The 72,089-nt window shown below is 36.8% G+C and overlaps 1 protein-coding gene across 1 annotated transcript; it reads right to left on the bottom strand.

The window, feature by feature from the left end:
* Window positions 1-13,572: 13,572 nt before the first annotated feature.
* On the bottom strand, window positions 13,573-70,074 carry LOC131045329 (inactive glucose-6-phosphate 1-dehydrogenase 4, chloroplastic). The gene is made up of 9 exons (XM_057978904.2): window positions 69,974-70,074; window positions 58,830-58,944; window positions 58,340-58,545; window positions 57,988-58,096; window positions 57,864-57,904; window positions 14,747-14,867; window positions 14,418-14,644; window positions 14,016-14,216; window positions 13,573-13,905 (listed from the first exon to the last, which is right to left on the bottom strand). Exons 1-9 carry the CDS (start codon window positions 70,003-70,005, stop codon window positions 13,668-13,670), a joined length of 1,290 nt encoding a protein of 429 aa, XP_057834887.2. The 5' UTR covers window positions 70,006-70,074; the 3' UTR covers window positions 13,573-13,667.
* Window positions 70,075-72,089: the final 2,015 nt, after the last annotated feature.

Raw genomic sequence — 72,089 nt, 5'->3', positions numbered from 1 at the left:
AGTTGGCTACATCAGACGGAGAACCGCTCGCAGATCCAATCAATAGCATGCACCTCAAACGGTTTTATACCTAAGGTGTACAGAGCATCAGGCTCCCCTACATATCAGAAAAATACCAAAAACATTCAGAAAAATGTCCTAAAGAAAATACAAAAACATTCAAAAAAGTAAAGAAAAATCATGCATCCAAACGGTGAACAACCACTCCAGTGGCACCTTGGGTAAGTATGATGGCGAAAACCTGGCAAACAGGCGCCACTCGTAAAGGCAATGGCTCCAGTATCTTTCAGGCTCATTGCGATCACATTCATACATACACACATCCATCCATCTAACCATGGCTTGTTATTTGATCTGTCATCCAAGAAAGTACTTCATGCGTCTAGCATCCCGCTTTTTCATAAATCATGTCCAACTTGGGGGCAATGCCCTTACAATCTAGATGATGGAAGTGGATTCTACATTACTGGTGATTCATTGGCAAAAACATTCAAAAATGTCTCGCAAAATACAAAAACATTCAAAAATGTCTCGCAAAATACAAAAACATTCAAAAATGTCTCGCAAAATACCAAAAACATTCAAAAATGACTCACAAAATCCACAAACATTCAAAAACTATTACACAAAATCCAAAAACATCGAAAAACCATCGAAAATCACCCAAAAAACATGACAACACCTTGTACATATTCATCCGATCAGATACCAAATACTCACACAAATGACCACTTATCACTCCACCAACACAATCAACATCTACAATCCAAACTGTCTTAAACAAGGATGCATCCTTCCTTACCAAAACAAAGACAAAAGTGACGTTTTCTTTGACAAGAAAATTATGTTAAGCTATCAAATGCTTGGTTGATTCGTGAGTAATTCATTTGTTTATCTGTATCGGGATCTTTCAGCATTGTTTTGTATCGTTTGCGCATTATTTCCGATGAAGTTCTGGGGCATGTACTAATGGTGTCTACGTGGGAAGTTCACCAAGCTACGTGATCTTATGCCAAATGTAGTCATAGATCATTACGGCTTGCTGACTACAGCGTATACCTTGACCATATGAGCATGAACCATTACCAAGGATCCATATTCTTTATTCTTTATGTATATATTGTTTGTTTGCAGGTACAATTCTCTTTCTTTGGTTCCTCCTACCTCGTCCAAACTGGATACAGGTTTTATTTCTTAGTACGGTATGCACTTGTCTCAGGATATGATCAGCCTAAGATCAAGGAGGACGTTCCAAGTCATGCATGAAAGGAGATAATCCTTGTCTGTTCCGCAAGCAATACTCAGGTCAACTTGATCCATTATATCAAGTTGCTTGTATTAACTTGCTATATAAAAATCCATGTAAGAAATACTCTGGTCATCTTGAATCTTTATGTCAAGTTGCTTGTATTTTCTTACAACATTTTAAAGCTCAATGATGAAAAATAAAGGACCATGGATCGTCATTCCATCTCATTTGTATATATTGCATTTCGTTGCATTCCATCCATCCATACATTCATAATAGCTGCATATCATGCATACGTAGTCATAATAATGCATACTCTATTTTACTCATCTTCTTCCATTGGACTCGGTCCTAGTCCTCCATATCTTCTATCTAACATCGAATCCCCCCTCACCCTCCCTATCTTGATCATCAACAACATCCTAATCCCTTCATCGCTTCCCATCCTCACTCATCCACAAAATTAAGCCAGTTACTCTGTCTACACAGATACATCGACTCCCACACACCTAGACTATCAATAGATACTCTGATCAAGTATCTTCGGGTCTCAACAGGTAATCGATTATGGTAATCCTAGACTACATCAGGCATTTATCATAATGACCTAGTCTCAACGGGGCTGCCATGATTCCCCACAACCATCCATCACCCGCACATACTATCAATTGATCAAACCAATCAAACACAATCCATCGGACAATTACATAAATTGTCTACGTCTTAACGAGTATTTTGCTTCATATACCTTGACTTCATCGGGCAATTACATCAATTGTCTAAGTCACATCAGGTCACTTTGATTCACTTACTCAGACTTTATCATGTTCAAGCGACCAACTGACATCAACTGTCACGCTTTGACTTGACCGGGGCAATTCAACCGATTGCACCAGATTGTCCAACCAATTTTGCTCAATTGTATAGCATCAATCAAAACCCCACACTACATCTGCTATGTATCTTTTGCATGACCTCAGGGTACTCGCTGGCTTGTTGTTTCTTCATATTCACTCCATTTTCTCCCATTCTTTCATCATTAGTTCTAATTTCTTCTATTCTACCTCCCCTCCGCTTTTCATTCTTTTTCGAGAGATCGCCCGATTTTTCAAAAAATTTCGGCCCATCTCTCGAGGGGGCATACCACCCATTAAATTTACATTTTATGGGGCATTTCTTCACACCTATTTTTCTTTCTTTGAAACGACGCGATAAACTGCACCGTCTCAAAGAGGGGCAAATGTAGTCACATAAATCTGTCCACTTAATTAAATGAATACTTAGTATTTATTTGATTATTTAACCATCAATTAATAATTAATTAAATTAATATTTAATTAATTCATCTTAACGCTCTTCTTCTATTAATTAAATAAATTATTCAATTTATTTGATTTAATTCACTTAACCAAATTCATACCATTAATTAAATAAATAAATCATATTTGTTTAATTAAATCTTCTCTCACATTTAAATAAATTAATATTTATTTAAATCCCCCAAAATCCCACCTCTCACATTTAAATAAATAAATCATTTATTTAAATCACCTTTATCTTCCACCCACTTGTATTTTCCTACAAAAGCAAGTTGCACAATTATTTTAAATAAATAATTTATTTAAATCACCTTTATCCTCCACCCACTTGTATTTTCCTACAAAAGCAAGTTGCACAACTATTTTAAATAAATTATTTATTTAAAATCCTATTTATCCTCACCCACTTGAAACCTTTAATGGTTTCCCTTAAAGTATTCAAACTTGATGGCTTTAAAGTCTTCAAACTTGATGGCTTCCTTCTATAGTCTTCTTAAAGACTTTAATGGTTTTCCTTAAAGTCTTCAAGCCTTTAATGATTTCCCTCAAAGTCTTCAAGCATTTTAAATGCTTTATCTTCATTTTCTCATTTAAATAAATTAATATTTATTTAAATATTTATCCAAATTCAACTTACACCATTTAATTGAAATAAATGATTTTATTTTAATTGAAAATACCAAAATTTCTCCCACTTGCATTTTCCTACAAAATCCACTTGTATGCCTAAACCCCTTCTAGATTCTTCTAAACCCTTCCTAATTAGCCTAATCCATCCCCTAAATATTGTCACATTCCTAAGCAAATTGGAGTCACTTCTCAAAGACTCCAAAGTCTTTGAAAAGCAATTAATGCTTTGTGTGTTCAACAAATTAACCCTCAAAGTCTTGAATAACCTTTGAAAGCTTCCAACCTTCAACCACTTAATCCCCAAAGTCTCCAATAACCATTAATGGTTAATTCAACTCTCCCACATGGTTAAAACATTTGTTTTGACTCAACCTCTACCCAACCCAAGGGTCTCATCAGGTCATTAATGCTTTGACCATGATTATCTCTTAATCATTTGCACAAAGGTTTATCCTTGGATTAACTCTTAATCCAATGGGTAATCTTAATTTAGACTTGACCCTTACCTTCTAGATAACCATGAGGTCTTCTCAGGCCTTTAATGCCTCCAACCTCTTCTCTCAACCCAATCCTATGTTGAAACTTGTCACGATTTTATTGGTGCCAATTGTGCACATGGATCCCCAACTTTCAATCCTAACCCTTGTTTAGATTGCTCAATCTTAACCCTTCATTTCCCTATTTCTTCTATAAATAGAACCCTTCTCCTCAAGCAAAAGGGAAGCATTTTAGAGTATTGTTGTTATACTGGCATTAGCATAGAGCTTTTTCATAGCATCACTATCTACTCTAGCATAGTATTTAGCTTTTCATTTCATATTTGAAGCTTAGTATTAAATCTCAATCCTCCATAAGCATCCATAGTGCAAAAAGCTGCTGAGAGCTACACTCATTTGGGACTTGGAGAGGAGAGGAACAAGGGAGGAGCAACTATGAGCATCTTGATTAGCTATTTCATTTTATGTTTATATGCTTTCTATTTCATGCTTAATATCTCTCTTGATATGCCTGTTTAGGATAATCTTTTGTTGCTAACACTAACGTTTGTTTCTTGTGCTCTTGTGTGTGTTGCCATCAAACAGATTTTCTAATCCTTTTTGCAGAGCATCACTAGGGGTAGCTGATTTTTTGGTACATTTTTTTGTGCCAAAAGGACCTCACAGTTGGATTCAGAAGGCTGATTCCATGAATTTTGATATATAATTTGCCTATTTTTGGTGATAGGGGCATCTTGGACATGGGTTTTTATTGGCACATTTTTTGAGGCATGAAAATCCGTACTACCTGCAAATGCGTAGAAAATTTTCGTCAATTTTTTTTTTTTACCCTTTTTATGCCCTAAATAAGGTTTTTTTTTTTTCTTTTAGCCATAACTTGGTCATACAGAGGCATTTTTTCAAAAATATTATATTGTCGGAAAGCTCTTTCTGAGCTCTATCCAGATCTAGAGGTTTCAATTTTTTATATTGTTTTTTTGATGGTGTTTTTTGCTGTCAAAGCCAGAGTTTCAGTTTTGCACTCCAGGAGACATAACTTGAGCATCCAAACTCCATTTTTTGAAAACTTTATATCGTTGGAAAGCTTGTTCTGTGTTATTTCCATTCATATGAATTTTCTTTCCAGATTCTTCTCCAGGTATATTTTATTCAATTTTTTGCTTTCTCAGCACTTTGGTGAATATCTTGGATGTTTCAGGTCCCGAGATCTCTTTCTTTGAGTAGGATGTCTCGTCTTTGGTTGTTCTTTCTGTTTCCATTCTTCTGTTTCTTCTGATCATTGTAGCATTTTATTTATGCAAACACACTGAGATAAAGTGCCACCATGCATTGTATACTTGAGATCTTGCACATCTTGTGTCTTATTATACATGCACTACTTATAAAGTGTCATGGGGGGTTTGATGTTTGCCTTTGTTTGCCATCTACCTTTGTCACGTGAGTGTTCCTTCCACGACATTAGCCTCATGATGTGTGTCAAGTGAGTGATCCTTCCATGACACTATGTACTTTATCTGCACCTTTGTTGTTCCTGGTTCTTCGTCATGCAATTCTTGTTGGTCATTCTTTTCAGTGTTCTTGTTCCTCTCCCTTTTTAGCATTATGGGGGGGTGCGGGGGGGGGGCTGTCCTGTTGTTCTAATGCTTCCTTGGTTCAATTGATCAGCTCTTCAGGCTTTGGTGTTTCATGCCATCTATATCTTCGAGTTCAATTGTTTGCCTTTGTTTTCCATTTGATACGAGTAGTGTCATTTGAGGGCACTCATGCAGATTATAGTCTTCTATACCTGGTCATGTTCTATTTCAGTGGAGGTTCTTCAGATCAGCAGTTACTCTTCGACAGTGTTTGCAGCTATTTCATGCTTTAGTGGTGTTCTACATTCTCTTCTTTTTTTTCCTATCTTCTGGAACACTCTTATTTGGAGGCTTCTTAGTCCTTCACTTGAGCTTTCATCTCTTCTTGGAGAGGAGTTTTGTTCCCACAGGGTTTTCTATTTTTTCTTCACTTTACAAAGATTTTATTGTACTTGGGTACCTCATCAGACCTAGTTTTCGAGACCCATTGTTGCTTTCATGTTTTTTTAGTCCTTAGTTTTTTTTTAGCTACTCCCTAAGTTCATTTTAAGGGGGGGTGTTAGAGTAATCTTTTATTAGCTAATAATTATTTATTTAATTATTAGTCTATTATACTCTATGCTTAAGCTAAACTTAGGAATCTTATGGGTTTTCTCCTTTAGGGTTTGGAGTATCCTCTTATAAGGATTCTCTCTTTGCATTTTCATAACAACTGTAATTATTGAATTGCATTCTTGTTGCACAATCAATATGACTCCTCTTTTTTGGATCTTTGAATTCTGGCCTCCATAACTTTTTTGCTTCTCTCCTTCTGTGATAGGTTTGCATGCAGGTGATCTTTAGGAGCTATAGAGTTGATTTTTTCTCAACTCATATATTATTCTTATTAGTATAGCACAATCGTCACTATTAAATGTTTTTATCTTACATATTCTTGTTGTACTATTTTATTGCTAATTGCTATCATCTCAAGTTCATTACTTTCTTGCAAATTACTTTATTGTAATGTTTTTATGTCAAATTAGGAAAAAAACCCATATGAAGTCATAGTGCACATACAGGGTAGACCCATTTCAAGTATATGTCCTTGATATGACAATCTAAATGTAACCTGTAGTCCACTAAGGGTTGCTTAGTCTTAGATAGTTAATCCCACTAAGTTCTAAAAGCTGTTAGGATGGCCTGCTAATTCTTAGATAGTTAATCCCACTAAGTTCTAGAAGCTATTAGGATGGCCTGAATTACAAGTGGATATAGGAAACTCTATATTGTCCTTAGTATCCTTAAGCTCCATGATGAGCTTATTGACTTCATCCTCCTTTCCTTTCAATGCATCAAAAGGAAAGGAGGATGAAGTCAATAAGCTCATCATGGAGCTTAAGGATACTAAGGAGATTGTAGAGCTTCCTATATCCACTTGTGATTTATGTCATCCTAACATCTTCTAGAACTTGGGGGGATTAACTATCCAAGACTGAGCAACCCTTAGTGGACAACAAGTTACATTTAGATTGTCATATGATCAGGCACATATAATTGAAATGGGTCGACACTGTATGTGCACTATGAATTATCCATATGGTTTTTGTTCTAATTTGAAGGAGGATGTAGTCAATAAGCTTGTCATGGAGCTTAAGGATACTAAGGATATTATAGAGCTTCCTATATCCACTTGTGATTTAGGCCATCCTAATAGCTTCTAGAACTTAGAGGGATTAAGTATCCAAGACTGAGCAACAATTAGTGGACACTCCAACAATCTTTAAGACACGGTCCTATTTGAAATTAAATGCAAATAATAAAAAAACATTGACCCTAGAGCTTCTTTGACCTTCTGCAAATCTGCAAGATAAAATTCACCTTCCATGCCTCTTGGTCTCCTCTGAATCTAGGCCTTCTAGTAGAGCTCTTCAATGATCTTGTGAGTGTCATCAAAATGTTCTAAGGTTGCAACAATCATATCATTGGCGACCTTCTACTGATTCTTCAAACCATGTCTCTCAAAATTAGCATCTTGAAAAACATTTTTGGATTGGTCCTCTGAATCAGCCCCTTTATTGTCATATTCTTTGCATAATTTTACATGTTAGGACAATCCCTTGGTCCAAAGGAAATTCACCAAATGCTGCAATAATTTCAGATTCATATGATGAACCTCCTTGCAACAACCTATTGATTTTTTTGTTTCTGAATTCACCAACTAGGCATCCTCAACTACATTCACTTCCTCATCATATTTGCTAGAAATCACACATGATTCTTCAAATCTTTCAATGATGTTGTCAATTTCATCATAGGCCTCATAATGGTTGATGGATTGAACTGAATGCATGGCCAAGGTTGCTGCTATGTCATCTTTTTAAAAAAATTCCTCATCATATGAAGATACGTGCCCTTCATTGAAGTCATGTTGGGACTTTATCATACTCCCTTCTTGAGTTGGGCCATTTTCTTGGAACTCCTATCGCCTCAATTGTTTCTTAGTACTCATCACCACTTGGCTGTAATAATTATTTTTCTAAGTTATTAATCTCACATACGTGATTGGGTGTCCAAGCCTCCTGACATGTGAAACAAAGTTGCTCTCTTCTGATTTGGTTCTTTAACTTTTTGGGAGATACCATAACCTGTAAACCCAATGAAATTAGTTCCTCTTCAATCAATTTATTTTGAACTTCTCAATTCTTTTGAGAACTCAAGAGGTATTGGTGAGATACCCTTTTCCTTCCTTCAAATGACCAAGAATTCGGATTGCAACTACTTGCAAATAGATCATCATAAAAAATTTTAGCATGTCTTCTTTAACATTGTCTGAATGATGTTTTCTGATTTTTGCTAAGGGCAAGCAAAATGAAGTATGACCTGACCTTAGCCATAACTTCTAAAATCTTAGCCCTCTTTTCAAAAGAAAGGCTTTTGGTATCACTCAACCCATGAAAGCTTCTAATGATCAGCTTTAAAATATTTCTCAACACATCATCGTTGTAGGGTGCTACAAGAGCTATAATGCTTATGATCTGAGGCAAGAGGTAACTACAAGTCTTACATCTTCATGAGAATGTTTCATAAGCTTGTGCTGGACCAAAGCAAGCATTGATGGCTTCAAAGCCCAATAGTCGAAAAAATAAGATTCCAATTCCTCCAACTTAGAAAGAATATCATTAGGAGATTGCATGGACTTCAATTCTATTCCAATTATTAAGAGCAAATTTCCCACTTCCTTCTCTTTCTGTAAGTCCCTCTGCTGAACATACTTAAAAGTATCATTGAAATCTCTTGAGAAAGGACCCATGTTCATAATTTTTTTCCGAGTTAATTTTTCTCTCCAAACTGAAATTCACCGAATCCGATGCATGCTTCAACACTCAACTCCATAGGCTGGCAGTTTCAGTAGCTCTGATACCACACTATAAGTTGCTACCCCAGTTCTTGCGCTATTTTTTTTTTACTCTTCAACTGAGCTATCTTGTAAAATAGTTTGCTTATATTGTTTGTGTTTAAACAGTTGTCTAATTTGTGTAGGGAATGATACTGTAATTTAATTGATAGATTTGGATGATGGACATTCACATGCAAGTATTCAATGTGCTAAGGAACCAATAACTAAACTGGTACTAGATTTTGACGATTAAGATATCAGGATGTAATTTTCAACTTGCATTAAATTCATAATCAGAAACACATAGAGAACGTGTTTCTTTCCTGACCTCTGAAATGAGCTAAATATGTTGAAATCACAGTGATATTTAGCCCAGCTTTTCGCACACCCAAAAACTGTTCCACACAGGCCCTCAAAGAAACAAAGGCTTCAAGTCCTTCACGTAGGACTAAGCAATCCCCTTTCAACAATAATTCATTAAGCAAGTACATATTTGGATGCAAAAAATGAGAAGCATAGGAAAGTAGACGCTATGCTCAGAATGTGATTCTTGCTCCAGTTCGCACTATAAGAAAGTACCCACGTTGCCAAGGAAGTCATCGTTACCCACAAGAGAGAGACACCCTCCTATTCATCACACACCTTACTAAGCCTCACAATCTTCAACAATAGATATAATAATCACAACCAACGACAATACTGTCAGCTGCGGCTAGGTAAAGATATAGAATAGCCAATAACAATGGACTAGCTACAGTAGATTGCTCTTCCCAAGAGCCACGTCTCCTCCCAAGTGGTTGCGGCAGCTAACAAGAGTTTCTTTGCAATGTAGATACACCTAACAAAGAGTGGAATATATCCACGTTTTGCTGAGAAGATTTTCTCCAGACAACAAACCCACCACACAATGTTCATCCCACTAATAATCATGAAATTTGGTTATTAAACCAGACACCTTGACATGGAAATCCCAATATGAGGGTTGCAGCAGTCGACCCAAGAAAATCATCAGATTTTGTGTCTCCACGCTCCTTCAAATCTTTTGATGCAGCTAATTCTATTACGAGGAAACTCTATGATAGTCTTTAATTCCCACAAGTAAATCAACAATTTTTTTTTCGAGTAATATCAAAGTTTTTCAAAAAAAAAATGAAATCATAAATAATCTTAAAAAAATATCTAGAATTTGTTTCTTTAAAGAAACTTAACAAATTTTATGAAATATTTCAATCCATTAACCAAATTTGGTAAATCTTTTTAATGTTCAAATGTGAATCCTAGATGAGTTCACCTCTGAATCTGCACCAAGAAAGAAGGTTTTCATCCTTGCGCAAACCATTAAATACCCATTGGATCTACCCAATGGATCCTATGTGAAATCGCTCTAATAAAGCACAAGGTTTTCCTCTTTAGCTCCAATAAACCTTTAAGGTTTTCGTCCCATAGGCAAAATTCTGTCTCAAGCTCAAACCTAAAAAATCTTCCTAAGAAATAAACAAGTTCTCAATCTTCTTTATTTAAAGGAGACTCCTAGTCCTTTTTTATAATCTCCCCCGGAAGAAATAATAAATTAAAATTACTTTATAATTTGATTTATCCTTATGGCTATAAAAAGTGACTTATTTAAATATTAAACATTTTGGCACTTAACTCATTTAAACCTTCATTTTATAAATAATTAATTAAAATTGATTTTTAATAATTATTTTCTTCCACAACCATTCAGAGTATAGAACATGTAGAAAGGGTTTGGAACTAATTTTTCTTGAAGGCACCAACATAATACAAAAGTGGAAATTAAAAAATTTAACATTACAAAAATATAACTATGCTAAAGCAAGTGAAATCACATGTCAATTCATTCCCCTAATAAGATGCATATTCTAGATTCTAGCTTCTAATTTAGTATAATTTAAACCAAAACAAAACACAACCTAAAAGAGCTTTCTTAAACCCTATTTTATATTAATTTTTCTACAAGTATATGTTCTCTTTCCTTAGTTTAAGATGTTGAAAATGTGTTGAATATTTTATTATGATTTTCATTCATATTGAATTTCAAACCAAGAATAAAAAATTAAAAAATAAGACTAAAATAAATACAAAGAATTATGTTCTTCTTCTTTTAATTAATATTACATAGAATTTATACTAATATAATTATTATAAAACTATTTGATATATGAAATTGATACTCTTATCTAATATAAATAAATAGGTACAAGTATTTTCTAGATTCTAGCTTCTAATTTAGTATAGTTTGAACCAAAAGAAAAAAACCACCTCAAAAAAAATTATACTTTCTCAAATCTTATTTTCTATTAATTTTTTAGGAGTATATTTTCTCTTTCCTTAGTTTAAGATGATGAGAATGTGTTAAATATTTTATTAATATTTTCATTCATATTGAATTTCACATCAAGAATAGCAAATAAAAAAATAAGACTAAAGTAAATTAAAAAAATCTTGTTTTCCTTTTTTCAATTAATATTGCATATAATTTATAATAATAAAATTATTATAAAACTATTTAATATATGAAATTGATACTCTTATTTAATATAGATAGATCCGTACAAGTATTTAAATATATTTATTTAAAAGAGAAACAAATCTTTAGATAAATATAAAAGAGTTAATATAGGAGTTGAAATTCCAAGTGACATGTAGAGACAATAGAGAGATGCAATGCCTCTTCTTTCAATGGCGTTGTTAGTTTGAAGTAGAAATCAAAAAATAATTTGAAATATATTGTAACATTGTAGATATTTGTATAAGAAAGATCAAGATGAACAAATAAATATTTAAAAATACTTAACAAGGTTTGGTACTCTTCTTTAGATGTTAAAGTTTGGAACAAGCTGTTCTCTCTCTTATGGAGGACGCCTATTGAGCCAAAAATTAATTGTTTTAAATGGCTGGTTTTACTTGATAAGCTCCCCGTTAAATTTTGCAACTCTGACTCTGATTTGTGCTCATTGTGTAGACTCCCCGAAACTGGGAGGCATATTCTATTTGACTGTCTCTTTGCCAAAGAAATATGGGGCATGTTTGGAATTTTCTATCCGATTTCTGCTAGTATTCTTGATATTATCACTGGTCATATTTCTGGTATTCCTAAAGATGCTAATATGTTCTCGAACATGCTTTCTTCTAATATTTTGTGGCAGCTTTGGAAGTGCAGGAATGAGGAGAAATACCAAGGTAAGCCAAGGGCTCTTACGGAGTTTTCCAGGAAACTCACACACTTTAAAATTTTCATGCAGGTTCAGGTTTCTATGATTATGGAGAGGAAGAAGTTGAAAAGGTTTCTCAAGGTGGGACAGGCTACGTTCTATTACTATGAGCTAAAGAATGGTTATATGTGGCGAAGAACCCTTGAAGACTTACGGGCTTTTGAAAGTGCGTGCAATAAACTCAAGGAAGAAATCAGAAAGAGTGCTAATACGAGGATGGACGAGATTGCTTTACTCTCCCAGGTGCAAGCTCACAAAAGTATAATCTGGATGGAAGGCCCTCTCGGTTGGACTGCCTGGGTGGACAATTTCTGGGATGCTCCTCTTTAAGTTATATTTACTTTTTCTCCATATATGTACTAAAGTGTAATTTCCGGTGGTGACTCATTTTTTGATGTACTCGTTCTGAGCTGTTTTGGGCTCCTCTGTTGAACTCCTTATTATCAATAAAAAATAAAATAAAAAATTTAAAAATAATAGAATTAAATTCTAGTTAATTGAAAGAAAAACGTTATCTCTTAAGTTTATAATTTCTCATAAATAATTACTCAAGAATAATTACTCAAAAATTGAATTTTATAATTGATAACTATTTTAATGAGTTATTAAAAGTAGTTATAATGTTTTTTTTTTAAATAAATTAATAGAGCTTAAGTAGTATTATAAATATTTAATGTTGAAAATTGTATATTTAAAAAGTAGTTACTCATAAATTGAATTGTAGGTGAATATCAACTTTCAATAAACCAATTTAAAAAAGTAGTTATAATGTCTAATTTATTTTTAAGTTTTAAAAATAAATTAAAAGAGCTCAAGTTACTATTATAAATTTGTAATGTGGAATATTGTATATTTTAAAAGTAGTTATTTATAAAATGAATTTTAAGATTAATATAACAATTTTTAATAAATAATTAAAAGTAATTATAATGTTTAATTTTATTTTTAAGTTTTAAAAATTAAATTATTCATAATTGATTTATTTTAAAAAAATACAAAAAATAAAAAATAAAATAATTAAGAATTAAAAATTAGTCTATTAAATTTATAATATATATTAATAAAGTTTATATTAATATTATATACCAAAAAAAAATCGTTTCTAATAAGTAATGATTAAATTTTCCCTACAAAATATTTAAATATAAATAAAATATAAAATAGTATTAAATCACCAATTCAAAACCTAAACAGCACCCATGTCTAGAGACAATTTATTTAAAAAAATCTTTAATAAAACTCTTTAGCCGTCCGCCAAGGATAAACCATTTTTTTTCAACATTGTAGAAAATAATGTATAGCTTTTTAAAAAAAATAAAAAAATAAAGTGAAGCACACATCACATTATAAATAAATTATACGACATATATTTTATATGATTTGATTGATGTTATAAAATATATAATATAAAAAAATTAAATTTTACACTAACTGTTTAAAAATATTCTATGGTATGATTGATTGAAAAATTGAACATTATCCTAATAATAATAACAACTGCAACTCGTGTAAAAGTAGAAACGAGCTGAGTCCATGATCTTCCATAATATTGGAGACATAAACTTTAAAGGGAACCCAAAGGGTGGAGAACATGGAGCAAACATTAACCTGTACTTAGAAAATTCTAAACACATTAAACATAATACATTTTGTACGTAGCCATTTGAGCTGAATGCTCCAAGACAGTAGGCGGAAATGCATCAGATCCGAGTTCCATAACTTATATGCAATGCTGCTGGTATCAAACCTAATGATGTAATGTTCTGACTTGGATATTATAGAACTAATCATCAGCCCATCTAACACCATGTTTGGCTCCAAGATAATATGCACCAACTGGACCCCTGCCGCCAAATTGGTACAATTCTGGTGCAACTTTGTTGCTTTCAATTTCATAAAGAAGTGGGGTTAGCAGGTTCCATGCTGCCTCTAGTTCATCACTGCGCATGAAAAGGTGGTTGTCTCCATCTATCACGTCCAATATTAGTTGTTCATATGAATCTGGCATTTCTACATTGTACCTGGGGGTTTCCAAACCATAAACAACAGTCACAACTTTTATAGCAAAACGAAAGGCTGTTAGATGAAAAAGTGTAAATGGTATTGCAAAAAAGAAGTGTAAGGACATTACTTATCTTTGTAGAGCAAATTTAGCTCTGAAGCATCCAACTGCATCCCTAGCCCTGGGACTTTATTATTGATCTTCACAAGAATTGCTTCATTTGGTTGCTCCCGAAGAATGAGCTCGTTCGTAGCAAGGTTACTACTGTGTCCAATTTGGTCCCGATATAGATTACCTGGAACATGGCGGAATTGAATGCGTATCTCAACCCTATCCATACATACCAACAATGGGCACCATGAGAACGAGCCATATATAAAAAAAGGCAAATAAGTAACTGTGGATGGATTATTTGTTACTTAAATTGAGGCACACATAACCAATGTTGAAAGGCAATAGTTTCCAAAGAGAGCTATATTGTCTCTTAGTGTGTTGGGCAGTGTTTATGAGAAATTGAATACATATGCACACCTGTTTTTAATAAGGCCTATTCCAGATTTAATGAGGAAAGGGACTCCATCCCAACGTGCATTATCGATATATAATGCTGCAGCTACAAATGTTGGAATAAGGCTTTTCCAGAGAACATCAGAGTTTTGCAAGGAACCCGCCTTTCCACCACTCTGCACTCCTTCTTTATACTGACCGAGAACAACATCTTCAAGGTCTAGCTTCTTCATGGACCTCAGAACCTTAACCTGTAAAACTGATAGTGAATATGCAATGAATCAACGAAACTATGCCCTGGTTGCTCAACTATAAAACTAAAGTCGGATTGTAAAGTATTAACCAGCATTGACCTTTTCATTTCGAATATCTTCACCATTGAGACCGACTGGCGGTTCCATGGCTAATAAGGCAATTGTCTGCAATATGTGACTATGAACTATATCCCTGATAATTCCGTATTTGTTAAAATACCTGTTTAACAGAAAAAAACAAGTTTATATTTCAAATGTTTGCACATTTAAACGAATAGAAACAGTTACCCGATTATATTTCTGTTCAGGATTTGGATTAACAGATGTTAGGACGAAGAAATCGAATTGAAAACAGCAGATAAACACAATTAAATATACACAACACAAACAACAAGAACACACAGATTTATCGTGGTTCGGCAATTGCCTACATCCACACTTGAAGCAGGGGAATCACTATATTATTCACCAATCTGGTTTACATCTACACAGCTGCAATCAGCTCTGGCAATCAACTTTAGAAAATGAATTACAATCAGCTCTTAAAGAGCTTCCAGGAAGAATATGAATAGCCAAGAGTTTTGGCGGCAAATAGGGAAGGAGTCGGTTGGACTTCAACTTCCAACAATCTCCCACTGAAGGCCAACGAACTACTGCAACAAGTAAATTCCCCCACTTAGTTCTGCTATCAGTTATTGGAAAGGTCGAGAGAAGCTCGGCAGAAATCGAACTTCTCCCACTTAACTACTTTAGTGAGTACATCAGCTGGATTCAGATCGGTATGAATCTTGTCTACATGAAACTTGCCTTCTTCAACCATATGGCGAACATAATGGCTGCGAACATCAACATGTTTTGACTTCGGCTGAGATGTTTGATGTTTAGTCATAAAAATTGCACTGCTGTTATCACAAAACAAAGCAAAATCTGATTGCTTCAAACCCAACTCGCTGAACAAGAGTTGCAACCATACCATCTCTTTTGCTCCCTCAGAAAGAGCTATGTATTCTGCTTCCGCGGTTGATTGAGCAACTGTATGTTGCAATTTTGAAGCCCAACTAATCGCTGCCCCGGCAAATGTGAAAGCATAACCAGAAGTAGACTTTCTTTTGTCTAAGTCACCGGCAAAATCAGAATTGGTAAACCCTTGCAAAACTGCCTTGTCCTTTTCAAACCATAAACAAAAATCAGAAGTACTTTTGAGATACCACAAGATATACTTAACCGCCTCCCAATGTGATTTACCCGGATTAGACATAAATCTGCTCACCAATCCTACGGCATGAGCAATGTCCGGTCGAGTAGACACCATAGCATACATGAGGCTTCCAACTGCAGATTTGTATGAAATTTTATCCATAAATTCCTTATCTTCTTTTGTTTTAGGACACAATTGAGAAGACAACTGAAAATGAGAGGCTAAAGGTACACAAACAGTTTTAGCATCCGCCATACCAAATCTGTCCAAGACTTTTTTAATGTAGTCTTGCTGAAATAGTTTGAGTTCTCTCTTTTTTCTATCCCGAAAAATAGTCATTCCTAGGATCTTCTTTGCTGCCCCTAAATCTTTCATGGCAAATTCCTTTGCTAAGTGAGTTTTAAGCTCACTCACAATCCTCATGCTTGTGCCGACTACGAGCATATCATCCACATACAGGAGAAGAATGACAAATTCGCTATTAGGAAGCTTCTTGTAATAAATACAAGGATCAGACTCGCTGCGAGTAAACTTGTGATCAATCATGAATTTGTCAAATTTAAGATACCACTGTCGGGGGGCTTGCTTAAGCCCATACAAACTGCGTTTCAATCTGCAATAAAGGTGTTCCTGCCCCTTTGTAATGAACCCTTCCGGCTGATGCATAAATAACTCCTCATCAAGGTTGCCATGGAGAAATGCTGTCTTCACATCCAGCTGTTCAAGTTCAAGATCCCATGCTGCAACTAATCCCAATACTGCTCGGATGGTAGTCATTTTAACTACTGGCGAGAAAATTTCTTTGAAGTCAAGTTCTTGCTGCTGAGCATATCCCTTTACAACCAGTCTTGCTTGAAATCTTTTGTGACCATCGGCTTCATCTTTTAGTTTATACACCCATTTATTTCTCAATGCCTTTCTGTCAGGCGGAAGTGGCACCAAATCCCATGTCTGATTCCTCACTAGTGCGTCCATTTCTTCGCATATTGTAGTGTGCCAGTTATCATGGTCTGCATTTTTACAAGCCTCTTTGTATGTTGCAGGCTTTGTTTGATCAGAGATGAGCAAAGAAGGTTCAACCTCTTCACAGAACAATAAGTCATAATCAGAAAATTTTGCAGGAGGTCGCCTCTGTCTGGTTGATTTTCTCAATTGACTCTCTGTTTCAGTAGTAGAATCATTATGTATTCCCTGTTTACATAAATCAACATCACTCCCATTGTCTCTGTTTACATTCCCTGTAATGTCCTTGTTTTTGAGTCTGGTAATGACTCTGTCTGCTTTCCTATCTGGAAGGCGATCAATGGCCTGTGGATTTTTATCTATGTGAGATGCAGGCACACCGCAGGAGGGGGACCTCGCAGAAGTTTCATCCACGGCGTGGAATGGGGAAGAGTGCGGAGGTCTAGGTCTGCAGGAGGGGGCTGCACGGGAGTGGGCCTATGAAGGAGAGGCTGTGGCATAAGGATAGGCGGGGAGCTCACGGGAGGAAGCGGGCAGAGGAGACACAGGGGCCCGTGGAGGGATGAGCACGTGGGGAGCAGAGTAGGGAGGGCCCGCGAGGTGGAAGGCCTGTGGGAAGCTCGCAGGGAGTCTGCAGGGTTGGCAGGTGCCGCGTGGAGTGAGGGGAGGCTGCAGGGGATCCGCAGGGAGGAGGGGAGACTGTGGGGTGCGGAAGTTGTAGGGAGCCCACGGGGTGTGGGGATGTGGAAAGAGGGCCACGTGCAGGCTGAGGTGGAGATGAAGACCATCGAGTGGGTTGCCCAGCCAGTTGGGAATAAACAAAGCCAAAATTTCCTGCAACATGAGTGGTATTTTGGGGAGAATTCGCTCTGTTCTGGAGACCCCCAATTTCAAAGTTACTCGAAGACCAAACATTTTCATCACTCATTTCATCATTCTCAGACTGAGAATTGTATTCAATAGATGTAGATGTCATAGGAGCTCCCACTGAATGAGAAGCCGGAGGCAGAGCGCTGGTAGTCGAATTCTGAAATAGAGACATAGGGACATATTTTGTCTCTGATTTATTTGCATCTTCTAGTGCGGGAAAGGCAGTTTCATGAAAAACTACATCCCTGCCGCGAACAATCTATTTGTGAATCGGATCCCACAATCTGAAACCAAATTGCTCTTCTCCATACCCCACAAAGATACATTTCAGCGACTTTGGATCCAATTTCGTTCGCTTTTCCTTGGGTATGTGCGAGAAGGCTTCGCATCCAAACACATGAAGATGCGAATATGAAATCCTCTTCCCTTGCCATTCTTCTTCTGGAATACCAAAATCCAATTTAGATGATGGACTTCGGTTAATTAAATACACTGCCGTGTTACACGCTTCTGCCCAAAATTATTTGGCTAAACCTGCATTAGACAACATACATCGTGCCTTCTCAAGGATTGTTCTATTCATCCTCTCGGCTGCACCATTTTCTTGAGGAGTGAAAGGTGTTGTCCTCATTTTTGTTTCCAAAAATGAAGGACCACTACGATGGAATTTTTATGAAAAAATAAAAATTATTACTCTATGGCACGCTTCCCGAGGCAGAATTTTGACTAATCCTTGGACTGGCTTAATCCTCAGTCCATTCTCGAACTACGTTTCAAATTTCGTCCAATTCTGGGATCGTTTGCTATGCCTTTCCTTCAATTTCGGGTTTTAAAACCCAGACTGCAGGTGGAGAATTTTCTTCAAACTGCAAGTTTTAATGATATTCATTGTTGTGGTCTTTGTAGGGGAATTTTTGATCACTTACATGTGCATTTTTTATTTCAAATATGTCACTTGTAATTTATTTTAAGTTTCCCATTTAATGTTTTTTTCTTTTTGTTGTTTTTTGGTCATTTTTAGGGGTTTTTTAGCTCAACTGCAAGTAAACTTGCAGTTTGTTCAAAAAACCCCTACTTTAATGGTTTTCACATGTAATAGGGATTTTAAATCCCCATTACATGTGTGCAAGTGTTTAATACTTGTTGTAGGGATTTTATTTCCCCCTTACAAGTATTTTTAAACTTGCAGTTTGTCTTTTAAAACCCGATTTTAACATAAAAGTTCATTTTTGACAATTTTAAACTTGTCATTTGTCCAAAAAAACCCGATTTTGGCTTAATGAGTGAAAAAGTGAGATTTTAAACTTGTCATTTGTCTTTTAAAACCCGATTTTAAGCATGAAAGAGGGAAAAAGTGAAAATCGAACTTGTTGTTTTATATCCAAAACCCGATTTGCTTCCTTTTGAAGAAAACGAACTTGCCTTTGGCTCTTCAAAACCCGAAATGCAAGAGAAAAACGATTTTAGACCTTTTCAAGGCGAAATTTGTGGAGGAATCGTTGGATGAAGGAGGCGTTTTGGGTTTGCATCCTATCTTCATGCATTGTTGGACATCTCTCATGCCATTTGAAGGATACATTCGCTGGTTTTTACCCTAAATCAGCAACCACGCTATTTATTAATGCCACGTTTTTAGGAGTTAAATCTATAACAATTTGCATACTCCTAAATCGTTTTGCTCTTTTCTACTAAGGCGTGGAGTATGGGATTGGTTTCAAGACATTTAATAATCCATTGAATGTGTATTGAATACCACGTTTTTTGCAAAAACGTGATTCTCTTTGGCTGCGTTTTAAACCTTTGGCATTGTTACCTCTTCAAATACCTTTGGTGTTATTGCTTCAGCAAATACCTTGATCGTTTTGCTTCAACAAACTTGAAATGAACACTTTCATTGGCATTTTGCTCCTCCAAGTTTAAGATTGCTGCCATTTTTGGGGGCATTTTCACAAAAACGTGATAAGGGTTTAATAGTCCAGTTTTGCTTCTTCATCTCAAGAAGTATTGCATTGTTGGAGAAGCATTTTGATTTTCTAATCAAGGTATGTTCTTCCTTTCTTCTCTTCTTTTTATTATTTTCATGTTTTCTTCATTTTTCGTTATTTGTTACATTCTTCGCATGTGTTGTTCTTCCTTTAAAATTGGTTTTCATGAAAGAAATCTTCCCTTTGAAATGCAATTGTTAAATTGCATTATTCTTCTCAAATTTCCATCTTAGCTTGTATTCGGGATTTTTAATCTCGATTACAAGTTCGCTGGAAATTCTTGTTCTTCCCCTACGGTTAAGGAATTTAATCATTTTTGGTTAAATTTCCAAGCTTGAAAAGTGTGAAATACCCCTCTCTTGCAAATTCGGGTTTTGAAAACCGGATTACATGTTGAAAAGATCTTCCCATTTTCATGAAAATGACTATCCCGGATATTCCCATTTCTATCCATTCACGTTCCCCATATCCGTACTTTCCATTTCCATCATTTCCCGCAAGTCAAAATCCCGTTTTTCATCCGTTTCTCCATTTTCGAATTTACAAGTATACTTGTATTCGGGTTTTAAAATCCCGATTGCATGTATGTACTTTCCAACTTGTATACTTGCGAAAATTCCCCCAAGATCCGAAATTGGTCAAAGTCAAGATTTTCCCATTTCTACATGTCTTCCCTCTTCTTCTCACAAAACCGTGAAATTCAGAGATCAAAGTTTTACCCATTTGAAAAAGAAAGAATGATATTTGCAGCTGATTATGATGTGGCCTTAACCCTTTTAAGTCTTCATCACAGCATTCCAGGTTCGCAATCAATGTCAGATTTGCCGGCATCGCCAACTCCAAAGAAAATGAAATACAAATATGACAAATACCAGAATGAGGTTGCACCTTCCCAGGTATCTTCTCCATTGGATCGCATCAGGGACACAGAAATAGGGCACGTTGATATGGCAGAATTCATTCACAGGGTAGAAGATCCACAGGATAACAACTTGCAGCGGCTGTTGGACAGCCATATCCATCATGCGTCTTCTTTCCCAGTGGCTGCCCTAGAACCTGAATTTGTTCTTGCATGCGCCCATCATTTTGACAAAGAGTCAAGAGTCATAAAAAATGATGATGGTGAAGCCATAATTCGTCTTGATGCGGATACAATCGAGAAGGTCTTCAAAATACCTCCTGCACCTGTTTATATGGAAATCACCAAAGAAAGTGCAGCAGAGTATTATGTGAAAAGAGAAAAAGATTGCAAGCGCCACATCAATAGGTGGATTCATGAGCCACGTCCTTCCTTCTCAAGATGGGCAAAGTTGTACCGTTGTGATTTCAAGTGGGAGATAGGAGACACCATCACTCTTCTCAGCAGAATGTTAGGCCTTGAGCACTCTAATGTCTTTGAGCCATGGATGTATCAATTCATCATGTTCATACGGCAGTCGCATCACATTTCATGGGGTGAAATCATCAGCGATGCTTTGTGCGAACAACTTGCAGCGGTTCCTACCACTATGACCTTCTTTATGAATTCTTATTTGGTATATTTAGCAGCATCACTTAGACACTTTCCAGGTCTTTCTACCAAGGGTGATCGCTCGCTCATACCAGTTTGGGAATATTATGACCAGCTGCCTTTGAAACCTAGCAGACTACATTTCAGAAGAGTCCAAGACGCATTCTTTGGATATTTTACGTGTCAGTTTGACATGGATCTCAGAAATAAACGAGTATCAGATAAGGCATGGGTCAAGGTATCTGAGTATGGGTGTTTATTCCTGCAATTTCCCACCTTCACCTACATGAGGATTGGGTGCTATGATGGACAACCATACATGCTTCCAAGATACCCGACCGATAGGATAATTCTTATGGAGTTGGGAAGACAGATTATGGCTGTTCATACTCTTCAGTCTGCTAGACAGAAGGTTGGAATGGGGATCTCCAGCACAAATCCATTGAAAATTGGTCGATACTCCCTTGTCACATCTGTGAAGGCTAAGGCCATGGAGGTTGAATTGCAGGAAATCAAGCTTAAGAGGTTCAAACCTAGAGCTGATTTTGATTATAGAGGTATGAAGGAAAAGATCAAGAAATCCTTTGTGCATGTTCATCGCATTGAAGACATCTGGGCAGATCTCCGCACAGAAGCTGAAGTTCTGAAGATGGATTACTGCAGGCTCACTGTTGAGCAAATTGTTGACTTGAACTTGGCAGATATCCCACAAGGGATGATTGATGACGGGCGTATACTTGATCCTGAATACACTTCACGGAGGGTTGAGGAAGCTCCACTTCCTTTGATCCAATGGTCACATAAAGAGTGCGTCTCCATTCTTGACAGATTTCAGCCTATCTTGGCCAACACTAACGCATGGTTGAAAAGCAATGCTGTTAGACTTATCAAAATCAAGGTTGGTAAAGAAGATGATTCTACAGGGCCTCTTGGACGGAAGTCTGAGATTCAAATTGATAATAAGGAGGGTGCTTCATCTTCAAGCACAAGGATCAAATTACGAGTTAGTCGTGCAGTAGTGCTTCCACCTGAAGAGACAACTACTCGTGGGAAGGAGAAATCACGGTTCCATGTTCAGGTGGTCGATCTGGATAATCCAGCAGCAATCTGATGATGCGCCTAAGTCTCCAGTTCTAGACACGCCTCACGAGGTCATTCCTCCAGTTTCCATTGAGACGCCTCTTTCTCCTCCTGATTTGCTCATTGATGAGTCTCCTCAGAATGCAGTTCCCATTTCGGCATACGAGCCTTCTCCTGATCAACAGCGAGAAAGTGTGTTGAAAGTTCCTGAAGATATTCCCATTTGCATTCAGTTATCAGAAATTGACACTTCCACTTCTGGTTTTGAAGAATTCATGAGGCAATCTTCATGTCCGTTGGTAACTGAGCAAAACATAGTCGCTATTCAAACAGATATTCCTCCCAGGGTGACCACGATGATTCAAACAGAAACTGCTTCTCCTTTGCCTACAGCTGCTACAGGAAGTGAGTTGATGACTTTGCCTCCATGGCTTAGTTCTTTCACCCTGAAAAGAAAGAAGCAAGAGATCTCACCTGATGCCTTTGACTACCAGCAACTCAAACAGTCCAGATCCAAAGTTGCTAAGAAGGCGAAGACTATTTCCAGGGTAACTGTTGATAGCAACAAGATGAAAGTAGCTGAAATTGTGGAACCTATTGCAGATAAACCACTTGATGAAATGTCAGCTGCTGATTATAAGGTTACAAAGGTAGAATTGGGCAAGCAAACACATGAGGTTATTAAACATGATGCTCAGTTTTCTGTTGCTTCACTAGTGCAAAGATGTAACGATCTTCTTGCAAAGAAAAACAAGCTAGAAGAAGAAAATCGACAGCTCATGGCAGCCATCCATAAAATCACAAAACCTGCTGCCGAAGGGAGTAACTCTATAGGTTCTTCTAGTTCCCAAGAATCGATTCGTGGAGTGGAAAGAGCTGCTCAGAAAGTACAAGCATTGGATTCCTGGGTTGATCAGCTTCATGATCAATGCGTGCAAGTGATAAAAGACATTTTTCAAATAATGTCTAAGCTGGAAACCATTGAGGAGAAATTGGATCAGACTTCTAACACTTTCAAAAAGAATCGGGAAAGTGTTGAGAAAAGTCTGGCAATCTGGCGTACCATGCCCCAACAACAGCTCAATATCCTGCAGGATCACGCCATCATTTCTTCCAGGGTCATGTACTTGAAATTCGAGGAACTCATGGAAAACAAAACTCTTGTTCTTAAATCCCTCATCGAAGAGATCAGTGATGCAAGGAGATTCCGGGATGAAGTTTATCAAGGTATTGTCTCACATTGTGAAAGGGCCTCTTGCAATATAGTAAGTCAGGATGGAGAGCTAATTCCAGAAGAAGAGGTTCTTGCGGATTTACAGATGAGGATTCACGGTGAATGGAGGAGTGAACAATTCTCAGCAGTTTCAATTCAAACATTGATGAAACACCAAGCCTTTTTGCATGAGATTCAGTCCATCTTGGATAAAGACAATTCCGCGCTTCTCCGTTGCCACGACACTATTGTGAAGACTATGGTAGTTGCTAAGAACACTCATGAACCGAATCCCGAGGAACTACAAGCGAGCATCCGGAAGTTTCAAGGATTCATGTCTTCACAAAATTCAACTTAAGTGTTTCTCAGCACTTAGTTGAATTTTCTCTCTTTTTGTAATTTCTTAGTTGTAATTTTGTTTTAACAAGATACATGTAAAAGTAGTTTATGTAAAATGCAAGTTACACATTACTTGTACTTTTGTAATTACATGTAAGGTAACTACAAGTTGTGTCCGATTAGGACTGTAGTCTGAATAAGTCTTAGTTAGTTAGAATAACTCTTAGTTAATTAATGAAGTCTCAGTTATTTATTAAAAGAGTCTTGGTGGTTGAGAGAATCTCTCAAATTAGTTGGGATCCTTCCACCTTTTTCTCAAGCCTCCTATTCTATAAATACTTGAGAGGTCCATTGTAATTGATATCTTTTTGAAAGCAAGCAAAAACTCTGCCAAATTTACAGCAAGAAGTCTTTGAGCTTATGTATGTGAATTGAAGGTTTTGAAGAATAAGAAAGAAGGATTACTCAAGTTTTGAGTCTTTGAACTACATGTTTGAGTTTGAATCTTTTTATTTCTTCTATGCAAAGTGTTTCTAAAGGAGCTTAGTCCAATCTGATTTGAAGTCTTTGAGCTGCAAGTAGAGAAGATTAATTAAAATAGGAAACCCTCTTGAAGGAGCAGCAAGTCTTTGAGCTTGCGTCTATTCTTGAGGAAAAATTACTGTTTGACAAGAAATAGCAGCAAGTCTTTGAGCTTGCATTAGTTCTTGTCTTTGTGTTAAAAGAATAGATTATTTCAGTCTTTGAGCTGTTATCTTTTATTCGTTGTAAAATTTAGTATAGCAAAGGGTAGATAGGACTTCCAATAGTCAAGTCTTTGAACTTGATATTGCTATCCCGTCCCGAAGGAAGTCTTTGCGCTTTCAGGAAACTTCATTTCCTTTCTCTCAGTTCACTTGAAAGTAGTTACTGTTGTTCGTTTTCAATCGCTATCCTTTTCTGTGAAGAGAAAAGGATATTGTCTTTCTTGAAGAAAGAAGGAAGACTGCTGTCCCATCCTGTTTTTATTTCAGTTTTAGTTAGATAGGGGGAGCCTTCCCTTAATTAGGAGAGTTTTTACTCATGTGCTGTGGTTGAAACCACAATTTTGTATATTTCCCCCAAGTGTACAAAATTTTCAACCAACAAAAAGAACAACCTTGATTCTTCTAATCCCATTATCAACACAAAAATTATCAAATTCATGTGAACAAAATTCCCCAGCGTTATCTATTTGTAAACATTTAATCCTATGCCCAATTTGATTTTCAACTAATGCTTTGAAAATTTTAAATTTTGAAAACACTTCTGATTTCCTAGAAAGCATATAAATCCATACTTTTCTTGTGCAATCATCAAGAAATGTTACAAAATAGTTAGCTCCTCCAATGGAGGTTACCTCGGTTGGTCCAAAAACATCCAAGTATACAAGCTCCAATGGTGTTGTCTTTGTGTCACGCCCACCTTTCAAAAAACTGACTCTCTTTTGTTTTCCATAGAGGCAATGTTCACAAAAGGCTAAGTCCACAAGCTTGAGGCCCGGTAGCTAATTTCTTTTATGCATAACATGGAGACCTTTCTTGCTAATGTGCCCAAGTCTTTGATGCCAAAGATCTGCTTTGCTGTCCTCAATCACCATTGCAGCTCCCACTTCACCATGAGTCTTAAATATGTATAGACTTCTCACTTTATTACCATTTGCAATCAGCATGGTACCATGTGTTACTTTCCATGTATCCGGGAGAAAATTAACATTAAGACCTTGACCAAAGAGCTGTCCAACGAATATCAAATTTTGCTTCAATTTTGGGACATGGCGAACATCTTTGAGCAGCCATGTTTTACCACCTTCTAATGGTAGCAATACATCCCCTTTGCCTGTAATTTCACAAGCTTTGTTATCTCCTAAAAAAACATTGCCAAAGTGCCCTTCATGGTAGTTGATGAATGCTTCAAGACATGAGGTAGCATGATAAGAGGCACCGGAATCAAGCACCCATGAATCCGGAGTAGTGTCAGTTGTTGAAAGGATTAAGACGCTATCATCTTTATCATAAATGGTATTTGCTTCGCTGTCCCGCACTCTCTCTTGTGCTCTTTTGAAATTTCTGCAATCTTTTTTCACATGACTCGCTTTGCCACAAAACCAACATTCACCATTTTTGTTTCTAGACTTCGATCTCTTTGCTGATTTCGAACGTCTATGGTAATTATTTCTGCCTCTGTTATGACTTCTACCTCTATTATCGGTGCTGACCACCGTTAAAGCTTCACTGGATGAAGGTTCATCATTCTTTCTTCTCAAATCCTCGCTGAGAAGAGTAGCTGCTACATCATTAAAAACCAACTTATTTTTACCAGATATAGATGTGCTAACTGCTGTTACAACACCATCCCAGCTGCTTGGTAAAGAACATAATAACAAAACAGCCTTGCTTTCATCATCTTGTGTCATCCCCATCGAAGTCGCTTGACTAATCAATGTATTAAATTCATTGATGTGGTTTGCCATAGCACAACCTTCATTTTTCAGTTTGTACAAGCACTTCATAATAAAAACTTTATTTGCAGTCGAAGCCATTTCATACATGGCTGAGAGTCTATCCCATACATCTTTTGTTGTTGCATCACCCGTGACATTGAAGAGAACATTATTGGACAGCGAGAGAAAAATTGTCGCTCTCGCCTTCTTGTCCAATTTTACAAAATCTTCATCAGCCATCCCAACTGGTTTCTTTGCTATCCCTTCAAGCGCGATTGAAAGGTCTTGCTTTATCAGCAAAGACTCCATCTGCACTTTCCATAATCCGAAGCTCTGACCGGAGAACTTCTCTATCTTCGATTCTTCCATGATTTTGGAAATTCAAACACCAAAATCTAAATAGCAATCTAACCTCGCTCTGATACCAATTGTTAGGATGAAGAAATCGAATTGAAAACAGCAGATAAACACAATTAAATATACACAACACAAACAACAAGAACACACAGATTTATCGTGGTTCGGCAATTGCCTACATCCACACTTGAAGCAGGGGAATCACTATATTATTCACCAATCTGGTTTACATCTACACAGCTGCAATCAGCTCTGGCAATCAACTTTAGAAAATGAATTACAATCAGCTCTTAAAGAGCTTCCAGGAAGAATATGAATAGCCAAGAGTTTTGGCAGCAAACAGGGAAGGAGTCCGTTGGACTTCAACTTCCAACAACAGATGCAACATATCAGAAAGGAAATGCATCATCCGGTAACAAAGGCACCTTCTGAATGGAATAGAAAAATTGCATAATTTTCATATGCAATTATGAACTTTTTTACTATACCCTTCAACATGAATGCAATCAATGAAAATGAGATTGGAAGATGAAATAACGTGATAGCAAGGGATATAGGCAAGGCTAATTAAAAAACAAACAACAAACTAGCTGCCCAAGCTTTCAAGGTAGAAGATCCATCACAAGAAAGGTTGCAGAGTGCAGAAAGTACAATTTTGAGTTCCCTAGGATTTTATCAGTAGGAAGGGAGTCACCCAAATTGTTTTATTTTTTAGATAAAGCAAGCATCGTAATAATAATGGAAAAAAGTTAAACTAGGAAGAGTAATGCAAATAAAAACTCAAATTTGTGCCTGCAACTTCAGCACACTTAACACAAAACTCAAACAAATATGCAAAGATTGACTGCTTCGATTCAACAACAGATTTAAGCTCAAATAAACAATTTTATTCAAACAAATTTAAACACAATTACATTACAATTACTTCACCAAAAATAATGCCATTCATATTGACCTTTGCTCTCTCCCACAAACCATAACCTGCAACTTTTCACCTTATTCAAATTAGACAAATTATCTTTGTGCCCTTCCTCTGTTCACCTGTAGGCATCCTTCCAAATTTCCTCTTTTAACATCTACGCATCCTCTCCCAAATTCCATCTCCTCATTCCCATTCATTCTTTGCAGGTCTAGCACCTCTAAACTCTGCTAACATTTCTCTCATAGCTACGCAATCCCTTCATAACGTTCCATCCACATTTTGGCTATGGTGAATTTAACTTTTGCAACTCCGACTATCTTCCTCCAGCCCTCACACAGCCACACCCTCTACTCACATTCTCTTCACTGCTCCCTTTATTTCCTGCTCCCACTCCCCGCCTAATCGCAGCCTCCCTTAAAATAGAATGAATCTGATATTAACGTAAAATGTAATCTCAAATTCAATTTAGTGAAAACTTAAGTATCTTGTTGTAAGCCACAACACTAGGTTGAGATCTTCAAACGCACAACTGTGTGCCACTTGAAACTCGCTATTGATTGAGTTTTGTCGTGCAGTTTTAAAATTGGATCTAAATAGCTATAGAATCCTGTAATCTAATGCCCTTGGAGATGGCATGCCCACTATAAACTAACTCATAAACCCCACCATAAACTTTCAATCTATTAATTGCAAAAATCAATTAAAATTTGACAGTCTGAGCCATTTTGGGACTCCTCTTCTCACAAACCCGTTCCACCCCATTACTACCATATTGGGAGTCTTTAATGAGTTGGTCAGAAGGTACACACTCACTCTAACGCCTACAAGAAGCAAAATTGGAAAATTCAAAATTGAAGTTCTCCTCCATGTGGATGCCCTTGCATCAAACAGACTTTAGAAAAGCAAAGAATTGGCCAGTATCTAGGTTGTAAAAGATTCAGTAGTGACATATGATAAGCTAAAGAAGCTGGTTGGGAAGAACTGAAAACAAAAATTTCTACAACATAGAAACCATCCCATTTGAATATTACAAGAAAGGGGTGTTGGATTTCGTGAGAAGCGAGAACTCAGCCAGGATTTGATGTTGGTTGTAGATCACATGCAACTCCAACAAATGATTGAAGATCAAAATAACTGAATGAAGAGAAATTTGAAATGAGAGAAAAATAGAGATAAAGAAGAGAATTTTGAGAAGACTCTCACTGAGCTATCATTAAACTAGTGGAGGTGAGAGTATAGTTCTTATTATATAGAAAAATAATAGCATATACATCCAAGAGGTGCATTAACTCCCACTCCCCATAAAAAGTGGAAAATTTTACCTATTTGGTAAATGCCAAAACATGTGGCATAACTTCCTTACATTAAAACAAAAAAAGAGTTATAAAGGTGGCACATAAAGCTGAAAGAGGGTGAGAAACCCAACAACCTCATAACCCACTTAGGAAATGACAAAATAGTGATTAAGTGAGGTGACACAACAAGCCAAAAGAGGGTGTGTAACTCAACTACCTATAAGTATGTGGGAGTTACACATGTAGCTGAAGTATTTTGTCACTTGTCCTCATATTAACCACTCCTAAAAACCTAAGCAAGCTTAAATAATGTGTAAGAAAATAAATACTGTTAGGAACCGGGAAGGACAACTGAGAGGGGGGGGGGGAGGTGAATCAGTTGTCAATAAATTAGAACCCAAAGCCAATTAATCCAACTTAAAACTTAGTGCCGGTAAAACAAACTTAATGGTTATAGCAGTACCGGTATAACTTAATGCATGAAACAGAAAGAGAAGCAACATCCACAACACATGACACAAAGATTTTGACGTGGAAACCCTGTAAGGGGAAAAACTACGGTGGGAAACCTTACCCACAATCAGATGATACTACTGCAGATAGTAAGTGTATACAATAATGGGGTCTGCACATGCAGAAAGGCCAACCGCCTAGAGCTCACTGCTCAATCACAAAATAGGAGTCACACTGACTACAATTAGATGGTTAAATCCAATAACAATGTACTGCTACGGAATAACATCTGCAATGCTGGATTCAGTATCGGTTTAAGCTCTGACCATGAGTGCCAAACACCTTCATAACCTTTCCTTCAACCTTCAGATAATATCTGCGTGATTCGCACAAGGATCTGCTTATTTTCGCTCTTCAATGATCTTCAATATTTGCACACACTCATAATATGATCTTCAATAAGATCTTACAATTATTTATACAAAACCTAAGACCAAATGATAAGGTCGGCTCACTAAAGATATTACAATTAAATCAATTACAAATAAGTCTTGATGCGATACAATATGTCGGCTCAATACATTTACACATTATCCAATCAATAAACCATTTCCAAAACATGTCGTGCTGATCTGGAATATGATATCATGTACCGGTCTATAACCTAGACCTATCTGCTGGTGAAGGCAAATATGTGAACTCGATTAGACCAATAAGAAAAACGCCAAATCCAAACATCCAATCCATGTTTTCGACATAACCAAACGATCTCCAGATGATAACAAGTCATCATCACTGTCAGTGAACCATATAACCTACCGGTGAAGCATATACCGGTGACTGTGTATAAGCCAATAACCATGCCGAGACCACAATGTGTCAGTTCAACAATAAACCAATATAACCAGAGTGCCAAATCAACAATGTAGACCTCCAAAAAGATAAGTGTTGACATCAATGACAAAACCAATGCAACACATGACGAAGTCATCCATAATATCAACAATCTCCCCCTTTGGCATTGATGGCAACACTAGATGGAAAAACATCTAAGTGTCAAAAACAGAATGCCAAAAACCAACAATCTCCCAAAATAGATCAATACAAAGTTCTGTGCCAAAAACAGAAATCATATAACCAAAACCAAAAATACATCTCTCCCCAAAGTACAATGTTTTTCCATAGATATCTCTCCCCCTTTGACATGAAATACCAAAGCAGTTAAGAATCAAAACATAACATACAGCTAACTACTCCCCATGAGCAGTAGCTTTCCTTCATCAAAGCCGGAAAAAGATTTTTCTGTTAGTCTCTGCCGGTTTGATGCCAATCATCATTCAAGTCTCTGCCGGTGGGGAAATTATCCCAAAATACTCTCTGAGATATTCAAATGTTTCTTTAGGCAAAGGCTTTGTAAAGATATCTACAATTTGCTCTTTAGTATTCACATAAACCAATCTCACTTCATTTGCTTCAACATTCTCTTTCAGAAAATTGTACTTAATAGAAACATGCTTTGTTTTAGTGCTTTGTTTTAGAGTGAAATACCAGATTCTTTGATATATCTATTGCTACTGAATTATCACAATGAATAATTATCGGTTCTTTGCATTTTACCTTGATATCCTTCAACATTTGCTTGATCCATAATACCTGAGTACAATTAGTTGCTGCTGCAACATATTCTGCTTCTGCTGTAGATAATGATGTACAAGTCTGCTTCTTGCTGATCCATGAAATTAATCTTCTACCAAGAAAGAATGCACCGCCAGTGGTACTCTTTCTGTCATCTACATCTCCTGCCCAATTTGCATCGGTATAAGCACATAAATCAAAATTGTCATTCTTAGGATACCATAAACCAAGATTTGCTGTGCCTTGTAGGTACCGGAAAATCCTTTTTACTGTTGATTCATGATTTTTTTAGGATTGCTTTGAAATCTTGAAACAATACATACTACATTCATTATATCAGGTCTGGTTTGTGTTAAATACAGTAATCCTCCAATCATAGATTTGTACCTTGTCGGATTTATGGGAGCTGAATCATCCTTTAATGTCAATTTATCAGTTGTAGTCATAGGAGTACTTACCGGTTTGGAGTTTTCCATACCAAATTTCTTCAAAAGTTCCTTCAAGTATTTTGTTTGACATATGAACATACCTTTATCTGTTTGAGAAATCTGCAAACCTAGAATTTTTTTTATCTCTCCAATCATAGACATTTCAAACTCTTCCTGCATCTTGTTAACAAAGTATTTACGTAACTCATCTTCACCTCCAAAAATGATATCATCCACAAATACTTCAATAACCAAAATATCATCATTGGTAACTTTGTAATACAAATTACTGTCAGCATTACCTTTTGTGTATGCAAGCTTTAGAAGATATTTATCCAGTCTAGCATACCAAGCTCTGGGAGCTTGCTTCAATCCATATAAAGCTTTCCTTAACCTGCAAATCATATCTTTAACATCTGTTAATGAAAATCCATCAGGTTGTTCAATGTAAAATTCCTCTTCAAGATCTTCATTAAAAAATGCACATTTTACATCCATCTGATAAACTTTATAGTTCTTGTGAGTTGCAAATGCAAGAAATAGTCTAACTGCTTCAATTTTGGCTACCGGTGCAAAGGTTTCATTATAATCAATTCCTTCTTTCTGTGAATAACCTTTACAAACTAATCTTGCTTTGTTTCTGATTTCTTCACCATCCTCATTAAGTTTATTTCTAAATACTCATTTAGTTCCAATTACATTTTTGTCTTTAGGCCGAGGAACTAATGTCCAAGTATTATTCTTTTCTATTTGTTCTAATTCTTCTTCCATTGCTTTTATCCAATGTTTATCCTGACATTCTTCAACAACTGATGCTGGTTCAACTTGAGAAATTAAACATACCTCTTCATTTGCCAATCTTCCTCTAGTCATAACACCTTGATTTTTATTTCCAATTATCTGATTTTCTGAATGATTCAATCTTACATACCTGGGTTTATTCTAATTTACATTCGCATGCTGTTGTTCTTTAGTCATAGTTGAGTTTTCTGATGATGCCGGTGTGATTGGTTCTACATTTTGTACCGGTGCAATCTGTGCCGGTTCATTTATAATCATTTCTACTGCCGGTTCTACAGATCTTGATTCTCCTCTAAAATGTTCATCTATCTTCACATTAGTAGTCTCAATGATTTTCTGCAATCTTTTATTATAAAATCTATATGCCTTGCTTCTAGTTGAATAACCAAGAAATATTCTTTCATCACTTCTAGGATCAAATTTGCCAATAGACTCATCTCTCCTAATATAGCATTTGCTTCCAAATATTCTAAAATACTTAAGAGTAGGAGTATGACCAAACTATAGTTCATAAGGGGTCTTACAGGTTTCACCTTTGATATGAACTCTGTTGAAAGTATAAACCGTTGTATTCACTGCTTCTCTCCAGTACACATGAGGTAGATTTGCTTCCATCATCATGGTTCTTGCTGCATCCAATATAGTTATGTTCTTCCTTTCCACAACTCCACTTTGTTGGGGTGTCCGGGGTGCTGATAGTTGTCTTTTGATTCCATTCACTTCACAAAATGCATTGAATTCCCTAGATGTAAATTCTCCTCCTTGATCAGATCTCAAACATTTGATTTTCTTGCCGGTTTCATTCTCTACCATTGCCTTGTATATCTTGAATCTTCCAAAAGCTTCTGATTTCTCCTTGAAAAAAGTAACCCAACACATTCTAGAATAATCATCAATTATTATCATAAAGTATCTATCACCTTGAAGACTTCTTGTTCTTGTTGGACCACATAAATCAGTATGAATTAAATAAAAAATATTATTGGATTTCTCATAAATGCTCTTAAATGTTGTTCTAACTTGCTTTCCCATTTGACATTCCTTACATACCGGATTATGAGGTTTCACAATCTTAGGTAAATCCCTTATTGCCTTAGTTGAACTGATATTTACAATGCAATCAAAATTCACATGACAGAGCCTTTTATGCCATAACCAACTTTCATCAATGTGTGCAATCAAACATGTCTTATCGCTGGTATTCAAATGAAAGATATTACCTTTAGTCTGATTACCGGTTGCAATCTACAATCCAGTTTTGTTCATGATTTTTCATTTTTCATTCTTGAATTGTAATTGAAATCCTTTTTCCATTTATTGACCAACACTCAAAAGATTATGCTTTAAACCTTCAACATAATAAACATTGTCAGTATTATGCTTACCATCCAAAGATATAGTGCCTCTTCCTTTGATTAAACAAGCTTTGTCATCTCAAAATCTTACTAGACCTCCATGAATTTCCTGTAAAGATAAGAATTTTCTTTTATCACTAGTCATATGATGCAAGCATCCACTATCAATGATCCATTCATCATTTTCTTTAATTTTTGCTGCTAATGCCTACTCTACCAGTTTGACAATAGGTGCCGGTGGATCTTCTTTTAATGCAACAAATGCCCATCCACTATCTGCTGGATCTTCATCTGAATTATTTGTAACACCTTCATCTGCATAGTAGCATGACTTATCTCTATTTTTCTTAAATCTGTATCTCTGATATTCAGGGTTAGGTTTATATGTTCTTTTTGCTTCCTCCCTTAGTCTTGCATGTCTATTAGGACACCTAGAAGCCATATGACCAACTTTATTGCAATTAAAACATTTGAAGGGTGCTTTACCTTCATACTTACTTCCTGCTGGACCTTTAGGCATCTTCCTTGCGAATAGTGCTTCAAGTTCTTCAAGTTCTTCATTTTCTCTTCTCATGTCTTCAAGTTCTTTTGCATAAAGTGCTTTCCAATCAGATTTGTCAGATGATGATGATGATGCTGATGATGATGCTTTGAAAGCTATATCAGTTTTGACTGTAGCAATAGGACCAAACTCTTTAAGCTCAAATGCTGAAAGTTTTCCAACCAAGGTATCTCTAAAAACTAATGTATTAGGCATTGTTCTCAACTCATTGATAGTAGTTACTTTCATTTTTGTAAGCTAGTGGCAAAGCTCTTAAAACTTTAGAAACAATTTCATCTTCACTTAAAGATCCTCCACAACATTGTATTCCTAAAACAATTTCATTAACTCTTTCCATAAATGCAGAAATTCTTTCATTTCTTTCATTTTTAAATTTTCATACCTGACCCGGTAACATTCCAGTTTTGCAATCTTGACAGTGGTATCTCCTTCATTCAATGTTTCCAGTTTATCCCAAATAGCTTTTGCAGTAGATCGGTTTGATAATCCCATGATTTGCTAATCTGATAATGCACTCAGAAGTGTTTCTCTTGCTTTGCAATCATTCTCCAAGTCTTTAGCCAATGTCGGTGGATGAGGGTTATTCGGAGTAGGACCAACATAGTGTTAGGGTTTCAAGCAGATCCGAAGCAAATATGAACTAACAATTATATGCATATTTAAATACAAAAGATAAAGAAATAAAACAGGACACGAATAACACAAAGATTTAACGTGGTTCACCCAGAATGGGTTACGTCCACCATACACAGTCGTCCAATCTTTCTTATTATCCAGCAAAAACAGTACATCAACCTTACAATGCCTTAAGCATCCCAGCCGTTTATAACATGCATTTTTAGGGCAACAAATAAAGTCGGCCTTTTTAGGGTTTTATTACAATGTCGATTTTCATCAACGAAAAACGGCAAAATTTTTTTTTCTTGGAGGCTGCTGCCCCCGAACCCCTGCTCGGGGCCCGGCCCGGCCCGGCCCCGGACCCCGACGAGGATACATGCTTAGTGTATAGTACTTTGCTGATCAGTCACCACATTTCAACAATCTCCCACTTGGAGACTGATCAGGCTCCACACCGAACAATCTCCCACTTGGAGACTGATACTACACGACACCACTGTACATGCAGCATCTGCTGGATAAAACACTAGGACTCGACTGGTATAAATTCCACAATTATCAATCAAGAAGACCAATAGAAACTGATGAAGAAATCAGCTTCTCCTGTGAAACTGCCTTCGTGAACATATCGGCGGGATTCTCACTTGTGTGAATCTTCTCAAGCCGTAATTGACCCTCCTCCAAAACAATCCGGATGAAGTGGTACCTGAGCTGAATGTGCTTTGTCCTTGAATGAAAAGCAAAGTTCTTCGCAAGATGAATGGCACTCTGGCTATCAGTATACAATGGGCTATCCTCTTGTGTCTGACTCAATTCCTCCAGAATACATTGCAACCAATCATCTTCTTGCTGGCTTCTGTAGCAGCAACATACTCAGCTTCAGTGGTTGAAAGTGCAACAACCTTTTGTAGCCTATAAATCCAACTGATTGTAGTTCCCCCTATAGTAAAAACATACCCTGTAGTACTCCTCCGTGAATCAACATCACCCGCTAGATCAGAGTCAACAAATCCACTCAGAGCAGCATTAGATCCTTTGAAACATAATGCCTTCGTAGTAGTTCCTTTCAAATACTGAAGAATCCATTTCACAGCATTCCAATGTTCCATAACCGGATTACTCATAAACCTGCTCACAACTCCCATTGCATGTGCAATATCTGGCCTTGTACATACCATTGCATATATCAGACTGCCAACAGCTGATGAATACGGGATGTTAGACATTTTATTAACCTCTTCCTATATCTTTGGGCACATCTCCTTAGTCAATTTGAAATGACTAGCCAAAGGTGTACTAACTGCTTTTGCATCCTGCATGTTAAATCTTTTCAACACCTTCTTTATATACTCACTTTGGGACAAATTCAAGGTTCTATTTTTCCTGTCCCGTGTAATCCTCATACCGAGAATTTGCTTAGCTGCACCCAAATCCTTCATAGCAAATGACCTGGCTAATTTTTGTTTAAGATCATTTATATGTTGCATGTTAGACCCAACAACAAGCATGTCATCAACATAAAGCAACAGGATAATATAACTGCCATTATCAAATCTCTTAAAATATACACAATGATCAGAATGACATCTATGATAACAGTGTTCAGCCATGAAACTATCAAATTTTAAATACCATTGTCGGGATGCTTGCTTTAGGCCATACAGACTTTTCTTCAACTTGCACACCAAGTTCTCCTTACCTTTGACCTCATATCCCTGTGGTTGCAACATGTAAATTTCCTTCTCCAAATCTCCATGGAGAAAAGCTGTTTTGACATCTAATTGTTCAAGATGTAAATCATCTGCAGCCACAAGACTAAGTACAGTTCTAATTGAAGTCATTTTTACAACTGGAGAAAATATTTCATCATAATCTATACCCTTTTTCTGTGCAAAACCTTTTACCACAAGTCTGGCCTTATATCTTTTCTGACCTCCTTCCTCCTCCTTCAACCGATAAACCCATTTGTTAGGCAAGACTCTTTTTCCTACAGGAAAAGGGACTAAGTCCCAAGTCTTATTTTTCATCAAGGAGTCCATCTCCTCTTTCATGCCTAGCTCCCATTGTTGTTTGGCATTTACCTGCATTGCTTCTTCATATTCTTCTGGTTCACCAGAATCCGTTAATAAAATAGAATACAAAGAAGGAGAAAATCTTTCAGGGGGTCTACTTGTCCTCGTAGAACGTCTAACACTTGCAGGAGTTTGTGGGACAATCTGTTGTTGCTGAGCATCAGGTACCTGTGGCATTTCATTTTCAGGAATCTCATCCAACACCACATATTCTTGTTTGTCCTGTTCATGCTTCTTTTCTTGTATCTGTTCTTTATACATAACCTTCTCATTGAATATAACATCTCTACTTCTAATTATTTTCTTATTTTCAAAATCCCATAACCGATAGCCATATTCATCTATCCCATATCCAATGAAGGTACATTTTTGAGATTTAGCATCAAGCTTGGTTCTGTTTTCTTTATCAACATGGACAAAAGCTTTGCAACCAAAAGTTTTTAGAAAAGAATAATTTACCTTTTTACCAGTCCATGCCTCCTCTGGAATACCACCATCCAAAGGGGTTGAAGGTCCTCTATTTATCAAATAGACAGCAGTATGTACAACATCTGCCCAAAAATGTAAGGGCAATCTAGCATGCAATCTCATGCTCCTCGCGCGTTCCATGATAGTCCTATTCATTCTCTTTGACACACCATTTTCCTGTGGAGTTCCCGGAACTGTCTTCTGCTTTCGAATCCCATTTAAGGAGCAGTAATCTTCAAATGTTTTGATGCAATACTCACCTCCATTATCCGATCTGAGACACTTCAACTTTTTTCCTGTCTCATTCTCAACCAAAGCTTTTCATTTCTTAAAAGTTTCAAAAACATCTGATTTTTGCTTTAGGAAATATACCCATGTTTTTCTGGTTGAGTCATCAATAAAAATAACATAATAACAAGAGCCACCAAGAGATGATACCTGAGCCGGTCCCCATACATCTGAATGTACAAGCTCTAACTTCTCACTCTTCTTCTCTTTCCCAACCTTGAGAAATCTGACTCTTTTCTGTTTACCATAAACACAGTTTTCACAGAATTCTAAATCAATCTTCTTTAGTCCTGGCAATAGATTTTTGGAGTGAAGGGTTTTCATCCCTTTCTCACTCATGTGCCCAAGCCTATGGTGCCACATTATCGAATCTGTTCTTGCAACATTTATTGTTGTTGTCCCTACAGTAACTTTATTTGTAGCAACTAGGGTAGAGTAAGTGTTACCTATACACAGATATAATGTGCCTACCTTCGCACCTTTAGCTATTACTAATGATCCTTTAGAGACCTTCCACATACTGTCTGAGAGGGTAACTATGCAACCTTCACTACCTAGTTGCCCTGCAGAAATTAAATTTCTTCTTTAATTAGGAACATGTCTTACCTCCTGCAAAAACCAGTCATTTCCATTCTACAACTTGATCTTTATCTTTCCTTTTCCAACAATTTGACAGGGCTCATCATCACCCAAATATACCTGTCCAAAATCACCTTGAACATAATCTAGAAAATATTTTCTATGGGGTGTAGCATGAAATGAAGCCCCAGAATCTATTACCCAGGAATCATTAACATTATCCAAACATAAGATTAAAGCATCTTGCAAAGTATTACTTGCAATATTAGCTTCCTTACTGTCATTTTCATTTTTGTCTCATTCTTTGTTTTTCCGAGACCAACAGTCTTTCTTTAGATGACCAGGCTTTCCGCAATACCAGCAATCTTTTTTTCCTCTAGATTGAGAGCGTCCTTTCTTTGACTTTCCTCGTGACTTCTCATTCCCAGGGCCTTTTCCTCTTTCCTTTGATCTTTCTCTGTTCTCCACATTCAAAACACTACCCGATGATGTTGGAGTCTCACCTGTGCTTTTCCTTCGCATTTCCTCGCTTAGGATAACACCAACAATATCATCAAATACCAAAGTATTTTTACTAGAGACAGAGTTACTTACAGCCATAACCAAGCTATTCCAGCTTTCTGGCAAAGAACATAAAATCAAGAGAGCCCTAACCTCTTCTGCAAAAGTAATTTTTACCGAAGACAATTGACTGGTAATTGTATTAAATTCATTTAAGTGCTCCGCTACAGATCCTCCCTCACTCATTTTCAAATTAAACAAATGCTTCATAAGAAATACCTTATTCGAAGCCGAGGGTTTCTCATACAACTTAGCCAATGTCGCCATCAAATCTACAGTCGTTTTTGCTTCTGTTATATTGAATGCTACAGACAGTGCAAGGCACAATCGAATGGATCCTAGTGCCTTTCTATCTAAAATGTCCCACTCTTCGTCTGACATTGTGGTCGCTTTCTTTGCCTTTCCTTCCAATGGCCGCCACAAATCCTTTTGATACAGGTAATCCTCCATCTGCATTTTCCATAACTGATAATTCTGGTTGTTAAACTTTTTGACCTTGAATTTGGAATCCTCCATTGCTCCCACTCAAATCTGAAAGTCCTGCCAATTTACAGAAAAACTCGCTCTGATACCAATTGTTAGGGTTTCAAGCAGATCCGAAGCAAATATGAACTAACAATTATATGCAAATTTAAATACAAAAGATAAAGAAATAAAACAGGACACGAATAACACAAAGATTTAACGTGGTTCACCCAGAATGGGTTACGTCCACCATACACTGTCGTCCAATCTTTCTTATTATCCAGCAAAAACAGTACATCAACCTTAGAATGCCTTAAGCATCCCAGCCGCTTATAACATGCATTTTTAGGGCAACAAACAAAGTCGGCCTTTTTAGGGTTTTATTACAATGTCGGTTTTCATCAACGAAAAACGGCAAAAAAATTTTCTCGGGGGCTCCCGCCCCCGAACCCCTACCCGGCCCCAGACCCCAGTGAGGATACGTGCTGAGTGTACAGTACTTTGCTAATCAGTCGCCACATTTCAACACATAGCCATTATTTGTAACATCCCATATATCTCTTCCAATGCAGTTCAGATGTGTTTCCATTCTGATCTTCTACATACCATAGTTAGTTCCATCAAGTTTAGGACTGTCCTTCCTGAAAAATATTTGCTGCCATAGGATCTCCTCAAGCTGTTAGGCTTCTGCAAAAAGAGGACTATGCTCTGTTACCAATTGTTAAGAACCGGGAAGGACAACTGATAGGGGGGGTGAATCAGTTGTCAATAAATTACAACCCAAAACCAATTAATCCAACTTAAAACTTAGTGTCGGTAAAACAAACTTAATGGTTATAGCAGTACCGGTATCACTTAATGCATGAAACTGAAAGAGAAACAACATCCACAACACATGACAGAGAGATTTTGACGTGGAAACCCTGTAAGGGGAAAAACTTCGGTGGGAAACCTTACCCACAATCAGATGATACTACTGCAGATAGTAAGTGTATACAATAATGGGGTCTGCACATGCATAAAAGCCAACTGCCTAGAGCTCACTGCTCAATCACAAAATAGGAGTCACATTGACTGCAGTTGGATGGTTAAATCCAATAACAATGTACTGCTTCGGAATAGCATCTGCAATGCTAGATTCAATACCGGTTTAAGCTCTGACCATGAGTGCCAAACACTTTCATAACCTTTCCTTCAACCTTCAGATAATATCTGCGTGATTTGCACAAGGATCTGCTTATTTTCGCTCTTCAATGATCGTCAATATTCGCACACACTCATAATATGATCTTCAATAAGATCTTACAATTATTTATACAAAACCTAAGACCAAATGATAAGGTCGGCTCACTAAAGATATTACAACTAAATCAATTACAAATAAGTCTTGATGCGATACAATATGTCGGCTCAATACATTTACACATTATCCAATCAATAAACCATTTCCAAAACACGTCGTGCTAATCTGGAATATGATATCATGTACCGGTCCATAACCTAAACCTATCTGCCGGTGAAGGCAAATATGTGAACTTGATTAGACCAATAAGCAAAACACCAAATCCAAACATCCAATCCATGTCTTCGACATAACCAAATGATCTCCAAGTGATAACAAGTCATCATCACTACCGGTGAACCATATAACCTACCGGTGAAGCATATACCGGTGGCTGTGCATAAGCCAATAACCATGCGGGGACCACAATGTGCTGGTTCAACAATAAACCAATATAACCAGAGTGCCAAATCAACAATGTAGACCTCCAGAAAGATAAATGTTGACAGCAATAACAAAACCAATGCAACACATGATGAAGTCATCCATAATACCAATAAATACCCCCTAACATAAGGAAAAATAAAAAACCTACACTAACACACCCCTTTAAGCATAGCTTAGGTGGGTGAAAAGATGGGTCCTGACAAATGAGGCCATGTTAGGTACTCATGTACATAGAGATCCCTCCCAAAAGAAGAATCCCCTCCCATAAGAGGAATAGCCCCCTAAATAGAGAGAGAAAATGAAGGACTAAGAAGCCCCTTTTGAAGTAGACACTTGTCGCATCCCAAGAAAAGCTCACAAATGAAGGAACTTACTTTCGGTGAAGGGCTTGGTGAAGATGTTTGCAGTTTGCTCTGATGTCGAACAATACTTAAGATAAATGATGCCTTCCTGAAACAACTCCCTAATGTAGTGCATATGTATCTCAATGTGTTTCGTCCTCTGGTGTGATGAACTGGATTTCCTGAGATCTATATAGCATTTGAGTATCACAAAAGATGATGGTAGGCTTTTTGATTGGAATAACAAACTCAATGATAATATTTTGAAGCCAAATAGCCTCAATGGTGGCATTGGTTGCCACTCAATACTCACGCTCTGTTGATGAAAGAGCAATTGCAGACTGCTTCTTGCTTGACCAACAAGCTGGACTAGAACCAAGTGAGAAGCAATACCCTGAAGTAGACTTGTGATCTTGAGAATCACTTGCCCAATTTGAATCTGTATATCCCACCAGGTCAATATCCATGCCTACTGCATATTGAATTTCATAATTGTTAGTACACTGAATGTAGTGGAGGATCCATTTAGCTACTTTCCAATGCAACTCATGTGGCTTCCTGCATGAATCGTGAGACCATGCCCACAACGTACAAAATTTTGAGTCTCGTATGAGTCAAGTAGATGAGACTCCCTACAAATTGTCGGTATAAAGTGCCATCAACCAAGGGTGAAGAGCACTTAGCCTCAAGTTTGACCACTAACAAAAATGGAGTTAGTGCAAGCATACAGTTAGCCATGCAAAATCTAGAGAGCATATCAAGTGCATATTTGGTTTGGCCAAGAAAGATACCTGAAGATGACCGAGTGATCTCAATCCCAAGAAGTAATGCAAAAGACCCAGGTCTGACATCAAAATTCTATCATGTAGAGTAGTTTTCACTACCTTGATGGTGGATGAGTGACTCCGTGTGATCAACAAGTCATCAACATAGAGAACCAAAAATTTGAGAGTTTCATCTTGTTGTAGAATATATACGTTCGGATCAGAATGGCATCGAGTGAAACCAATTGTAAGAAGGAATGAGTCCATCTTGGCATACCAAGCTCGAGGAGCCTGTTTGAGGCCATAGAGAGACTTTTGAAGTCAGATACACAAGTAGGGGATCTTGAACAAATACTTGTGGTTGCTCCATGTAGATTTCCTCCTGAAGGTCACCATGAAGAAAGGCACTCTTTACATCCATCTGATGAACTTCCCAATGATGGGTTGTAGCTATAGCAAGGACAAGTCGAATGGAATTCATCTTAGCAATTAGTGCAAAAGTCTCAGAATACTCAATCCTGGGAAATGGGAGAATCCTTTTGCAACCAAGCGAGCCTTGTACTTATTAACCGACCCATTTGCTACAAACTTTGTTCAAAAGATCCACTTGCATCGAACAAGTTTTCTTCCCTTAGGAAGAGGGACTAAATCCCATGTGTGATTCCTTTCTAACAAATTGAGCTCTTCATAGTATCCCACTCAAGAACACCTGAAGCTTCTTGAAAAGACTATGGATAGAAACTGAAGAAATGAAGAGATGTGGAACTTGCTGAATGTGACCTTGTTCTTCTTGTATCTGATGGATCACCTAGCCAATCACCTATTGACTCAAATGTTTGTCGAGCCCATAGAGGCGCTGAGGTTGGAGAGTTTGGGGGAGAATTATCAGCCTCTAAATGATGACTATGAGAGGAATGTGAATCCTCATCATCATTGTCACCATTTGAAGTGGAGGAAAAGAGACTCCTCATCAAGATTAGGAGGATTAAGATTCTTTGAAAAACTTTCATCATGATGCAATGTCTCCAATGTGATAGTGGATGGAGAAGTGGTATGAGAAGAATTGGAAGAATTCTCCTCAAAACGAACACTTCTCTCAATGAACAACTCATGAGTGGTGGGATGGAGAAGCCTATACCCTTTGACATCATTTGGATACCCAACAAATATGCAAAGCTTGCTCTGTGGATCCATAGTCTTGCATTTCTCTATTGGAATGTGGGCCCATGCAAGAGAACCAAACACTTTGAAGTGCTAAATTGTGGGTTTTCGACCAATCCAAGCTTGAAAAGGAGTTACCCTCTTCACAGCTGTGAGGAACTCAGTTCTGGATGTAACATGCACAGTTGATGGCCTCTATAAGACTTGGATAGAATCATACAATTAGCCATCTCGTTCAAGGACCTGTTCTTGCATTCTGCGACACCATTTTGCTGAGGATTGTATGGAACGGTGTGTTGCAGGTTGATACCTTCTGAAGCACAAAACTGCTCAAACTGATTATTAACATATTCACCCCCATTAGCTATATGCAGAATCTTGATAAAATTCCCATATTGTTTCTCTGCAAAATCTTTGAAATCTAGAAAATTCTTAAAGATCTCAGAATTTTGTTTCAGAAAGTAAACCCATCTATATTTGGAAAAGTCATCAATAAATGTCAAGACATATCTAGCCCTGTTGAAGGATGGTTGTGGAAATGGTCTTGCCAAGTCACTGTGAACCAACTCCAATAGCTGTGTAGCTCCCCATGCTTTGCCTTTGTCATACTTCTCCTTGGGATGCTTACCAAGAATGCATCCTTGGCAAACTCTATCAAAAAATCAAATAGAAGGCAATCCTGAAACCATGTCCTGTTGACTAAGTTGTTGCAAGTAACGGTAGTGTTGTGCGATGCAAATCACACCCCATTTGTGATAGGGGACCCCCACTGTTGCCCTTCTGCTTGTCAGAGCCAGAAAATGAAGAGAGGATGATGTTTTGCCTTCAAAATCAAATAAGCCTGCATATACCGATCAAAAGAAAACAAATTGATATCAAGCCAAGGTCAAAGTCGTAAGTCAAACTACAAGGCGAATGATAACACGGTGATATCGAGTCCTTGCCAAATGCCTTAAATTCGCCAACAAAATCCCAAATTCTCATAAGTGAAAGGCGAGCAAACAAAAATCAACATTTTTAATAACTTTACAAGGTTAAGTGATTGGAGTATTCTCACATTCTTTTCCAAAAGGCCGAATTTGGACGTATGAGGTAAAGTCGCACTTTTCTCCAAATGGACGAGTTAGAAGCCAGGTCTCCCCTTTTTCTTCAAAAGGCTGAGTTCCTCCAGGTCTTGCAATTTTACTCTCTAGGTCGAGTTAGGAGCGTATGTCATGAGTTGGTGTTAAAGCAAAACTCGATCCTTTGAGCATAAAAAAAGAAAAAAAGAGAGCTTGCATTTTGCCTTGAATTCCCGAGTTTCTCCCTTTATCCTGTAAGTCATTGGAGGGTGAAAGAAGGCGAAGTCTAGGTTTTCTCCAAAAGTCCCAAAATAATAACAAAAGTAGAGTTCGGTGAATTGAGAAGGTATTATTCTCTAAATCTTTGCCAAAACCCTTGAAAGTGCCAAAGAAAGTCCGATAAAACCTAAGTTCGATCTTCAAAATGTTTTCAAATGATCTTAAAATGTCGAGCCAGGGAAAGAGCGATGAAGGATAAAGTATTGGGCTTTTGTGGGCAAAATACCAAGTTAGGATTTTATACATTTGCCTTTCAAGATTGAAAATACCGGCCGAAGCTTTTAGGTTTCAAAGTTGAAAATCAAAAAATCACACATTTGGGATATGCTAGATCGCTTCATATGGACAAAACAAAAGGGTCATATGTTGGGCCTCAAAGGGCCGAATATATCCCTTTAAATGACTAAGTGGCAATGTTAAAAAGCATAGAAGATTGGGCATCTTAAACAATGTCTCGCATTTTACCTAAAAATGCCGAATTTCTCCCTTAGTCACCCAAATTAGTGAAAAAGTAAAAAGAGAAAAGAGTGAGCCAACTTTTTACAAGTAGCCTAAAAGGGTCGAGTTTTCCCTTTTAGGGTGGCGCGATCTTAAGTCGATAGTGAAATGAAGTAAAGGGGATCCAAATTGTTTTAAAAGAAAACATCTTTCGTTTTCGAAGCCTAGCGTCGCTCTGAAAACATTTAATATTTGTTAAAATTACTTAAATTTTCAAGGTGATTAATTCAAGTTAAACTGGCTTTTGCAGATCGACATCGTTGGGAAGAGCTAAGATGGCAATCTAAAGCGTAGATTGAAGACATGATCGCGATCGAAGCGAGGAAGTAAAGATGGAGCACAAGATCAAAACGGCAATCCCAAATCGTTGCCAATGAAGAGTGCACTGCAGAGTGTGGAGACAAAGCACGGAGGTGCGTGCCATCAACAGACAGCAAGTTGAAGTCCACCAACAAGATTGAAGATAGAAAAACTGACAGAATGCTACAAGTGTATGCATTCTAAGAGATACACAGCTGGATTTGATTCCAGAAAATCAGTTTGTAAAACTGAATTGTTTTAATGTAAATGGCTACCTGTGGGCCCTGTTTAATGTATTTAAAGCAAGGGGGGACACAAGACAGTTATTTCCAACTACCTGATTGACCAAATTGATGTAGAATAGTGATCGATAGCCAAGGAAGTGGTTGGGAGGAGAACTGAAAATAACTAGGCATGTGTTTAAGTTGCTAGTCTTCTAGAGGGAAGATTGTAGCCTTTGGATGCAATCAATCCTGGCCTTTCACTCAAATTGTTAAATCTATTAAAGGCAGAGACCTCTCTCATTGTAGGAGGGTTAGATTGGAGTAGTTAGAATTTGTTAGATTTTAGGAGTTAGAAGTAAGAAGATGAACAAATTTACCCGCTTCCTCAAATAAATCACACATATTGCTACTTCAAAGTGGATCAATGAATTTGGACTGCTCTTGCTCAACCATAGATGCATCCTTTATCCTTTCCTCCATTGTATTTTCATGCTTAGGTTCAAGTGTGACCTTTGACATCTTGTCAGCTTCCAACCAAGCTAGATGTCTTATAGGACATCCCCTTGAAAGGACAGAAACATGACTCTTCTTGTTGATTGCACCTTTATTAGCTGCTTCTTCAACCATAATCTCATGGTGGCATAGCTTGCTTCATCATGTTGTTCACAAACTTCAAATTTGGGAGAATTGTCATCAAGACTTGAACATAACTCCTCTAATATGTTTGTGAAAAGGTCTTCATCAAGTTCCTTGCTAGCTTCTTTATGCACAATATGTTCAAGTTCATGACCTTGAAATATAGATGCAGTCTTTTTATCTTGTTCAACTTGACCAGTATGTTGATGCATGTTCATCTTTTCACATATCAAGACATGATTGTCCTCCTTCACCAACACCTTGGAAAAGTGACTTTCAACCACTTGTGTATTGTCCATGGTATCTTGCTCAACAACTTCTTGATAATGCACTGGCCAGATATGAGAGTCGCCATCTATGTCTACTTCCTCCTCTTGGAAGAGATCAATAAGATTACTTTGTTTAGGTTCAGAATTCCCCACTGCTGGATTTGTTGGCAGTGCCTTAGTACAAGCTTTTCTTGTGATGAAGGAAGCTTGTCTTGATGTTCAGCTACATAACTAGGAGCAGTATTTGGATACAGGCTCCTTGGAATGTCTTCACAAGGAGAAGAGAATACACCTTAATCTATTTGCTTTTTCAGGGCAAGTAGCTCATTAGCCAATCTTTGCACCAGGGGATCTGTTCTCTCGGTAGACCATGATCCTAAAGAAGAATTTTCTCTAGACCCATTTGGTTCTATCTTTATCTTAGCCGCAAGGATAAGATCATCTTCAACCTCAACTGCTAAGGTTTGTGCAGCTACAAGGTCTCTCAGAAATGCCCTTCTCAACAAGAAACTCACCTTAGGCAATTGAGCATTGATGAAGCACTTCAAATTTGCAGCAGTGGGTTGAACCACTGCTGGAATTCTGTTAGACAACTTGTTAAATTTAGCCACAAACTCCCGCATGGATTCATGCAGCTCCTTTTTCATTTGAGTCGACTGAGCTAACAATGCATGCACGTCCTCTAAAAGCTTGAAACTCTCTTCAAACTTTGTTCTAAGTGTAGCCCAATTTGTGATGGTTTGTGGCGTGAGGTGTATTTTGTACATGACCTAACACAGAATAAAATACCCAAAGGTATCTTATCCTCTCTTGAATAAAGCCTCCGAATGCTGAAGATGTCGCAAAAAGGATCAATCGGGATGACTTCAAGGTTCTTCGCTGTAGGATCTCTACATGTGGATAAGCACCAGTGGTCGTTGTGTATGCTGTTTCTTCAAGGGGCCTTACGTACTTTCAGAGAAAGCTTGTTCGTATTACTCTCTTTTCAACTACAGGAACAGGATTTTCCTAACATTAACAGATTTTCAAAAAATGTCAAAAGGTAAGGGTTTCAAGGAAGAGATACTTAAACTATTCCTAAGAATGACTCAATGAAGACTAGACTTGATAAGATTCTACCAATTTCAGTTTTGCCAAGAAATTACAACTCTACTGGAATTGATGCGATCTTCTAAGGGGATTCAATAGTTTTTCAAATCATCAAGGATATAGATACTATCATAGAGATACATATCAATACTTCCAGGAATGATTGAATTCTTAATCAATCTCAAGGTTTCCAGTTGACCACACAAGGCGTCCTTACAATCAGTAAGAAGCTAGTGGTTTGGAATATGAATCTTATCAAAGATCAAGCACAACACTTCGTCTTTCAAACTTAAAACTTAAATGCTACTTCAACTGAGAGTGATTCAAGAAGATAAACAATCATGAAGATAGCCACAAGTATTGCAATAAAACACCATAACTTCAATATTTTATTGATCTCAAAGCCAAATGGACAACAATTGTTCAAAATTCTTTCTTCACTACTCAATCTTACTACACAATAACTTTCTTCTCTCTAGGCTCTCTCTCTTCTCTAACTTTTTTCTAACTGTATCAAAATGAAATGAGTGAGGGTATATATGGCATCCTCAAATACAATGAATGACCCAGATCAAAAGAAGACCAACGGCTGAGATTTTGACACCTAAACCCTAATTAGGGTTTGTTACAAAAAAGTCCCCATTTAGATAAACATCACCAATCCATAGCCAATAAAGAATTGGCACAAAAACCGAGGAGACATAGACCAATAGGAATTAAGCTGCCACCTCATCCTATAACAACTTTTCATCTAGAATGTTGTTCCCTTTCCTATGCTCTTTCTTAGCATATTCAATGAATCTGGACACAATTCCCTCAATCTCAGCAATGGGAATCTCAGGAAGATTCTTCATTCGTTCTTCCAAGTGAAGGACTTGATCAAAAGCAGTGAGAAGAGCTGTCTCCCATCCAGGTTCAAGTTCTTTGGTCTTCTCAATCAGGAACATAGTAGTGTACATCTGATCTCGTTGCTTATCTGTGATGATGTTTTCTTCTTTGCAAAAGATGACCTTGACTCTCTCCTCCAACTCTTGGATGTCCACATCTGTCTCAATCTCGATCTGCCTGTCAAGAATGGTACACAACACCTCAAACACCTTATCTTGAATTGGATGAATGATACCTTCAACTCGACTGCATCCGGTGTTGATGTCTTCAAAAAGGACCTCTTTCATCTGGAGCAGAGCTGACCACTATAGGAGGTTATGGGTTCCTCCATCCATTATCTTTTCTTGTGCCAGAATTCGTCTTGGTGTTTGTCTTATCACTTGTAAGACAGGAATGATAACATCTCTAGTGTGAGTGAATGCAGCTACAGTTATCATTAGATTATGGATAATCTCAAGGACCTGGATAGCTCGATGAACTGTCTTCATCATTCTTGTTGCAAATTCAACGGCTACCGTGTGGGATTTATCAATCCAAGAGCTCATAAGCTGAACCAAGCTCTTCACCCTTTCTGCCTCGCCTACTGATTCAAGAGGGAGTGCTTGTAAAGGAGATACTGCTGGATCCTGACGTCTCAAGGGCTGATTAAGGTGACTAAAATAGTTCCTCCAAGCACTGACCTCCCTTTCAAGCCTCTTATTCTTTTCCATTTCTTCTTTGAGTTTATCTTTAAGTGCTTCAAATGAATCAGTTGCTTCTTCCATCGCTTGTTCAGAGGTAAGTGGACCAAGCTCAAATGTTTCTAAGTCATACTCATCTGCAAGAATCTCATCCTCATATTTGTCCACCATTGGTGTAGCTACCTGCACTTTCCTGGATCCTGTCTCATCTCTAATTACCTTAGACATCTTTGTGGCCCTCTTCTTCTCCATTACCTCATGAGAATTTCCTATAAGGCTTTCCAAGTCAAACACATCTTCTTACTCTTCAACCACAACTACCCTTGTCAATCTCTCTTTCAGCCAATCAGGAATGGCAGATCTTGTTTCCCTCACTTGTATTTCTTTAGGTAGTGGTCTATCTTCCTGGAAAGGAGATGTTGCTTCATCATCATTCTTTTCTTCGTGTTGCTCATTAGCATTAACTTGGGGAGATTGACTTGATGAAAGTTGAGGTGTCTATCCTTTCTCTTGCTTTCATTCTATAACATGGATTCCATAGACTCATCAACTTCATATACTATCTGCCTCTGATCTTCCCCTTGACTCGCCTCCTTTTCATGCCTAGAAGATGTGCTTGGTGGGTGATTAGGGTTTGTTTTCTGCTTCTTCTTGGAAGGTTCTTTCTTCTCAGGTCCTTCTTTCCTCTTTGAGCCTTTGGAATGAGAAGTATTCTCACTCACACTTGCTTCTCCTTCTTCTGGCCTTGCCTCCAAAGTAAATGTCATTGATACATTCTGCTCCTTCAACTTTTGATGTTGTACATCCACCCATCTGCGAGTGTAGGATAAAACGGGAGCCATCAAAGCCCTCAAGTCTAAAACCTTGAGTTCATTCGAATCTATCTTCACTTCTTTGTCCTCTTTCTCATAGGACGATTGGAGGTATCTACCATTATCCTGGGCTTGACCCGCTACTCTATAAACTTTGCATTTCCTGATGAGATCTAAGGGTAGCCTAGAATGGATCTTTCTTTTAACCTCTAAATCACCTGGGAGATTCATCCAAAAGTCCTCCACCTAAAACTCATGCTTGTACTTTCTACCGACTGTCTCCTCCATATAACCATGAGGATCAAAATTCTCTCACGAGGCAAAGGATGTGAATGAGTATAAAGATAATTCCTTCTCTGCATCTTCCATGGCTTGAGTATTAGGACACACCTCAACTGAGTTCCCTAGTATGATGGGCACGGGAATCCCATTTCCATGCTTGTGTCTGGATGCCTTCGCACAAGCTGCCAACTATCTAGTCACCTCAAGTAGCACTATCCTGTCTGTTGGATATCTTGGCAACATGTAAGGCGGTGAAGGACACCCATGAACTCTGATGTATGTGAACTTTTGAAACTGGATGAACCATGCGCCATACTTCTTCACAAGGTCTTGTGCATCCAGAGACAGTCGATTGTGAATTCCCCCCTGCAATATCCTGGTAATGTTCATCATGAAGGTGTCATTGACTAACTTGTAGTCACTTCTAGGCAGATGATGTAGATGAACATAAGAATCACAAACCCTTATTTCTCCGGGTCCTCTTCCAATCATTCCTCTGTGAGGTAGCCCTGCATACTCGAAACTCCTGATCAAGGCATATATAACATATGAGCTCATGTGGAATGATTTGGTGGGTCTTAGCCTTCTTAACTGTACGTCCAGACAATTGCTAATGATTCTGGCCCAATGAAGCATTCCTTTTCCTTGAACTATCACTTGTATGAAGAAGAACATCCACTTTTCGAAGAAGAAGGCCTGAGAAGCACCTGTAACTCGATTGAGCAAAGTTATCAAGTCTCTGTATTCCTCCTGAAAGTCGATCCTATGTGATGTATTGGGAATCTTGTTCAGACGAGGCCGACTTTTGAGCAACCGATTCTTATTAATGAAGTTCAAACAGGACTCAAGATCATCTTCATAGATCGACTTGGCTCCTTCAAAGCCTTTGTAAATCATATCTTTATGGTCTGGAAGATGAAGAGCTTCGCTTATAACTTCCTCTGAAAGGTAAGCTAAGATGTTCCCATCTTTGGTTACGATCGTCCTTGATTGTGAGTCATAGTGGCGGGAACACTCGATCATCAGCTCATGACACTTGACTGCGGGAGGGAAACCTGCAGCCTTGATGATGCCACTCTCGATTATCTTCCTTGCAATAGGTGATGGCTTGCCAATGTAGGGGGCCTCTCGAAACTTCTTCACATTGAAGTTTCCTAAGTTGGTGTCTCCGATATTACTCCACTTGGACATGATCCTGGTCTCCAATTCGTTGCTCCTTTGATCTTCTTTGATGAGAGCCTGCCGGCTAGTAGATCCTCCGGCTTTGGGGGTCGTCATTTGATGCCTACACAAAAGATTAAAGTTAGTCTTTGAGCATCATACCTTAAAGCATGGAACTTGAGACCTTTTCAAGGGAATAGTTCAAAACATTAATTTGAAAATGGCATGATAACTCAAGAATTATGAATTTTCACATTATGAATGAAAATCAGATTGCACAAGACTTAGATTTTCAAAGGATTGCTATGAGATCAACACAAGTGTTGAATATAAACTTCAAAAATTTTAATTCTTCATACCTCCTTCTTTGAAAGCTTAACTATCAACCTTGAAAAAAATGAAGAAAGAAGATCAGACTTTGCTGGATAAGGATTGAATTGCTGGCCTTCTTGGATGAATTATGTCTTAATTAACCTTCAAAAGAGCTTCACCCTCCACTAGCTTTTCAAAATCTGGAAATTATCCTTCAAACAACTTCAAAATCTGGAAATTTAGCCTCCAACTTGGTAAGAAATTTGCCTCCAATCTGCTCCTCAAAATCGCATTTAAAAGGAATGAATGAATGATTTGAAATTTGAAACAACACTCCTCCTTTATATAGGGCGCTCGCCCTAATCCCTTCAAGGCCGACTTGGCAAATAGGGGATAAAAATAAATAAAAATCCCTTCAAAAGGTGGCCGACTTGTTTGTAAAGGCACAATAATGATTTTGAGCGCTTACCTTTTATTTTTTAAATTTAAAATTAATTTAGATGCCTCCAAGGTGGATTTTTTAATTATTCCAAGGCCTAAAAATTAATTAATTAAATTGCCAATGCCTTAATTAATGCGAATTTAATTCAACCTCCCAAATGTCCTGAATTTGGCTAATTTAGTGCAAATTGGGGAATATCAAGGTTTGATCAAGGCTTAATGAAGTTTTCTAATGATTTCGCCCTGGACCCTTTGGAAGGGTCAAGAGCGATTTTTTCAATTTGGTCCCGAATATCCCATTCCTTGACTCCAAAATATCCTGGAAGGTGAGTTCATACCCAATTAAATTCTTGCATTTCAAATTTTGGTATTTCACATGAGGAAATTAGGTGAAAATGTGGATTTCGCCCTGGGCCCTCTGGAAGGGTCAGGAGCGATTTTTTCATTCTAGGCCAAAATTCACCTTAGCTTGATCGTTGACCTCTTCCAAGGCAATCTCCAGGGTTCATCTCTCTCCATCACTGGGTTAGCTCATCAAAATTTTTAAGGAAATATTGCATTTTTAAGAATTTCGCCCTGGACCCTCTGGAAGGGTCAGGAGCGAAATTATCTCCTGAGCTCAAAATCCTCATTTTTGTAAGTCCAAAACCTCACCAAGGCATTCCAAATGGCATCTTTTACTGAGGTCCAGGCTTAGTCTCACTCAAATCTCGGAGAAAAAGGTGAATTTAGGTTTTTTCGCCCTGGACCCTCTGGAAGGGTTAGGAGCGATTTTTCTTGTTTAGGCTTACTCCTCCATCAACTTTTGTTGAATCTTTCGCTCAAAGCTAGGTAATGTTCTTCCTCACTCCACCCAAGTTTGGCTTGTTCTTGCAAGGTGAAATAGGGGTTTTTAGATTTTCGCCTTGGATCCTCTGGAAGGGTTAGGAGCGATTTTCCCTCTCTGACCTAGACTCATCAACTTTTGAAACAAACAATTACTCATCAATGTTCTTCAAGGTCACTTCCACCTTGGTGTATCCTTGCCTTAGCAGAAACTTGAAAGGAATATGTTGATTTTATGATTTTCGCCCTGGACCCTCTGGAAGGGTCAGGAGCGAATTTTGAGTTTCAGGCCTATTCCTTCATGCTTTTTAACTTCAAATCACTTCGAAGGCATAGAACATCATGCCTCTCTCCCATCCAAGTCCTAAAAACCAAAATTTTATCTTGGAATGCAAGGAAAATAGGAGGAATTGGAAATTTCGCTCTGGACCCTTTGGAAGGGTCAGGAGCGAATTTCCTTCTTGGCTTCAAAATTTGCATCCTTAGCAATCCAATTCAACTTCAAGGCAATTCAAAAACTTGGTCTAGTCCAGTCTTTGGAAGAAAAGATAGGTTTTAGGATTTTCGCCTTGGACCCTCTGGAAGGGTCAGGAGCGAAAATCCTTTTCTAGGCTTGGTTGCTTCCTCTTGACCATCTCAATTAACTTCAAAGGACAAAACATACTTCCTCACATTCATTCAAACCATAAAAACCAAAAAGATTGTCTTGACCTTGCAAGAAAAAGGTGTTTTTTAGGAATTTCGCTTTGGACCCTCTGGAAGGGTCAGGAGCGAAATTCACCTTTGGGCTCAATTCCTTCACCTTTTGACGGTTTCTTCCAATCTCAACTTAATCCCAAAGGCAATTCCTTCTATGTTTCACCTTATCCCCTACTTGACTTAGCAAAATTTGATAGCACAAAGTGCTTTTGAGAAAATTCGCTCTGGACCCTCTGGAAGGGTCAGGAGCGATTTTCACCATTTTGACCAAAATCCTTCATTTTCCTCCTTGAAACTTCTTTGCTAAGCGGGATTCCACCTTTCACATGTGCTAGGAATAGGATTTCATATCCAAGAAGGCTAAAAATGAGCTTATAAGGGATTTCGCTCTGGACCCTCTGGAAGGGTCAGGAGCGAATTTGCCTTTCTTGGCTAAAATCTCCATCACTCAATGCTATCGAACACTTCTCAAAGCAAGATCATGTCCATTCCTCTTTTCAACATGCTTTGGGCATCAAAATTTGGTCAAGTTGAGCAAGAAATGCCTCCTATAAAGTTTTTCGCCCTAGACCCTTTGGAAGGGTCAGGAGCGAATTCCTCAATTTAGGCTCAATTCCTTCACCTTTCAAGTTGATTTTACCTCTCAAGAAAAAGACACTACTCCTCCTTCATCCATGCCAAGCTTGACTAGATTTTTGCAAGAAAAATAGAAGGATTTGAAAATTTTCGCCCTAGACCCTCTAGAAGGGTCAGGGGCGAATTCCCTCTTTTGGGCAAAATCCTTCATTTTTTCATGACTTCCAAACATACCTAAGGGTTTCATCCTGCTCAGTCTTCCTTTCATGATGCCTTAGGCTTCTCAATTTGATCAAACAAGGCAATAAATGTCTCCTACAAAGATTTTCGCCCTGGACCCTCTAGAAGGGTCAGGACGAAAATTAGGTTTTAAGCAAAATCCTTCATTCTTCAAAGTTGAAACTTCTTCAGGAGGCAGAAGGGAGTTGTTCTTGTTTCACTCATGCCCAAAACTTGACCTTTTTCATTGCAACATGGGAGCTATTGAGAATTTCGCTTTGGACCCTCTGGAAGGGTCAGGAGCGAAATTCACCTTTCTTGTCCAAAAATCTTCATTTTGCACGCTTCCAAATCTTCAAATGTATCAAATGATGTCCAATCTTTCTCCCAAGATACCCTGCACATCACAATTTAGCCAAAGTCAGTGAAAAATAAGCTCAAATAAAATTTTCGCCCTGGACCCTCTGGAAGGGTCAGGGGCGAAATCTCCATTCTAAGCCAAATCGCTCAATTTTCAAGTTTGAAACCATCTCACCAGGCAAAGTTAGATCATTTTCTAGGCTAGGAACAGGATTATAAGTCTACTCAAAGCAAGAAATAGTATTTAGGATGAAATTCGCTCTAGACCCTTTGGAAGGGTCAGGAGTGAAAATCCTCTTTCAGGCAACATCTTGCTCTCCAAAATCGATCAAATCCCTCTCTAGGCAAGAACACATAAATTCATCTTCAAACATGTCAAAACTTAGCCAAAATTGTGAAGGAAATCCAGTTTACAAAGATTTTCGCTCTGGACCCTTTGGAAGGGTCAGGAGCGAAAATCAAGCTTTGAGCTTAATTCTTGACCTTTTAAACTCCAAATTTCCCTAAGAGGTAAGCAAAGACCTTCCTTCATGCATCCCCATCAAAATCCTGTCTTTCATCAAGCGAAAATGAGAGTTTTTCAAAATTTTGCTCTAGACCCTCTGGAAGGGTCAGGAGCGAAAATTAGGTTTCCAGGCTAGATATTACCTTGATTCACTTCATTCTCCCTTTAACTTAACCAGATCAACTCCCTTTCTTCACTGACTATGCTTAGCTGACTCAGACTCAGAAACAAATAGGACCTTACCAAGAAAGACCTTCCTTCAATCCTAACCTGACATGAGACCTATTCACCCTGCCCCTGACCTAACCAACTTGACTCCCTTGAAAGGCATGTTTCATTCTGGCGATCTTGAAGTCTCAGGCAAATGACTAACAACCCCAAAATTTGGCTAGACTTAGCTTGAAAGAAACCCTAAAACGAGCTTCCAAGGTTTAGCCCTAATCTAGCCAGCCCAGGTAGACCACTCACTCACTCAAAACCCTAAAAGCAGAGAGAAAACAAGCAAAGAGAAAACAAAACCAAAGGCAAGAAGAGGGGGTCCCCATTCTAATGGGGCGATGTGTGAAATGGTCACAATAGGTGGTAGAACCAGTCAGCAACAACACCTTGGAGAGTTTCAATAAACAATCTAACTAAAACATCTTCATGTTCAACCCCAAGCACACCACATGCAATATAGAAGGCAGCAATGTGCTCATTTGGATGTTGTCTTCCATCTCCAAAGAAATTGGGAAAGTTCTTCCTCGAACCATCAGGAAGAGCATGTAAAGGTGGAGTCAGATTCAACGGACCAAAAGCATTCCCCCAAGGACCTTGAGCAGCCATTTATATGTCCTTGGTGAAAGCTTGAGAAACTACAAGAAAAGAAATTACAATGAATAGGATACCGGTATATTTCAACCAAAAGCATGAGGCCTTTGGATGCGTATTGTATCCCCAGCAGAGTTGCCAAAAACTGTTAGTTGAAAATTTTGTACACGTGGGAAGATGTGCAAAGTTGTGGTTTCAGCCACAGTGTGAGTATAAAACTCTCCTAATTTAGGGAAGGCTCCCCCTCTACTACTACTAACACTAATATAATTTGGGTGAGATAACATCTTATTCTCTTTCTTCAGAACAAATGATATTCTTTCTCTTATTTCAGAAAAGAAGTTACGGCAACAACGGTAAATACATAAATGAAACTTTTTGTGGGATTTTTAGAACATAAAGGGAAGCAAAGTTTCCATGAAAGCACAAAGACTTCCGTCACTTCCCCGGGACGGGAAAATAGAAATGAAAGCACAAAGTCTTCAGCACTTCTACTGTCCTGTCAATGATGAATAATGCCGATGGATGGCATAAGTGTGCTTTGTAATAGAATTAAGTTGTTGTCACCTAGTAATTGATGGCTTCAACTTAATGGGTTCTGTATTATTCTTGTTCTTGAATCTCGATCCATTACCAATGAAAGATTACATTATGTAACACTATATTGCCTCTGATTACATCATTTAAACTAGGTCAAGGCACCCTTCCACAAACTGGGAATTATTCATTGAATTAAGATTATGATTTAGTTTTGTTTGACACTAGTGCCTAACTATACCATAGATTTCAATGAGAAGACTGTGTTATGAGATACCCGTGGCTTGTCTGTCAGACTTCTTCTGAGAATGATTTGGGAAGCATGTAACCATCTTAGTCACCAGCTAACCCTTTTGTTTTGAAATATTGTGTCAAAGATTCTAATTTAATTAATAATGCTTAACAAAGTTAATACTAGAGACACACCAGAATATATAATTAGCTGTGGCTTAGATGTAGGTTCATCTGGATTTGACTGTGTAATTGAATTTGTGTCTGACATTTTGGATCTTGCTTCTGGACCTATCATAAAGAACAAAGATTGAAGTCAGTTAACAATTTTATGAATTGCGGCTTGTTAGAGTTTTTCTTGTTGCAATGCATGAAATAACTGTCAGTTATATTTGACAAGAAACAACATCCTTGTATGAAGACCTTGATTCAAAAATATAGAATATAAATAAGCAGCATTATTTTGACAATATTTCATGTTAAGAAGCCACCTTGAAAATGTTGTCCATAGGCTAGTGGTGTAATGGTAAAATGGTGCATTTGTAAAGGGGTTTACCAGTTCAAATCCCTACATTCCATAAAGCAATCCACAACTCAGCTGACATGTGCATGTAATAACACATCTAGGCCTATTCATCCCTTGAAATGGTTTGTGTCTGTCGATGTTCCCAATTAACACATAAATAAGACACCTTGAAAATTTTAAAATATACTGGTAATGTATATCGACCAACCTATAAGATCACATTCCCTTAAGTATGCATCCAAGTTCAGAAAGAATGTCCAATAAATACGCATTTCAATAACTACAAGCATTCAATATTTTTATAAGAACTGCTTGTTTTGTTAGATGGTACGTTCTTGTCCCTAAAGTGCAGTTGTTCCTACATCACTGAATTTTTTAATTAGAGAAAAACTAATTATCTAAAAAACACCGATAAGAAAAATGAAAAGTGCGCTTCTTTGATATTCAAGATGCCACCATGGCAAGCAGTTGAACACAGGAGAAAGGAAAATTCAATCATAAATTAGAGAGAAGTTCCATTTACCGTCCACTTCTTTCAATTCCCCATTCTTCTGATACTATTACCTGTGTCCAAAACAAATATACTTCTTATCAGGATGCAATCGAAATCTCCATTAAAACTGTAAAATTCTCGAATTATCATGTACCTGTACATTTCGTATGTATTGGCGGTTCCATAGAGGCTCAAAGACAAGATTAGAGAAGCGTAAAACTGTAAGATTCTCAATGAGATCCTTTCCAAGACGGTGGTCTATCCTGCAATAAATGCATTGATTGAACAAATTCTGCTTTCATGTACAATGTCCAGTTATCTCATAAATCTTGCTTAGCTCAGTAGAGAAATATATTCTTGAATATCACTTCTATAATACTAGCATATTGCTCCATGGATATCCATATTCTTTTTGTGAACCCATTAATACTATGTTTTAAATGTATATTGTGCATTGTTTGGATTATCTAAAACTTCATCTATTACGTCGGTTGAGGAACACCAACCTGTAAATTTGCTCCTCATAAAATTTAGAAAGCAATCCCCGTGTCAACTTGGCTGATGATTCTGTGTCGAAGCCAAAAGGCTTCTCAATAATTATACGATTCCAACCCCTTTTGCTTTGAGCCTTATCTGCTATGCATGTTGCGACGTCAAGAAGGGCTCCTTGTGGTACAGACAGGTAAAATATTCGATTTGCTCTTCCATCAGCCTGGAAAGTGAAGAAACAAATGGTCCTTTCTAAATTCATGGGCAGCATATGAAACAGGTACACAATTAAAATGTAGCAATAAACAAAAACGTAAAATAGACTCCAACATCTTAAGAGACATGCATGGAAAAGAAGCGGAGCAGTCTTCTACATGTAGGCAAAACGTGGGAGCCAAGCAACAGAAGAGCGTAATGTATAAAAGAATGAATAGCAGATAGCCTACATTACCACATTTAATAGATGATAGAAAACCAATATGCATCCTCGTAAATTTATGCGATTACCTCCAGCTTCTGCATTTGAGAATCGAGGGTTGTCATTCCTTCACAGTTATCATAGCCTCCAAACTGATAGTATGTCTTCTTGAGAAAAGCATCCACCTTTTCATCACAATTTTCCCTGTAAATTTTTATGGTGGAAATCAATCGGTTTGCTTGAACTGTGAAATTCATATTCTATAAAAGATATTCCTGGTCAAAATGGAACTTTTACTAGACAGATCCCAAATTAACGGAGAACTAGGTGACCCTCCCTTTAAAATAGATTAATTATGAGGTTCTGTTACAGTATCTGTCACATTAAGAGCAAGTACAAAGAAACCTGTAAATTAGTATGTCTATTGTGCCTTAGACATAGGACTAAATACCATGAATAATGTCACAGAGCAAACCGCTCCACAGCCCAATTTAAGATGGATCATCTCTAAATATGATAAGGCTCCCAAGCAATCAAGTTTGGATACAACAACAAATAATGGATGCATTCGAAGTTAACGATTAGTACCACAACTGTTCGACATGTAATTTATATGCACATAGAATTACACTCTACAATTCTTGAATGCCCAGTCTATCAGCAAACATGTAATCTTCATGGAGCAGGTGTTAAAGGCTCAAATTTGTGCTTATTAGGAAGACCATCAGACCTGAAAGGGAAGCAATACGATCATCATTCTGAAAGAAAACCAATTTAACTGTAAACAGCAAAGAAGAGTACAATCAGAAACATATAGGAGACGAAGCATAGACTAATAAATCATTGCTGAAAGATTCTTTGGATAACAACACCTTCCCAAATGCAAGAGTAAAAAATGTGAGAGTGAAATTGCATGAGAACTGAACTCCTCCCAACCTGATACAAACATTCTCGGCTGGTAAATTTTCACTTGAATGAGGTAACCAAAACAAACTCTAGGAGCTCAGTCAAAATATAGTGCAAATTTCAATAAATAAACTTTAGGATTAAATTGTCAATTTGGCCAGCTCTCACTGTTCCTCCAGGAAGTCTGACAAATAGGATCTAGTCAACTATGAAGTTTAGCTGAAGCAAGAGCTACATCAATTGTGTTCAGAATTCTTGGAATCTCAGAACGGTAGGGTATCTCACTTAATCTTACTGTGATGCCTATAATTTGTCAAATCATGGTGCTTCACCATAATTTCTTGGCAAAATAACAGACATATATCCATATGTATACCTTTGAGGCAAGGTGTAATAACCCCATAAGAAGTATAAAGGCATAAAGGCCAACGGCAACTAATCGTGCATTCAGGCAGTCATTTAAATCTGAGTTAGGGCCAATCCATAATTTGTTTTTGGTACTAATTAATTAATAAATTATATATATATATATATATATATATATATATATATATATATATATATATATATATATATATATATATAAGTTTAAGGAATGACAGTGATTGTATTCCATAAAGCCGAGAGGCAATAGTTAATGATAAGGAGCATAACTAATTACCCTTAAGAGGCAGCGATAGAGAAAAAGAAGAGCAGCGACTACATTAGAAATTAATTTATGCAATGATAGGTACGCCTGCTGGGATTTATAGTAAATCACGGCAAGGTAAAATTACGGGAGTCGCAGCATATATCTGAAGACCAAGTTAATATTTATGTGGTCAAATAAAGGGACGTAGGGAGCTTATTATCTAAGGAAATAATATTGCTTGATATTTATGATCGCCATTCCCTTGGTAAGGAGGAAACAACTTTGACGTGAGGATAAGCTGCCCCTCATCGATTTGAAATGTGAATTATTAGAGAAACACATCATGGTGACCGACTAAGGTGGTTGGTATTAAAATGATGCGATTTGTTTGCAAGTCTATTCTTGTTTAATATACAAACAAATGGAAGAAGACCGATTCATAAAGTGCAGAGATTAGCAGCCACTACAGATTAATAATGAAAAGGTGTGAATCAATGAGAAGGTGCGAATCAGAATCTGATTAGTTTGTGTTAAACAAAAGTGGTAAATCGAGTTTAAGAAGAGGCTGACTTGTTCTATGGAGCGATCTCTATTCAGACCAACATAATATCAGTAATATGGCTGCTCTTAGCCCTAATCTGTTGTCGCACTTCATGGCCTTGTTGTACTCGTTTTCTTTTTATTCATCTCTTTGGATTGTGGCACCGTCTCTTGTGGTCTGGAATCTCTGGCTAGAAAGGAATTCTAGGATTTTCAAACATAAATCTGCTACACTTGATGAAGTTCTTGGCAAGGTTCAATCCTCCATTTGTGAGGTGGTGCTTTCTTACATCCATAAAAATTTAGATCACCTGAGGTCTTTTTCTCACTAGGATAATTGGGTCACTTGGAAATGGGGCTCTCTTCGTCTAATACCCTCTCATGGAGCTATATCAGCTGGCTTATCTTCTCTTGTTAAGCGTAGGATGGCCAAATGGAGTCCTCCCCCCTAGTTTTCCTTCAAGCTCAATTTTGATGGGGCTTCTAAGGGAAATCCGGGAAGGTCTGGTATTGGAGTGGTCATTATTGATCATTCTTCTAAGATTATCAAAGTTGTGAGAAAATATATTGGTCAGGGTTCTAATAATGTAGCCGAATTTCAGGCATTATCCTTTGGTCTTGATCTCGCTATCTCTTTGAATATTAAAGACATTGTTATTGAAAGAGACTCAATGTTGGTTTTTTAGGCAGTTGTTGCCAAAAAATGTATCTCTTGGCATTTACAATATTTGTTAGAGCGCATTCTTGTGCAATTGGAGTGTTTTTCCACCTTCTCTATCTCTCATTGTTATAGGGAGATCAATGTCATTGCAGATTTCTTGGCCAATAGGGCTATTGCTGAGGGTGCCGACTTCTTAGAGGTTCTTTCTTCGGACATTCCAGCCTCTTGCATTAGGCTTCTCTCTTAGCGGGAATTGGGTCTTACCTGGAAGCCTTCCTCATTTTCTATGCTGGATGTGGTTTTCTTCCGCAAGTATCAGCAGTGAGGGTGTTGCTTGCCTTATGACAATATCTTTGTTGTTGGTATTTTCGGTAAGAATTTCCTCATGGAGGCTGGAGGATGTTGTGGCTTCTCTTGCTAGTGTTCTATCTTTCATCTTTCTATAGATTTGTGTTGTAGTCTTCTTCCTTCTCCCTACTGGGTGGTTTTTCTTTCGCATATGGCTACAGGGAGGATGTTGTCCTGCCTTATGGCAACATCTTTGATGTGGGTATATTCGGTAGTATCTCCTCATTGAGCATGGAGGATGAAGTGACTACTTTTGCTTGGCTGGTACCTTATGTTTTTGCATTTGTTTTGTGCCTCGGGCTTATTTACTGTTTGGTGATTGGGGGTAATTCTGCTATGTCCAAAGTAGGTTCTGATTGATTGTTTATGGTTTGGGCCTGGGTTCTATATGTTGTTGTTTTATGCTTAGGAGTGGTGGGTGACTCGGACTCATATGATGGTGTGTCTTAGATTCTCTGAGGCATTGTGTCTGGTAATAATGGCTTCTATGGTGTTCAATTTTTTGCATTATTTGGCAATCATTAACTTAGGTGTTGTGGTGTGGGCATGGTGGTTGTTCGGCGGGGGTTTGGGTCATGAGTGAGGAATGGATGCACTGGCCTCATCATTTCATAGTCACCCGATGTTGTGTTTGTTCATATTCTTTTGTGAGCTGCTCATTTCATGATTGAGGGTGATGTGCGAGGAGGTTGTGTATCTTCTACATGATTATGCTTCATCATTGGTTGTTCATCATCCGCTGAGCTCCTGCATTTTCTGCTCATTTTCTTGTGAGCTGCCTTTTCATGATTCGGAGGGCTAATCATGTTTTCGATGTCTCTTCTATTTATATTTACGGAGGCTTGTAGTCCTGGTATTCATTCTTTCTTTAGCATTAGTTTTTACTAACACAAAATGCTCTGTTTTCTTTAGAGAGTAGTTGTTAAAATTGGTGGTTGGTGGATGTTTTTGAGGAACTGGAAATTGCAGATAGCTTGGTGTTTCAGATGGTTTCTCATCCTGCTGCTATTTCTTTGGTTGTTTCTTTGGCTTACCTTATGGCTCGGTCTTATTTTGCTTCCTCAGGGTCTTCAACATCCCTCTCTTCTTCTTATCTGGATTGTCATATGTTTGCTCACCATTTTTGTGCTGGCAGGTTCACTTATCATAGGTTCTTTTCTGGTTGTGAGTTTTATTCTAATCAGAGGACTGGAAACATGTGTTACTTAGACAGGATGGTCCTGGGTTGAAGGCACTGGTTATATTTTGATACGTTCTCTTCTATATGCTGGTTAAGGCAGCTTCCTTTATATCTAATGCAGATGGCTATGTAATTGGGAGGGTTTTTGGGGAGCCTATGGGCATTTGTAATGGGTAGATAGGCCTATGTTTTCTTGAGCAATACTGAAGGGTTTTCTTATTGATTCTTTCCCTTCAATGCTCTTTGAACCAGACGCATGTTAAAAACAAAATTTTTACTATAGTTTCAGTGGTTTCATCCACTTTTATCAAAAAATACAAAAAACAGATTAGTTATTCAATAGGGTGTGGTTACCTTAGAGGAACCAAATACTAAGAGGTGCGATTCTTCCTAAGATATTAAAAGGGCACCAAGAACCATTCCAATGATCATTGTCGGATTTCTTCTTATATCTCTATTTCTATCTATAATTGAATCTGCTCAATTGACCATCTGCCTTTGGCGTTAAATCAGGTTGCATACTTGAAGTGAGAAATCAGGAACAGCACCAATATATATTTGTATATTTCTAAAGATCAATGTGATGTCCTCATCTTTTCCCTAATAATGCAATAGCAATAGATTACATAAGAGGTCAAGGTTGGCAAACCTTTAGCACCTCTAGTTAGTTAGGAGAGAGTTAATAGCAAATTTTACATAACAAATAAGAGTTCAAGTAGTTAGTTTGCATGAAGAATTAATAAAGCATCAAGTGTATCAAGGAAAATCGCGAAGTCTTATAAATAAGACGATTTTCCTAGTTGGCATTAAGAGGCTCGACCGGATGAGATATGAGGAGTCAAGATCCGGGATGTCAAGATCGAGAAAGAAGTATGGTGCTTAATATTGATCATTATGATGTATCCATCATCACCACAAAAAAATTGATCCAATAGGTTTGGTATCGATGTAGTAATGAACAACAAAACATATGATCACAATCAGCAATAAATGATCTAATTTGATGTTGACATCATTATGCATCCATCATCACCACAAAAATATCGATCCAATAGACTTGGTATTGATGTAGTAATGAACATCAAAACATATGATTGCAATCAGCAATAAATGATCCCTTAGAGATAATCATTAGTATCGACATAATGATTAGATAAGCATCTGTCTACTTGAGATCATCACTACCGATCATATATAAAGACAAGATATTATGCCTTGATCGATCAAAGCAAGACATAATACTGATGCATAAAAGATAAGGAATATTAGAGAATAAAGACTAATAGATAATGATTAGTCTAAAGATAATATACTGATCTGAGATTACAATTGATAACAGTGATTAACATTCATGATAAGCATTAATAATATGTGAGAATTCAAATGAAGATAAATAAGAAGATTCAACATTTTACAAGTAGTCTCAAAATTAAAATATTGATTTCATATTAGTTAAGATGGAGGCTTTCTTATTGAAGCCTTTGATCTAAATGAGAAGTTGTCTAGAGAGAATAAAGAGAATGGAGTCTTACTGGTCCAAAATAATAATGGAGTAAAACTTAAGAACAAGAAAGAACTGTTATCACTTAAGCCCGCACCCTTGCTAAAGCTGTGAACTTAAGTTGCCTATTGAAACATGGGAACACTTCAAGGTTGTGGGTAACCTAAAAATGAAGTGAACCTCCAAAGCAAGCTGGTTCTTTCTAACTGGCATTCACCTAAACCTAATGACTTTGCTGAAAAAAGGGAAGAAGGAGAACATAAAAATGAAACTACTATCTAACAGGTGATACACCAAAAATGAATATCAGAAAACTTGGACAAACTGATTAACACATGAAATAACTAGTAATAAGAAGGAAACCTTGCACAAATCAGAAAGTTCATAACCTTTTCATCATCAATTCATAAGAAGGCTGTAAAAATTATAATCTCAGCAGGAGAAAAGATGTTTTTCTCACAAACTAAGGTTACTCTTACAACTAGCACAACCTATGACTTGCAACTGATTAGAAAATATTCTTGCATAAAGGTGCTAACAGCAATACAATCACAAGGACAAAAGACATCACTTGAAAATGCATTAGGACTAAGCACACCAAAACAAGAAAATCTAAGAAGGCAAAATATATATTACTGTCAAAAGGTGTTACAAAGCTCATCAAAAATCTTCTGAAAAACTGGTTACAAACTCCTTCCTTTCTGCAGAGAGAACTAAAAAATTACAGTGTGCTAGAAGCAAAAGGTAAGAACCCTTGAAATAATGAAGTCCTGCTCCATATATGCTTTTCAAAAAGCAGATAATGAATACAATAATTCACCTCCTCTTGAGTGAGCAGAAACAAAAAACCCACTTTAAAAGACCTGAAACAGATCTGAAAGGGAGAAACCTAGGCTAAAAGTCAAGCCAACCCATACTGCAACCATAAAAGCTCTTAAAAGCACCATAAATGGCCCCAAAATATCACTGACAGGCCTGCAAGCCTTCATTAATGCAAAAAATATCTCCCTTTTGACTTCTCAAAATGCAAATAAAATCTCATAAAGTGATTTATAAAACATCATTTTAATAAGCTTTTACATTATTTTTTATCTTTAACATTTAAGACAAAACTTTAATAAAAATAATAAAGTTATTTATTAAAGTGATAAATAAATCACTTAACTAAAACAAGTAATTTTAATATTTTTATTAAAAAAATAATAAAATAAAATAAAAGCAAGACATTAATATAATAAGAAATATATTTAATAAAATGATTTAATAATTTCATTTTACTAAATAAATTTATTATTTCATTAATTTCTTGTGTTTATAACTTTGTTATCTATACTTATTAAATGATTTGTATGTTACCACTTAATAAATATATATATTACATGACTCCAAATTATTAAGTGATAAAATACAAATCACTTGATAAATATAGAGCATCGACATAGGGATGCAAAATAAAACATTGACTCCCCTTTGGAAAATCACGTGGAGATATAGAAAGAGAAATAAAAAATAAAACAAAGGCAAAAGAAATGGCAATGTAATGAGCGATGTATATAGGGTAATTAGAACCCTAAAGTCTTCATTTCATCTCTATTTCTTTGCATTATGTATTTTTCTCTCTGCTGCCGTGAAGCTCTACTTGGGCGCTGCCATGGGGGTAGGGTTTGAAGGTCGGAACTGCAACTTGGATGATTCTGGGTGCGATTTTTCCATGAGACTCTTTGTGTGAAATGCATTTGGGAGCCTCCAATGTCGAATTTAAAACTTCGACCTCCACATTTGATTCGAAGATGGTCTCAGGCCTTCAAGGCCACGACTAACTGCTTGTTCACCTTTCACGATTTTATTGAGTGTTGGGCGTGATTTTTCTGATATGTTGGGTGCTGCCATGAGGGTCATGCCACATTCTGAGGGTTTTTCGAAATTGTAGAAACGATTTGCAGATTCCAGTTGCATATTTTGCCTTAATTTTGAAAGTCGATTCTATCAAAAAGAATTTCCTTTCTGAAAGTTATTTCTGAAAATATTTTGACTGTTATGGCTGAAAGATATTTCGATTTTCTACAAAAATATTTGCTCCTTTCTGAAAAAAAATTAATCTTTTTGAAAACCCCCAATTGGAACCATATAAAAGAACCTGCATGCCATAATTGTGCAGTCATATTCTGGCAAATTTGTTATGAGTTTAAAGTTGAAACCTTGCACTTTCTTTTTTCTTCTTAGAAAAGCTCAGAACCATGAATGAAAAAGATATATTTCCTGTAGCTGTATTTGGTTTTCATTTGCATACTGCTGCTTAAGAAAAAAACGTGAAATTCTACTGCTCTTTGGTGACAAATTTACTGCATTTATATGGATGCATATTTGCTATTGTATACCGCTTGCAAATCGTCGGTTTTTCTTCTTTATCTGTATACTGCTATTGATAATCCTCAGCATGGATCTGTCTTTAGATCAACCTGTGCTCATACCCACCAATGGATGCTTCCATATTTTACTTTATATAAAAAACTAGAGCAACATGTAGCGTCTGTTGATTATTAGATGAGGGTACCATTGTTTGCATTGCAACCTGAAAAGGATGCATTTTCCTCATGAAAATCATTTACTGGAGGTGAAGGGCTTCTTAATTGCAGCCTATTAATCTACATTTCATACTCAAATTATAAAGAGCTATCCACAATTCTCTCTTCCAACTGGCTCACTGCATTGTGTTTTCCTTCTAGCTCTTTCTTTAAAGCTAAACAATCAACTTCAGGCTTTGCAAGCTCCTCCCTTTGAAGCTCGACTTTTTCATGTAATTCATCCGAATCTGCAAGCTTTATTTCAAGACTGTGTGCATACTAAACTGTTATATTTGCTTGTGTATTCTTCATTTCTATGTCCTCCTACAAATGTCCTAAGCATTCTGAAAATTTCTTTAGTTCCAGCTCTAATTTTTCTGAAAATTTCATGAGCTTTAGTCAATTCATCCACCTTGGTTTCAGCATCCTTGAGGGTTAACGACTCTTGAACTGTTCCATCAACAATGATGTTTGTAATTTATAATGTCTCCCTTTCATCTCTCAGCTCTCTATATGTAACTTCTAGATGTAAAAGTCCCTCAATGTAAGAGCCATTGTAGAAAGACACATTGCTTTCACTTCTAGCATAATGCTTCTAGTTTTTAAAAATACAAAACCACTCATATTGCTGCTCATACCTATTTTGATTCTTGTCTGCATCATTTTCTGAGATATGACTGCGTGCCTTTGTTGAATTTATATGAGCTGGGCTCAACCCTTGTGGGAGCCTCATTTACCCCCACTCATTTGTGAAGTTTATGACCAGCAAGCTACCTTTTCCTAGTCCTGCACATGAAGCAAACATGTTAGAAATAATATGCATATGCATGATGATTTCCTTCTGATATGATATTTGATTTTCTTGAGATCTTCCGTGATGCTGACTATATGCACCTGATGCATGTAGGGAGTATATATACATGCATGCGTTAGTATACATGTTAGGAATGTAATCAGCCATTGCTTAGAACGAAAACTCATTGCATATTTAACTCTTTTGCAGATACGAGAAGGAAGGCAGATGTAGACAAGGACGAAGGAGCATGACGAAGGCAACATCAAGGCTACTCCAACCGTTCCAGTCATTCAGGCAATGACTGGTTCCACTCTCAACATGCTCTCTTTATTTTGTACTCATGTATACATGTCTATGTATTTCCTTCTTGCACCTGATGCGTGTAGCTAGTCTCACGGCTCTTTGTGTGAGACGCATGCTTGAATATCAGTAAAATACTTCCTTTTTTAGATGAGATGTCTCTGTCTTTTTCTGTTACGAACTATAAGTATTGAAATTTAATCTTTAGTTCGTTCTTCCTTAGCGTAGTTGGAATGCAATATAGCAGAAGTAATATGTACTTGTTCCATTTTGCAAAAAACAAGCATATCTCAAAATATTTTTCAAATAGAAGTGAAAAATAGGTAACAAGAACATGTGGATAAAATAAAATAAAAGAAAATACCAAGTGAATGAATACATGTAAGAGTGTCTAAACACCAATAAAGAAATTAAAAGATATGTGAAAGGTTAAGGAAACCATGTGGACAAACCAACTCAAGTGAAGGAGATGACAATATGTTAGAGAATTCAACCTCACTTGTGATGGTAAGGAATAAATATATTTGAAAGCAGAAATAAAATGGTAAAAACACTTTGGTAGCTCAACTGAAACTAGCTCACATCATCTTAAGTGTGAGAATAAAAGGTCAACACCTCCTAAGAAGGTTGGACAAATAAAATAATGACATTTTTCTACTTTGAAAGTAAAGATAGAATGGCATTAAATTATGAAGAATCTATCTTACAAAGATATCCAAATTAAAAAAAACCAATATCTTGAAAGTTTGACTCCTAACTAATCTATTAAAAAAAAAATTAATATAACAACAATTTTTTTAACCCAGATTTATAATAAAAGATTCAAGATTAAAAAAAGATGAATATCACTCAAACATAATTAAAACATCTTTGAAAAAATATTTATATGTAAACAAACTCTTCGATCCTAGATACTAATTGATCTCCTCCTGAATATTATTATAAAGCTTTGTTTCGTTATTTCATTTACTAATACACTATTTAAATACTCAAAGTGGGATATTTCTTTCCTTGCCAATGATTGGCAATTATTTCAACCATGTTTGTAATTGCCAACCCTAAAAATACCACCCCAAAACTCTTAATAAATGCACCAAAATTATTACATGCGTTATATCATTCAAGTAGTTGGGTTTTCGTTCTACCGTTATATGAATCAAGTCGTTTAGATCAGCAATGCATATTGTGTAAGGAATTGGTGCTTGAAGCTAATTCCTTCCTTTCATTTTATACACATAGGCTACTTTTGTGACAAATTTGTTATGGTTAGGGTGATGAACAACAAAAGAGGAAGCCATTAACAAACTTTATGGAAATTATCAATGAGGTGCTACTATCGAAAGAAAAAGAAAGTTTTAAGGAATGACTATGTATACAATCTACAAATTAACACACATCATGTCACAATTCTAAAATAGGAAAGTACATGATACAAAAATGTCTTTATATAGGCTACAAGATTAAATGTAAACCTCATTAATATTTTTTGAAATTTGTATTTGTTAATAGAATATTTTACAACCATCTCCAGAGACCTATTTTAAATTCACACACTTAACACTTTGTCATTAATGTGATTATATATTCAACTAACAAATGCATCAATAAGAATACAGACTAAATTTAAAGGATTCAATTAATTAATAAAAAAACAATTAATCATCTAATAAATTATTATTCAATCAATTGGTCCAAATCAATTAATCACCACTACTTTAATAAAAATTTATAGCACCAACAAAATTCAAAAACTTCATAGTACAAAAAGGAAAAAGAAAACTCATATTCAGGAAAGATAGAACGTACTGGTGATCTACTCTACACGTCAAATTCCTCATGATTATAGATCGTAAATCTTCATTTGTAAGACTTCTTCTTGAATAACCAAATATACTAACATTCTGCAACAAACAACATATCATCACATTGTCAAATCAAAATCTTTCTCTAACACATAAGTCTTAGATTATCAATATGATACTATATTGTGCTTTGATGTCAGTTTTTAATAATTTAAAAAGTATAAAAAAATTTAATAAATTTTCTAAAATTTGAAAATATTTGTATGCATTAGAAATGCTAGTAGATATCTAAAACATGTTTTTTAATGAATTTAGACAAAAAAAAAATTATAAAGTGATCCTAAAATGTTGTGCACAAGTTAAAACAATAAAAAAGTAGAATATATTATGTTTTACCTTTTCACAATTATTTCACATATCAATTGAGTAGTAATAATATTTCAATATTGTAAACATCATTTTGAAAAATATGTTTCATTTTTAGCATTATTAATATAAAAAATATTATAGAGGACTTTTTTGGGTGGTTTTTATATCAAATATAGATTCTTTTTCTGATTCAATACATGAATACGAGTCTAAATTGATATCTCTTCAGCTTAGAGTCAAGGATTAAGGGATATCCATTTTGTCAAAGTCACCTGAGGTACAACCTTGACTTCAACCTTTATTTATCGTACCTCCAAGAGATTTGAATTTTGGTAGATGGCATAATGTCCTTGAAAATATTATTATTTTATTTTTACTTTCACAATAATCGAACATACAACCTTAATACCTTTGGATCACCAAGACCTTGATTTGATTAAGTTAGAGAATATGATTAAAGGGAGCTAAGCTGATATTACAAAAAAAAAATTGTTGGTGGCAAGCTAGACAACTCAATATAACAACTATTACAAAAACACTTAATGAAATATTTGATCTAGTGGCAAGCCTTCCAAATTATTAGCAAATTGGATAGTAAAAATAAGTCCAAATGGTTCTAACAGCAAACCTTCTCAAGCAAATTACAAATAGTGAATCTAGTGGAAAATAGACTAAATTATTGTTAGAAATAGTGGTGTTAGAAAATAAATGATTTTCTAATGTTGTGACAACATAATATTTAAATCATCAACAATTTCTAATATTATTTTGATAAATTGCATTGAAATAACAATGAAGATATTATTCTAATAATAAATTTAAATATTAATTGCCACCTAAAGAAATATTATGTCAAATTGCAGGATTAAAATCAAACCAAAAAATACAAATTATGCTAAATGATATAGCTGCCTTAATATATGTACAAAAGGCAGAACCAATATTAAATAAGCACCTTTTAAGACTGCACAAGCTTCTTTGTATTTGTACAAAAGCATCGATTGAATGAATGAATTAAATATCTTAATATCATCCATGAGGCTAAAGCAACCGATGGGACTCAAGAACAACACAGTCCCCTAGAAATAGGGCACCAAAGCCTTATGCATTTTTTTCCTCCTCTTTAGATCTAATCTTTGGCAATGGGGTTTGATCAATATGTTTGAATTTTTCCCAATATTGCCTCCTCAAACAAGGTGCTTAAATTGTCAATTAATGTTATTGTGACCTCACAAAGGAATCACACACCTCATAGATAAGTATGGCAGCCTAATTTCCTTCAGTTAGTTTTGGCCAGGTTATAACAGTAGAATCCCTTTGTAATAGAAATAAATCTTAGGATGTTATGACAATACAATTAATGGGCTGCATATTTATTATTTATCAAAATCAAAATAATACATCTTAGATAACCATCATGTTGAAAAAAAAAATATTTATTTTTGAAATCTTACACTATACAAATTACTGAAATTGGAAAAAATTTACATGAAATCGAAATATAGATGTTGAAAAATCTCACACTATAAAAACTAACTGAAATTAGAAGAATTTTACAACTTTCAGTTCAATAATAATTCATACATGAAATTATTTAAATGAATAGGAGGGTTTTCATTCTTGAATCCATTCTTTGTCAAAGGGCTTTTGTCTTAGAGGGGAAATGATAAACAATATTCAATATGAAGAGAAATGAATTTGAGATTATGGATTGAATAATAATTTAAAAATTATTTAATTAAATGTCAAGT

Source organism: Cryptomeria japonica, chromosome 8 (assembly GCF_030272615.1).
Source record: "Cryptomeria japonica chromosome 8, Sugi_1.0, whole genome shotgun sequence".
NCBI lineage: Eukaryota > Viridiplantae > Streptophyta > Pinopsida > Cupressales > Cupressaceae > Cryptomeria > Cryptomeria japonica.
Note: the sequence above shows the minus strand (reverse complement) of the source record. Positions and strands in the feature narration are given on the sequence as shown.

Bases quoted from the DNA above. Each gene is read 5' to 3' on its own strand.
- LOC131045329 (XM_057978904.2), bottom strand. From the start codon at position 70,005: ATGAGGAATTTGACGTGTAGAGTAGATCACCA. The intron at 58,097-58,339 runs GTTGGTGTTCCT...CATTTATTGCAG, and splicing joins TATGAGGAGCAAATTTACAG to GATAGACCACCGTCTTGGAA. The intron at 14,645-14,746 runs GTCAATGCTGGT...TCAGTTTTACAG, and splicing joins AAGATATTCGAAATGAAAAG to GTTAAGGTTCTGAGGTCCAT.